The following is a 72,089-nucleotide window of genomic DNA, read 5'->3' on the forward strand; positions in this document are numbered from 1 at the left end:
ATGTTTGGTGGATGGGCAGCAACTTCTGGGGGGTTGCTAGCAGCGAAACAATGATCGCGTACATGAGTGCAATATGAGGAATCAGTCGAAAGGAAATGCAGAGCCGTCAGTTATTCCATCAGGGTGAGAGACGAGTCTAAATGTAGAGCTTGTGAATCACCTCCAGAATGTAGATTGGTGAGCTACACCAACGTCGTAAAACTCTTTCAGTTTGCTTACATTGTAACTGTATTTTATTTAAAATCACCCAGTGTTATACTATCCGCCATGAGAATGTGATTTACACTGTGCAATGTATAGTGTCCTGCGAAAGACCGTGGATCAGAACTTCTTAATGTCAGTTTACAACCTGGCCCAGATCTCGAAGTCGTGGCAATAAATAGGAAACTTTTGACATTGTACAAAAGCAAGTTAGAAAACAGTGTTTGAAGCAACTAAACAGGACCAGAGGGAGCGTCTCATACGGTCATTCGCCTCGAGTATAGGTGATCAAAAGTTGATCAAACTTTAAAGTGGCCTCTGCGGTGCCTGTATGTTTAATAGACGGCAGTAGCAGTTTGAGGTGTAAATTCGGCGAGGGACTTGGTAAACCGTTAGGAACCCTTGGATGGCAGCACTCTGCGGTATTCTGGGGGAGCATTGCGAAATCTCTTTCTCCACGCTGGAGTCCCACCACAGCTTTGCGTAATTGCGTCAGCATCTGTGCCGAGGTGAGTTTTATATCGGATGAAGTTAGTGGAACTTCTATAGTTCGTAATTTTTATCTGTTTGGGGGTAGAGAATAACGATGATAGCATGCTGGGGATCTGTAGTACTTGTATCTAGTTTGGGGATGCAACACAATGCGCGTTATTTCCGCTGAATAGTAAAGACATGCTCCTGTCGCACTAACTCAGATCGATCTGTTTCTACATGGGTTGCATAAGGTGGTGGATATGGTTTTCTCCGACTTCTGCTCAGTTCCGACTTAAAATGGAACGATGACATACACGAAGCTGTAGAAATGGGATCAGGTGCAAGATGCATAGGGACTGAGTAAAACTAGGTAGTAATTTTACTGTAGCAGCCAGGTTCGAGGAAGGTGACTCGTTTTGAAATATGGGAGTGCCCGAAATATGATTCACTTGTGGTTGTGACCGATGCAGGTATGTGCTTGAAAGCAAAGACCCCATTCCAAATCATGGACATCATTTCTAGCAGATGGCGTAAAACTAGAGATCTGAGAACTAGTCTACATTTTTCTTCTTACGACCTCAATCGGCACATCATCTGCTACTACTGTTTGTGTTCCTTCTCAGTCAGTCATCGCCTATAACTCAGTGGATATATCGCAGAACCTTTGATATGGTACCGAGAGAGAGAAAGTGCTACAAATACTATACAATTATATAGTTGAGGGCGGTGTGACAGATTGACAAATACTGCTTACATACGACGTTCCTTAGCTGACTCACTTGCAAACTTAATTCATTTTATCACGTGGTTGCATTGTGGGCTTATGATAGGCATACGTACGATCACCGTCACGGTATTTGTCCGGGGAAAACCACCTCACTCAGACGTCATGTTGTACCTTGATTTGTAAAGCGGGTATAGCTTTTAGTATTGATACTTGCATGCACTTATAGAACAAAGACCGCTTGTGACAGTAACATACAGTAGTTGCTGCGATCAGTTTTTTCTTTAACATCTCACCAATTATGTCTCTCTGTTTCTAGGGCACGGTGGTAGGATTCGCAAGAAGAACCTAAGAGACATGCACACTCATCGTTGATTTTCAGTCAGTACTATTTCGTATCGTAGGCAATCAGTTATTGACCAAGTATTATACTTAGTAGTAGCGGTGGGTGCAATATATGTTCGCATTTGAGCATCAGGTTTATATGGTACGTGTTTGTGTAAAGGAGATGGCTATGTCCAGTCGTAAGGAGGGTATCGATTTGACTTGGAGTACTGTGATAGCAAAGGGAGGAGTATGTCCAGTTGTAAGGAAGGTACAGATATTTCCATTTCCAGAGTCACAGCCTTCAGCAGGGTGTATTTCTGTTACTCCGCTCATTGCCGAATGCCGTTCAATTGCGACCGCGATCGTAACATTTAATTGTAAGTATAATGATACAAGATATATTTGAACGGTTTTCCAGAATGATTCCGTGTTTGCAGTGTCCATGGTGGTAACGATTCACGTTTCCTGTTGATGGCAGCAGCTGTCCGAATGCAGAGGCCTGTTGGAGTGTAGGAATGTATCTGAGTTAACTTTGCCCTCGTCTAGACGACCAAATAGCGAACTAATACCTAGTATGTGTTGGGTGACTTCCGTGATCAAGTGGAAATTTGAGAAGACTGTGTATGGAGGTGCGTTTGCGATGGAGCGTTATTCACTCCCATGTAAATTGTTCGTTTGACTGCTTTTGCACATTTCACGCCTTTATTTAGTTGAGGGAAGATTTATTGTGGTGTGTGGAAGAGACGTTTGCCAGCTCTCTAGACATGGGAAAGACTTTAGTTGGCTTGTACACTATACAGATGATTTCGAATCTGTTACATGACCGACTTCGGTATTGAAAGTGGAAATATTAGTTTCCTGTATTTGTTTCTAGTTACTCAGGGGAATTATGTTGCACTAGCAATCGGTAGGATGCTGCCTAGTGCTTGATATGGAGAAGTACCGTGAAAATGGTATAACAGTATGGCGAAAATACGTGCATTCTTGTAATCCCCGAGTCTGGAGATGTGTGTAGAAAAGCGAACAGGCAAGGAAACAGAAACAGTAACGCGTTTGTTTTGAGGGGAAACGATATCGAATTTGTAGAAGAGTTCTGAGAGCGACTTCGGTCCGCTGATGTAAAAGGGATGATTTTATATGGCGGAGGATATGAACTGTATGCTTAGTAGATTGATACGGTAGGTGGTGGTATATTGCCTGGTTGGAATTCGGTTTCACTGACTAATATTCAAGCTACTGTCCTCAGTGGGATAGCCACGTAAATAAGTAAGAATGTTCTCGTATTTGACGATATTTATGGCACTTTGCGAGTTTTAGTTGTCGGTACTATATGCTGATCAGTGTAAAAATAGTTTATTACCGCTGAATGTCGCATCTGTAGAAAGAAAGAAAAGGCTGACAGTGCTTCCGTAGGACTGGGGAGCATTGTGAGATATAGCCGGTGTGAGTTTAGGCACGTGATAATTTTTTCGGTTGCTTTACAGATATAAAAGATAACTGCACTGCTTGTGTAAAATGTGTATATATTGTAAAGTTACTGTGGCATATGTTGTGTAAAATGTGCATATATTGGATTGTAAAGTTAGTATTGTTTATGTTATGGCGTGACTAGAGAGTGATGACTGTGTGTCCTATCGTGAGGGACGTATAGATTCAGCACATCGATAACCGCGGGGGTATGAGAGATATTTTTTACGTGGAAAATTATATGCGATATAGATAATGAGATTCGTTCCAGAAGCACAGTCGTCAAGAGGAGACATTACCTGTACATTGATCAGTGTCCGACTGTAGCAGCTATCGCGATAATTAATTGTAGTTACACTGGTAAATATCTTCCTGGCTTTCAATATTATCGTGAGTCTCATATGTATTTGATAATCTGAAGACAACTTTGCGGGTTTAACTGCCAATGGAATTCAGCGATCTGTGCAAAATAATTTCACCTCTGAAAGCCCCCAGAAAGAAAATGTGGATGGTGCTTTGATACCGGCGGCGTCAGTAATTCGGCAGGTACATTCGATAAGAGCCAATCAGAATGCTCGATTCATTCACATCATTTGTGGTGGGATATAGGAGCCTCTACTTAGCGGAGGGAACGTTTGCAGCCAGGGTATCACGTTAGAGGCGCTGCGGAAGGTTGATTTGATGTTATTCTTGTAAACAGGTTCTGTTAGGATAATAATTTCCGTGCATACAAGCTGAGACATCTTGAAGTCGAGCGTTAACTATTTCTGTGACACTATACAATTCGCGATAGGTCGACTTGGCTATTATTTCTGTTACAAAAGCCATGTGATGTAAGAATAACATAGGGAACTTTGTTAGAAGCGTTTGTAACTATGCGCTTGCACTTGGCGTTTCATCAGTCACGGAGGGTAGTTAAGTATGATTAAAGGCGTGTGTCTTGTCGCGCTAGGATCAATGCGTCCTGTGCTATTCTATCATCAGCGATAAAGACATGTGCCGTCTGGAGGTGTCTCATGTGAGCGCACCTTGGAATTCTGTGACAGTATAACGGAGACTGTATAGAGACAACTTTCACCTGTGTTCGGCGGCAGCTTCCAGGTGTGGTGGAGCGCGCAGTCGTGAACGGACGTCTGTGTATATGGTTTGGCAGCTGACGGCCACGTCACTTCGTTGGGGCAGCACGTGCGCTCTACTAGAAAGGGGGTGGCGGAGGGTGTTTGCATGGATTGATTTCTTTATTTTGCGAGCAGGTCTGTAGTCGGTGCTATGTGTTATTTGGTCAGTTTACGAGTACTGAATGTGTCTAAACATCACTGTGATGCATTATTTACGAGCAGTTTGCAGGTCTGTACTGAAATAATTTTGGTAAATTAGAAGTAGTTTTTATGTCTGTAGACTGTGTATTGTGAACCCAAGCATATCAGAGCGCGTTTTGTATCAGTGTGATAAATATACTCCATCCCTAAATGTTCCAAAATAAATGGAGTGCACTCCTTCCTTACTCTATACAGCAGCTAAGAGCAGGCTGAATCATTTTCGGGCTATTTTCCCCTCCGGACCATCTTGGATTATGTCACATGAGGGAAGACAGCCAGTACTGTGCACTACGTCAGTTGGACTCTAGACCTAGTGGTGGAGACATTTCTTGCAAAATAAAAACTGATGTCCATAACAGAGAGTCGTTTTCTCACAATTTCGCCCCACCATCTTTTATCATGTCATGCACTATGCACTTTAGCGCAACAACTTGGACTGGTAGGGAGATGTGGCGATCGGATGAGGATCGTGGTGGAGAATTTAACTATTTTATTCCAAGTACAGGTGGGTGTGGCATTTGTGAAAATTGATTCCAAGTCCTAGGTTCTATGAAGTCGAATCACGTTACTAATGCAGTAGCCAATAGGAGAGCAGCATTTTAGGGGACGGGGGATGATACGTCACGAAAGAACACTGTGCTCCTAGTGGGAAAATGTGGAACTTCTCATTTGATCCTTGAATATAGAAATGGTACATTCAGTTACTGAAAATATTTAGGGCTGAATTGGAATTAAGTACTTAGGTAATTCATACATCAGATGAGTAATGTGGGTGTCACAGGTGTTCAGTTAGATTAGTAGTAGAAGCCCATCTCTGGCGCAAGTATGAATGTGCAGGATGGAGGGTGGAGGCTGTGACGTCAGCAGTCGCTGGCCCCACACGCGAGAGAGCAGACGACCTTGGATTACGTAATGGGACCGTCCAGTGGCTGTGTCCTAGAGCACATGGCGAACAAAATGTATGCAGCCATCTTGATTAACGGTACTTGCGTCATCACCTGACGTCATAGGGCGTCCTCTGCTGGTGGCGAAATGTACTAAGCCAGTTGGAGTCCAGTCCGTGGTGAACACATCTGCATGAAATTGGTTAAATAATAAAGACAAGCCCTTTTTTCCACAAATCATTAAGAGAAGGTGGCAAGTGAGGTTAGTGTAAGTGTGCTTTCTTTGCCAGCATTTTTTTACCTTAGCAGCGAAATGCCATGTGAGCTTTGTTTACTGCCAAAATTCAATGTTGGCGCCAGTTCGTAGGACAAAGTAGTGGTCGGTTGACTTCGGTTAATGGAGGTAACCCAAGTCAGCTATCTTCGAGCGATTTTCTTTGCTTAGTAGAGGTAACTGTGGTGTGGTGCATTATCCTGTTGGAATTTGAACTTTTCGCGTTTCTCTGGGGGAGTAGCACTTTCCCACCAAAATTCAAACTTCCTGCCAAATCCGCAATCTTGAATGACGTCACCACCACCATCTTGGATGACGTCATGCGCTGCTTCCAAGTATACACAATGCCATCTTAGATGAAGTCGTCACCGCCATCTTGGATACATCCGGCAACGATGCAGAGTGATCTCCTAGCACCCTTGTACCAATACTGACATACTGAAATGAGCACAAAGTTGTCTACCTCAAACTTTTACTTGAAGAGAAACAGCCATTGGGTTGACTAAATGAGAAACTGGAACAGCTGATTTCATGAGGCCACTTGTCAGAAATAACTGGTGATCGGAAAACAGATATTTGACCAGTCTAACAAAACCGCTTCAAGTGTTAAAATGTGAGCACAACTGTGAAAAATGGTTTCTTAAATTTGGTTTTTGTCTTACAGAAATCGTATCTCATGTGTACGTAGTACATCTCTCTGTGAAGAATCGGGAATCACTAGAGATGTCGAGTACAGTTAGTTACACCAGCAGCACTTGGTAATTTACCACAACTGAGGCTACAGAGGAAACCGTAAAAATCAATCACAAATCAGATTTTAACATGGTGGATGACATTCTGAACATGGGGCCACCTTCACTGTGTTCTGCATCTGTTCACACCCTTTCAAATAGCCCTCCGAAGCACGGTGACCAATACACGACGACCCCTTTAGCCACCTAATCACAATGGTCGAATGTTGGTGTATTATTATGACAGCTAGACAAAGGGGCAAGGCACACACTTGAAACATATGTATTCACCAATAGCGAAGCCAATTTTTTTGCGGGTCTGCCTCTGATCCCCTCCATTGTTGTCATAATAGCGTTTCGCTCCACATCATAATTTGTAAATTGTTCCGCAAAACACACTTGGCTAAACCTTTCAGCGGAAACAGCTGAACAACTGGGGGTGTTCCCTTACTGAAATCCATCCGTATAAACATTGATAAAATTGTAAGAAGTCCTAAAACCGTAATCTAGAGTAAAAGTTTTATTGTATTGCATCAGATTTAAAATCGCTTTGGGCCTCTGAAGACTTCGAGGTAATTTGTTCCATTCCTGATGCGTCCAGATCCATAAGTTGGTAGCATCTAACTTGAGTGCCTTGGTCACTTGGAACCGATTCCTCAACAGCTGCTGAGAACTGGGGTGGACCACCACACTAAATGCCAATGACTGAATCAATGCTCAGATTTTCAGGGTCTTTGAGCAACAAGGTGGTGGCACCAAATTCGGAGTGGTGGTTCACCAGTCTCTGCAAAAAAACTCTGAACTACACTGTCCAAATGGTTCCAGTTTACGTCCAAATGCCCTCAAGGTGGACAGTGTCTAACATCTTGAGGTAGGAAATATGGACTGTTTCTAAAACACATTGTGATTATCTGTGATATGACAAGGCATCCATAAAACTGCAAGAGGTGGGACCTGTTAGCTCTCCACATCTTTCTGCTGAGAGATTTTTCAATGTTCAATGATTGAATCCCTTTGTTCGCACGTATTTTAGGAGAAGGACTCGGGTTAATTCTGGGTCAAATAGTAGGCTAGAAAATGTACTGTCCTTAAACATTAAAATAGTGTTCCCCTTCATGAGCTCTGGTGGATGAAAGCTGCACGAGCATGGTTAAAGTTGATACATGCAGTCTCCTCAAGTGAAAATCTAGAACCATTTTTATTGGCCCAATTTTGCAGCCTCCTCATTATCAGATGGAGTTGCCTCAGTCACACAGTAAGATTGGAAGAGGCGTAGAAGATTGCAGTCATCCACAAACAAAGAACTTTTAACTGGGCATCTGACTGCAGAGGAGATGCCACTGATTGTGACTGCAAATAGTAACACATAGTACACCTCCACAGGAGACCCTATTCATCTGAACAAAGCAATCGCGCAAGGATTCACCAATGTGATAGTGAAACCACCCGTCCTCATGGAAGGACTGATTAAGATGTGACACACATCCACATGGCCCCCATTTGGGAAACTGGCAAAGATGTTTTATCTTTTTTTTTTAAAAAAAAAAAGATGGTGTCTTATGCTTTTTCAAGATAAAAACCGCTCACACCGACTAAATGGTTGCAGCACAAGGAAGACTCCTGTATCACTATCTCCAGTACAATTAAGTTGTTAATGCAGAATGGTATCACCTGAAACAGCACAGGTGATCACTGAATGAGAAGCAAGATGTGATGGCGTATGATCATGTGCTCTAGCGTCTTACTCATACAGCTGGTGAGGGCTCTACTCCAGTAACTATTAGGGCTGGTATTACTCTTGCCTGGTTTCAATAAGGGCATTAATATTGCTTCTTCCAAGTGATAGGGGACCTGTCCATGAAACCATATCTGAATGAAATAATATATGAGATTGTCTTTGGTTGCAGGGTACAGATGATGTAGCATGGCATATTGAATTTTATGTGGCCTACAGCATTGTTCTGGCTGCAGACAGAGCCAATTCCAACCCCCACATAGTGAACGAAAGGTCATAGGCCATCTCATTACACAAGGAGAAGCAAAGTCTCCATCTACACAGACCTACAGAACATGCCAGGAGTTTTTCTGGGTGAAGCAGTGACGAGAGAGAGAGAGAGAGAGAGAGAGAGAGAGAGAGAGAGAGAATTCAGCTAAAACTTGAGTCGTGTCTTTAGGCGTGTCCATGAAGCCTCCATTTCTCAACGCGGCCCTAAGAGGACATGTACCGCCCTTGCCTGAAATTAATCTTATTGAGCCCCAAACTTGGGCACTAAAATGTACAGAACTCACAAATTCCTTCAAGATGTTCCTCTTCCATTCTTTTATCACACACCTCGCTTGTGATCTCGTGGACTTGAAGGCACATTTCCTGCAGCTAGATGGTGTTTGAAATGCTGAGGATATTCTTCACTCCACCATGGGACAGGCATCTGAGGTCGTTGCTAGACTGAGGAATGGAATGGCCAACAGCTCATTGGATCTCACAGGTGACAATCCATACCCCGGCACATTCCTGTTGTTCGAAGCAAGCCTGTTGACTATACTGCAAACAATTTGTCCTCTGAAGATCCATCTTTGTGATATCTTCTGTCGACCACTGTCTGAGTCAGGTATAACACCACCAGAAAGTGGTCTCAGGTATACAAATCTCTGGCCAATGCACACTGAACTGAGTTTGCAACAGCTGGGGAGCAAAAACTACGATCAGTGGCTTAAAGGCCTGTAGTAGAAAAGTTGGACAGATGGCAACAGTTCAAAAGGCACATACACTCTAAATGAATGAGGTGCTTGATAGTTTGACCCCTGGAGCAATAGCTAGCCACAACCAACAGCACATAGTGTGCACTGAAGTCATCCATGAGGAGGAACTGGTGGTTGAGTGCCCGGAAGATCTCTACCAAAGTATCTGCATCGAACAGATCATGAGGTGGACATATTAGGAATACACTGTGATCTTGACTGGTCTGAGAACTTCCACTGGAACTGCTTGTATAGCTGTGGTAAAAGGAACAGGAGGGGAGTGGCATATTTCAACAAAAACAGCCACCTCACCCTCAGCCCTGTGAGATAGTTCTTCCTGTAGAAGCGACAGCCCCTTAATTCTGGTGTGTTGGTGACTTTAAAACAAGTTTCCTGTAAGCAATTGCAGAATTATCTCTCTTGGGTCAACAGCTTTAATTTTTCCTAGTGTGATAGGTATCAACGTAAGTTCCACTGCAAATTTAGAAGCCTGTGAGGGAGCCACTGATTTGCAATGGTTGTCCTTGTCCCTCTTTGTAGGCAGTGGTGATTTACCCCAGGGTTCATGGGGAACATTAGACAATGCCCAGCTCTGTGGTACTTGTATGTGGATGTCAGTTTCCTCGACCATAAAGTCACAACTGGAAAAGGAGAACGTTCACTGATCCAAGGATTTTGCTGCCACTTTTATTTGATTTCTAATGACTTTGTGTGACTTCTCTATAACTTACAGGAGGAGTTGATTGCATGTGTAGAGAATGTATTAGGAACAGATGTAGCTTTTCCTCCATAGTTAAATGGACAAATGCTTGTACTCATACTTGAATCTGTGGTTCAAGTTTGTGTGAAGGCATCCGACTCGGCATCTAGCTTCTTGAGGGCCTACGCGAAAGAAGCAGCAAACCCCGAAAGTTGCATAACTTAGAAAGTGTTTTCAGCTTCATCGTAGGGTATGCGTATCTTAATTTTCAACTCTTGGGTTTTCCTTTCTCTATTATAAACCCTGCACTTCCTGCTCCATACTAGGTGATCCTCATGAGTAGAAAGATTATAATGCACTATTTCCACTGAAATTATACATGTTTGCTTCCAGGTACTAATATCTCCATTCTGTGTGCCAGACTGTATAGAAAATGAAACAATGGAAAATCCAGTGTGGAAAAAGACAAGATATCTACAGAAAAGACTGTTCAAAATTATCAAAAATGAATAAATATTGTTACTACTATTAATACATAACATTTTTGTTACCAAAACCACACACCAGGTACTGTCTTACTCTTAGACTCTGCCAGATAGTTACTTCCAGGAGTACTGTTTAAAGTTCATGAAATCCTAATTTTACCAAACCCAAGAACAAGGCACTGCATTCACTTTTTTACTGTAGCTACGGAAATGCATTCAATAAATATTTTACAATGATGACCAACATAATATAAATATTTAAAAAGTTCATTGTCTAAAGTGATGACAGGCAGTTCTGTATTACAGAAAATACAAAGATTTGTCAATAGATCTATTGCCACAAAAGTTAACTGGAAAATGGGAAGGGTGGCAGCACCATCATGTTTACATGTAAGAAACAGGGAGGGAAGACAGTAACAGCATGCTCCTCACTATTCTCACAAATGGAGCAACATCACACAATACAGCAATACATAGCACAACAATTAAAAATTAACTGGTGTATGGGTTTGCCAATAATACTCTCACACTTTTGACAATTGTTCACGGTTTAAAGTGTATGAATCCATCTTTCACCTGAAGAAACCACTGGTTGCATTAATTCTGATGTTTCATTTTTTTCACACAAACCTAATACAGTACACCCTTTTTGAAACTGCCGTCTTATTCACACACAACAATCCCACAGAAAACTTTCTCAGTTTCCTTGTGGTCCTGATGTCTAATTCTGTGCAACAAAAGCTATTAAGTTTCCGCTTAGCAATGAATTCTTTTATTTTTTTTACACTATGAGTAATGTTGGAGAAATTACTGCCTCATCTGCATCTCTAAATGCCTAACTCAGTACATGGTGCATGGACTGAGTTGCAGGCTCCCTATCTAGAGCTTTCCAGGAGCAACAGAAATTTGATTTTCAGTACTTCATACAATTACTGACTGCATTTAAAATGAGTGTAATTCATGGCGTGTACATTACCCATACTATATTCAGCCAGTATTTGAGAATGAGAGAATTTGGGAACTTCTAATGAGCTTTACACATAATTTATAAACATTTATGAAACTTTTCCTCACTGACATCCGAAGAATGGTGAAAGGAAAAAAGTTTATCGCTCTCTTTAATTTTCACTCTTCATGCAGTACAAATTCAGCAGCATGCACGATGTTTTAATTTATTACTTCTAACTATTTGCAACACATTTTGCATACCATATCCACATATACCACTGAATGTCCCTGGAAAATTATGTCATGCAACACATAGTTGAGGAGATATGACATCAAAAACATTGAGATGCAAGAAAAACTAGCTTTTGCTTAAAATAGGGCTCAAACTATACTCACCTAGTGTTTAGTAATGAGAGCACTTAGCAACTTCCAACAAACTTTAAACATAATTTCAAACTTTTATTTTTTCTCGTTTGCATGCAAAAATAGAATATTTAGCACATTAACTCATTTGTGAGGTAATCAGATGTTTGAAGCTGTTTTATACATGGAAGTTCGATTCTTTGAAGCATTGTGGTGGGGGTTACTGGTAACAGTATTCCATCCCATCTGTGGGACATTTATTACATGCACTTGGCTTCTTTTCTCTGAGGTCGATACTAAAGTATGCTTAGCATCTTAAGCCACCTCCTGTAATTTGCATACTTTCTAAACTTTAATATTTTGCTTGCCTGTTCTGGCATTCCTTTAGGCTTCTTATCATCAATAAATTTAAAATGATGTTAGCACTGAGCTGTTACTGCTGCCAGCAAAGGAACTTTCCTTGATTGCTTTAAGTGTTTATGATCTGAGGTAACAACATGCACTACTACGAACTGGAACATGATGGTATCTATAGTAGAGTTGGGAACAGAAAATCAGAATAGCTAGCAGTGCTGTTGTCAGTTTTCAGTTCTAAAGTGTAAATGACTGTGTGCAAGAACAAGTCAGCTGTACAGCCGCCACAACACTGACATTTTGCCACAGGGATGTGTGTCACATGACTGGTTGATGTAGACGCACAAAGCCGTACCAAGCTGACAAACTGTAATGAATCTTCTTTCACCAGATCTGTTATAGTCACATGATAAACTTGGATACTGTTATGGTTGTGTCAATAGTTCACTTTGTCAAGTGATACGTATGAAGTTGAATAATATTTATTTTAGATCATTTTATTCCTTTGTTTGTATGATACAAAACATTGCTTTTCTATGGAAATGACTAATTTTGCTAATATTTTTGATTATGCTTTTTCATCCTTTTTTAATTGTTTTGTCAATTCTATTTGTTGCTGCAAGAGATATAAATTTTCAGTCTTTCTTCGCTGTTGTTGTTGCACATCACGAATAACACCCTCATGCAGTTTCTCTCTGTCATACTGCTGCCTGTAATGAACATACCCAATGATTCCCACTGAAATTGTACAGGCAAATGCTAAAGTGACTTTGGATGCGAGTGACATGGTAATGAAGAGATACGTGTCCGTGTGTGATATACGAAGTACTCGCTGTCGTAATCATCTGCAAACAGACAAAATAAAAATATTAGCAGCATGAAATAGCATAAGCATCTAAATACAGTAATAACAGCTCTACTTCAAATGTACAAAAAATGCCAACTACAAGGTACACCCTATCTTTTTTTTACTCCCTGAGGAAGAAACTAACACTTTACATTGTTAACATAACGTACAGCTTTTCTACTTCCACATGTGTATCAGCAGCATTTGGAATAGTAAGCAATTGTTACCCATTCCTTCTTCCTGTCAAATTTTAGTCAAGTGTGTGGAAGTTTAATACATGACAATCACAATTATTTACTGTGATTATAATCTTTGGAGCAAGTAACTAATTGTACATATAACTGGCTCCCAGATATATATTTTTCCAGTTGTGCATTACATCTTGTTTCGTGGCATTAGTGCCTTAGTATGAAATGATATGTAGATGGAGAGACTGGCAATTTCATGGGAAGCTTAGACCTGTTTTGGCAGTAGTGCAGATACTGATATAGTACCCCTGAGTCAAACAGGACTCAACGGTGCTACATACACGAGGGTAATTTAAGTTTTCATTATAATGTTGGGGCAATAAGGAAGGTTACATTAATAATTTCTTGTTTGTTTAGGGGTACGTGTCTGCAGTCCTGATATACACTGAAATTTCCCCAGCACATACAGTAGCATAATACTGCTAGAGGAGCTGAAACAAAACAGAGCAGCCCATTAATAAGCTGAAGTACCATGCTGTTATTTGTTTTCTGCATTTGAAGGTGGGCAACGCTGCAGCAATCCTTTCTGAGTTGGTGAAAGTGTACAGCAACAATGCATCAACATATGATGCAGTGGTCAAGTGGTGCAGATGCTTCCAGCACGAAAAACTAAGTAGCAGACCATTTCTCTGAGAAAAACTGCAAAAAGAAGTGAAGGCCCTGGTGATAGAATTCCCCCAGGACAATAGTGGAAAAAGCGAAAACCAGTTATGAATCAATTTTCAGTTTTTTTTAAAATCCACCAAACTGAGATATTAGAAATGTAGCAGGCTTGTCTTGTCAATCTAGATGACTTCTTTAATTGCCTAATCACCGTGAATGAGTGGTGGGTGTTTGATGACAACATGAATAATCAAAACAAGCACTGGAAGGCTGTCAAGACAAAGTGCCACGGGAAGCAGTCCATGGGGGTGTTTCTGCTGGACAACATCCTAGCTCACGCTTGCTGCTTCTTTGAGGTATCAAATTTCGACTCGTACCAGAACAGACAAAATGCAGACTTCCATAACCAAGGTCTTCGGCAAGTCACCCATTGTCAGGAAAAACATTTTGCACTGAAGTATGAATATGTAGAGGACTAATATGAGGTGTTAAAGACTGAATATGTAGAGGAGGACTGACACGATAAACAAAATTTACTATAACAAATTTACTTTTTGAGGTGATAACTGAAGCCTTATGACCAGTCCTCAAATGGTGCAACCCTCTATGAAATTTACTGCATATCAACCACATAGCATGCTTCCACAAAATACACCCTCCCCCTCCCCATTGCTTTCATATTACAGATACTGTTAAATTTCTGTATGAAAAATAAACATTAAAATGCAGTTCTCAAACCAGTACTGCAGATACTATGGGTACAATATGTCTCCAACCTCATATACATACACCTTGCACAGAATAAAACTGTGCTAATAATGACATGATTCTTTACAAGTTCATGCCTAGTACATAAATCAATTATGTAGATGCCCAGATTAGGTAGGCATTTAAAGCAGAAATTGTGTAAAGTTATCACTAACTGCGGTCTCACCACATATTTTGCAGGAAACACTCTAGTTTGTCTACAGTAAACTGCACTGCTAGAAGGTAAACTAATTCGTAGTTATGCAGTATGACGACTGTATCTTTCATCCACGAGAGGCCACTTCCCGACCAAAAGTGCTGGTCCTGCAGTTGACAAAGACTGTAGTACACCATGGGTATGACTGAGGCACTACTGTTATGTTAACTCTCTCACAATGATGGTGTCTTGATATCAATGAAAGTATATTGGAGATGGCGCACTGAGGGAACTCTGGCAATGTGCCTGAATACAGATCCCACACCATCAATTCTCTGAATGCATCTTTGAACTGTCTGATTAAAGTAAAATACAATGGAACAAAGAAAACATGCACTCTGAAAAGGATAGATAGCTGCTCATCATAGAGTGGAGATTGTGAGTTACAGAGAGGTACAAGAAAATGACTGCTAAACATGTAAGCTTTCAGCCAAAAAGCCTTCTTCTGAACTAGAACCCCCCCCCCCCCCTCATCCCACACAAATGCAACTCACACAAATGACCACTGCCTCTGACTGCCAAGGCCAGATTCCAAGCAACCATACATGACTGAGAAGGGATCTGTGTGTTGGGGGTAAGGAGGAGGCCGGGTCGGGGAGGGATAGCAAGGTAGGGATGGGGACAGTAAAGTACAGCTTGTGGTAGCAAACAGGGATGGGATGGAGAGAGGGTAGAGTAGCTAGGTGTGGTCGGCAGCTTACACGGAAGGCAAGGCGGCGAGCGGGGCAGTGGAAAAGGAGAGAAGTAAAAAGACTGAGTGCATTGGTGGAACAGAAGGCTATGTAGTGTTGGAATGGGAACACGGAATTGGGTAGGTGGGTAAGGGCAATGACTAACCAAGACTGAGGTCAGGAGGGTCATGAGAATGTAGCATGTATTGCTAAGAGAGTTCCCATCAGTGCAATTCAGAAAAGGTGGTGTTAGTAGGAAGGATCCAGATGGCACAAGCTGATGATTGAAATTGGGAATGGGAACAAAGGTAGAGCATTTGGAAAGGTCCGATACTTTTATCATTGTTCCATCCTGGATTACCCACTGTTAGAAAACCTGTACTGTCACTCTCCATATTAGGACTATATACTAGAACGCTGGAACTTTAAGCCGAACAAAGTATGAACTAGTAACCACCATAGGATTATCAGATATATGGAGAAAGAAAAATTAAAGAAAGCTTTAATTACATATATTTTAATCTACATATACAGATCTATGTAGGTCAACAGTTTTACATGTTGTTATTAACAGTACCTAAAGTATTGATATTAAAGACACATCAGAACAGGCAGAACAGTTTCAAAAATAAATGACAGATACTCCTTCACAATAAAACACAACCTGCGATCCTAATAGGATGATGATTTAGAAAAAATTTAAACAGCTAAACAGAAGTAAACCAAAGTTAATGACAACAACAGGCACTGTAATATCAGGATAGAAATCATGAACTGCTTTATCAACAGGAAATTTTGGAACCAGAAATGACTGAGGTGAAAAACTATTTTGGAGAGAAAAATAACAATTGTTAAATTATCATGAATGTCAATCTTTATCTAAGGAAAAATAAATTTCACCTGAACAGGCCATGAAGACACAACGGTACAGACTGGCTGCTGCATCATCCTCAGAGCCCACAGGCATCACTGGATGCGGATATGGAGGGGCATGTGGTCAGCACACTTTATGAGACTGGAATGTCACTTCTCAATCAAGCAGCTCCTCAGTTTGCCCCACAAACGCTCAGTGCACCCCCTTTGCCAACTGTACTTGGCAGACCAGATGGTCACCCATCCAAGTGCTAGCCCAGCCCAACAGCACTTAACTTCGGTGCTCTGACGGGAACCAGTGTTACCACTGCAAGGCCATTGGATTTATTTCAAAAGCTCTAGATTAAGCTGTTACTATGTTATCCTGTGGGGCCTGCAAGTCTCTATCAGCTCCTTCACGAGCAGGTACAGGTAGTACAGATTACTCGACAAGTAGACCAATCCACATACATTGTGTGCGTGTGTGTGTGTGTCACCTGCCCACAACAGTCACTGGTGCTCAACCAGGTTACTTAGGTAACCACTCAGCTTCCTACCTGCCTGCCTCTGCACCAGCTGTTTGCCCAGTCCTGCCTGCACACGACCACTGAAGTTAGAACAGCCTACTGAATATATATTGGTATAATATAGAATATATTGGAAACAGAATTATAAACTTTTAACCACAAATTCAAATACACTTAATTATGAACAAAGGTTATTAAATTAACCATTCTGAGAAATATGTAAATCAACCAGAATATTATGACCACCGACCTATCAATATAAACCCTTTCAATAGCAGCATCGCCTGGAGAGGAATGTCTGCTAGTCACATACATGCATGGTGCATGTAGTATCAGTGAGCATGCTGTCCATGTGTGGGATAGAGAAGGTGCACAGTTTGGACGAGGGCAGATTGTGAGGGTCCAGAGGCTTAGTATGAGCATTTCAGAAACTGCACAACTTGTTGGGTGTTCTCCATGCGTGGTGTGGTGAGTGTCTTCAACACTTGGCGAGCCCAAGGTGAAGCCACGTTGTGGCGCTTGGTGGCCACCCCTCAGAACAGACGGCGAATGCTGTAGTGAATCGAGAATTTCTGTGTAAATTCTAGAACCACTCAGCTTTCTACCGTCTCGAACTCATTCTAGATATAAGTGTGGGATAGTAAAATCCTACATACTGTGCATCACATGGCTGTGTGTGCAGGTTTAAAATCAGTCGCGAGAAGAAGGTCGAGGCGGCGGTCGAATGGCACCAATGAGTACCTGTCAGACAATCCATAGATGTGTTATTCCATGTTTATGGGAGAACCATGGAGTTTTTATGCAGCTCTGTGCGTATTGTGTCACTGACTACTGTTATGTGAAAAGAACAATTGAAAAAAGTAATATTAAAAACTCTTAATCCAGCCTTGGTAGAGGCAAGACCTATTTTATGATTCATGTGAAATACAGTCATGGTTATTAAGCCAGCTCTTTAATAAAGGTAATTACATTTGTTTCTGATGTTGGACGGAGTGAGTGACTTACTGTAAGTCATATAGGTATGTGGAAAGCAAGTTCAACTATACTGTTCATTAACGAAATGTAAAGTTTGCGTATCTACTTATTTCACAATTACAGAGAGAGGCTTAAACATTCCTGTACCTGGCATCATTCTACGGAGACGAAGTCAACAGAGTTTTCCAGCAGCCAGATAAGATGATCAGCTGCGAATCTCAAGTAAGACCCCTTGTATAAAAAAAAAGGGGGGGGGGGAGGTTTTACGTCTACTTCATGCTTTAAATCGCTGTCAAAAATGTTAAAAGGCTGGACAGACTGGTAAAACAGCACAGGCGGAACTGACATCAGACTTTAATGCTGGGCAGAGTACAACTAAGGCAGTGGCCTGCAGTAGCACAGCAGGCCACAAGTTTATACAAGTGCGCCAAATTACAAATGAAGGAAATGTCACAGGTCCTGAACCAGTCATGCTTGCTTGACTAGTAACACTGTTTGTGTGTATAGGGCAAGAAAGCAAAACGTTGCTATTTGATCAACTCAAGTTCGAAGTAAGTAGCTACTATTCATGCCTAGGGAGACCAACTGTAGCCACGCCCCTCCACCTTCCGGCAGCCAACAATTCACCCTTAACAACATATGGTGATTGTAAGGTGAAAGTTGACTTAGGCTTTAGTAGAATGTTTAAGTGGAAGTTCATGTCGACAAATGTGGTTGAGCTAATATTGGGAGCAGATTTTGTTCATCACCAAAGACTGGAAATGAACTGCTGTACGTCACATATTAAGGTGAACAATGAGGAGATCACAGGTACTGTAGGCAGAGGTGCTACCAATACCATTGCCTCACCCCATAGCTCAATTTTACCAGCAACCTGACAGGAATATGGCCACCAAGTTTTTTACAGCAGAATCCTTGCATAATAATTTCTCAGTTCACTTGACACATCCTATTTAAATAGAATTCCACGCTTTCGATGGTAGGCACCATCACCTTTATCAGGAACTAAAACTGACTAGTCCCTGATGAAGAGGATAGTGGATATCGTCGAAAGCTTGGAAGTTTATCCGAAATTGACGCAGTACGTGAACAGAGAAATTTTTATGCAACCAGACAAGAACTTTGCAGCCAATTAGGTGAAACTCTGCATAACACAGTGCAACATATTGAGAGAACACCTGGACAGCTGGTCTCTCAATCCCCATGGAGATTAGCATCTGACTTTATCTGGTGTGATGCATCTGGACCCACACCCAGACCATTCACACCTACTGAAATGCTAGGCAGAGCAGTTTTTGCTTCCATAACGTGCCCAACTCAAGCACATAAGCCACATTTAAACCAATGACGGAGAGGTTTTTGTGGTCCAGCATAAAGGACTGCTGCCAGTGAGCAAGAATATGTGTAGCATGTCAGCAATGTAAAGAGAACAGGTCTGTACACAAGCCAGCTAGAGATGTCCAGAGACAACAGGGCATTTCTCCCGTTGCCATACAGATACCATGAGTCCGCCATCAGAGGGGTATCATTGTATATTTACTGCTGTTGACAGACACATTACATGGGCACAGGCAATTCCAACCAGTGACATCTCAGCTGATAAAACAGCAATGAGCTTTTAAGTGACCTGGATTTCCCATTTCTGATGTCCAGCTTATGTCACTGCAGATCACAGGCTGCAACTCGAGTTGACACTTTTCCATGAGCTCTCCGAGTTCTGCTGTTTCCCGCACCACCATACAACAAGAGACCGTCTTGTAAGCAATGGGATGGAAGAATGCTGGCATAGAACATTAAAGGTTGCTCTTATGTGTCATTGAAAAAGTTTGACCTCTGCAAGCAGCTGGTCTTACTGGGCCTTTGTACAGATTTTAAGCCAAACACTGAGCATCAACAGCTAATATGGTTAATGGAGATAGACTGTCTGGCATCTGTTTCTTTGACACACATCCTACCAATGCAGACAGAAGTACCATTTTGCTGCAGCAAGTCAAATTTCAGATTTCCAAGTTATGCCCTTCAGCAGTGTCTGCCATGGAGAACAAAATAGTTGTACACAAGGATCTTAAAACAGTACTTTATCTTTAGTATTTTATCAATCTTCAGCAACTGTAGTCATATATAATGAAATAATAAGCAAACGGTTACATGAAATAAATTTCATTTCTTCACCAGTTTCCGATCTTAACATATGCTCTCGCATCATGTTAAAAATGGATACAGTGCACCCACTGTTACAACCACCATATTCTGGACCTGTATAGGTGCTCAACATGTCAAGCACACAGTGCAGATAATGCGCAAGGACAATGTCACTAGAGCAGGTCAACCTGGCGTATTTGCTGATAACAGACATCCCAATACAGTTTCAGGAACTCAACATCAGGAGCTTCCAGCCAAACCAATAGTGGGATGGACATACAACCCTGGTGTCAACCTTGATGAGGTGTACAAATCCTTGCGACGCAACAGACACCAGCTACACTAGAAGAAGCTGGTGATTATGCTATAAATACTTGCAATTCCAGGAGCTACACTCTAAATCAGGGGGGGGGGGGGGGGGGGGGGGGGGGGGGGACACACACACACTATGTGGGAAGCATAGGTACAGCTTAAATATTAATATATTTCTTCCCTGGACTTTTGATGTAGTTGCTGATGTTTTCTCTTTGTTTTGAGTTTGACACTTTTGTGTTTACTTGCAGTTCTTAAGTCGCATTTTCCAAACTTTGAGAATAAAAGCAATTTAATTTGAGGACTGACTAATCACTCATTTACTAGTGTGTGAATGATGGAGGAACTAGTCACTAACTTTCTCCTTCTAAAGCAAAAATACTTTGTTGCCACTAGCCTACATAGGCAGAAATGATGATCTTAATAAAACAACAAATCAGAGCTCACAAGGAAAGTTTTAAGCATTTGTTTTTCCTGTGCACTGTTCAAGAGTGGAATGGTAGACAATTTGCTTGAAGGAACCCTCTGCCACGCACTTAATTGAGAATTGTGATTAGTCATGTAGATGTCGATATACTGTATGCTATTTTAGCAATTAAGTTATTTTTTCGTATTCCAATACAAGCACAAACTTGGTATGTGGAATGCTTTGGAAAGATGGGTCTCGGAAACACTTTCCAGCTACAGTAAAACAATTTATCATGGTTCACTTCTGTGATGATGACTTAAGATAATCTCTCTGTGTCTTCCTGACCATACTGCATACCCCAAGAAAAGGCAAGCAGAAATTTCACTGCTAAATCCACACTGTCTGTTTTCCACCATGTAATTGGTTACTTGAAACCCCAATGACACTCAGTCAATTACATACAACTCGCACTTTGCAAACCAATCAACACTTAATACACTTTTCTTTAAGATTAACAAACAGCAAGGTACACTGGGAAACAGCTATTAACATAATATAGAAATTCGACACATATTTTGCTGCATTGTATGTATACCGATCAAACGTCAACAATATAAAATATGTGGTGAAATCGGAACTTAAATTTATGGCATTTTCAAATTGTTCAATTCACTTTCCTGACTGACAGTAATATTTCGTTTTTAAGGGTAAAAGCAAATGAGTATTTATTTCTTAATCACAATTAGGTAACTGAGTGAATTCAACTCACCACCTGATCGCAGTAGTCAGGATTTCGAATGGTTTGCAGAAATGTAATGGTATAGAACAACCAGCAGAAACAGTGTCACACCCAGAACGTTGGCGAACACAGCTAACTGAACGTCTGTGATCATCCTGAAACACACACAAATTTTATTTCGTTCCGTTTCTTCTTTACATTATGGTACAAACACTACGCATTTTAATGAATATGCATTATGAAACTACAAAATTATTAGTTGAAAATAAATAGCAGGAATACGTAAATGTCAGCTGATAACGGAGGCAGCTGACATTTATTTAATATAATACACAGACTTCCTGACACACGAGAAGCTATTGTCGCTACAAACAAAACTATCACTTACGAACAATACTTGTCACAACTAGCGTGACAGGAAACTTGTTTTATCCTAACCTAAGTTTGATATATGCAGAGTCTTTTTACAGACTAAATCCTTTCAATGGAATAAAGGGATAGCTAACATTTAACATCAAACACAGTGATGGTGCTCTACATCAAATTTAGTGACCTTATATGCAGGCTTAAGTTACGATGAGGCAGGCGGATCTACATGAAACTTGCAAAAATATTCTTGCATCAAATCAGTTGCAATTCATTATACAGTTTCCGCGCCGGTATAAATGTACTGATGGAAAGTGGAAAGCTGACACTTAACGAGACATGCTTCTTTGGCCTACACGGACGTATCACTTGCAACGACAACGCTAAAGCACTTTCTCTGTAGGTAGACAAACACTCTTCATTTACATATGTTTAGAAAAAAATATTCTTTATCGTAAACAAATTGTTAGATTTGTGATCAATTAGCAAATGTTGTGTGTCTCAGCACGAAGATACGATCCTAACATAATTACTCAGCATCCGCTTCGACATGAAATTCATAAACAAATATTTCGTACACTTACGTTACTAGTTAACCTATAACACCAAGGCTTCACAAGCCTAACTTCCGATACGTGGCGCAAAATAAAGCCGCATCCAACGACAGCATTATTTTCTTTTCTAACCAAAGATTTTCATATCGTCGTGAAGAGAAAACAAACAGCAAAGAGGTTCACTCAACACAGATTCCCAGGGTGTGTTGCAACGATAACGTATACGATGCAACAGCCCCTATAAAGGCCCGTCCACACGCAACGATATGTCTGCGCAAATGTCTGCGCACATCACATCTGCGCAGAGAGATCGTTGCGTGTGGACAGAAGTTTTGCACCAACCTGAGGTGTGTGCAAACCTGGAAGTTGGAGTTGGAGGTTTGAGCGAAACCTCTCAAATCTGTGGGTTCAAACCACATCTGCGAAGACAAGTTGGAGCGTATGGACAGCAGATCGCCGCAAATCTGGCGCGAAACAGCTGTTTGCTCAGTCTAGTGTTTGTATTTGTGCGCACAGGGCATTAAAATGGCTGATACTCGCCAGTGTTCTCGAGAGTTTGTAAATGAATTCATTGAAATATATATAAACCACCCATGTTTGTGGAAGATTAAAAGTAAAGAATATAGTGACGGAGACAAAAAGACAGCAGCATACAATGCTGTAATTGAAAAATTGCCGGCAGTTGATGCCTCGGCAAACAGAGAAACAGTAATAAAAAAATAAAAAAAATCGTTGCGAACTCTGTCTAGAATTCAGAGTGGAGTTTTGCATCCTGTAACAAAAGTTTGTAACAGGTTGCTTCTACACAGTAGCGAACTGAAAATGCCTACTCAGAAACAAAGTAAACCATAGCTCATTGGTCATGTAGGTATATAATCTCTAATAATATAGGCCTACTGTGTTTCAAACACGTCTACAACATCAAAAATATTATCTGTACCTTGGCAGACTTAATTTACTTGACTTGCCTTCATGAACTCATCCTACAGGACAGCGTAAATAGCTTCACATGTGTTGGGTATTATTTCACTAAACGCTTGTTTCGATATTGCAGTTGAAAATTCCAAATCCTTGTAGCTCCTTCCTGTTGCTAGAAATCTTAACGTTACTGCCAGCCGTTCATGAGGAGAAATTGCCATTCTCATGAAGTATTTTTTCTCATAATATGAGGGGTTACAAGCTTTAAGAGATAATTATAAGTTTCGACATCCATCCGCAAATAATTTCGACAGTCGTTAGGTTCGCCCTGCAACTCTCGCAGTAAATTTACGTGAGAAAACTGCTTTCGCTTTAGCAGCCACTGTCTACACCGTTTTTGCGGCTTTCTCTGTTTCCTGCGGTTGGTCTGAATGTTTTTTGCAACACAAGTTGCGAACACAGACCACAACAAAACTTCCTCCATTTCTATATTTCAAAATAACTGAATTAAATTTTTGACGTTTACGGAGAGCGTAGTCGCTTGCCACTGATATCTCTTTTCTACACCGACAGATGGCGGGCGAGTAGTAGATTGGGGTTTGTGTCGTGTGAACACACCACATTTGCAGCGATCTTTTGCATGTACAGACATCTGTGCCGATGTCTGCGCAGACAGATCGTTGTGTGTGGACCAGGCTTAATGTGTCTCCCCCTTCGACCTGGTCGAGGGTCTCCCACGAGACTAGCTGTTCGATGCTGATTGGCTTACGGCCTGTCCATATGCAGCCATCTCTGTAAGCAAATGTCTGTGCAGATCACATCCGCGCAGATATATCGTACAGCGTGAACAAGATATTTGCGCAGATGAGAGATATGTGCAAACACGAATGTTGGGATTGGAGCTTTGAGCGAAATTGTTGAATTCTGCAAGTTCAAACCACATCCGCGCAAACAAGCTGGAGCGTGTGGGCAGTAGATCATCTCAGATATGGCGCACGAGAAACGTATTTGAGTCAACGTTTTGCTCAGTCTAGTGTTCCTCGTCTGTGTGTGAACAGTGAATTGGAAAATGGCAGATACATGTCAGTGGTGTAGAGGGTTCATCTCCGAATTTATCGAAATGTATACCGAGCGAGGTGGCGCAGTGGTTAGCACACTGGACTCGCATTCAGGAGGACGACAGTTCAAACCTGTGTCCGGCAATCCACATTTAGGTTTTCCGTGATTTTCCTAAATCGCTCGAAACAAATGCTGGGATGGTTGCTTTCAAAGGGCATAGCTGATTTCATTACCCCATGCTTTACACAATCCAAGCTGGTGCTCCATCTTAATGACCTCAGTGTAGATGGGACACTAAATCCAATCTTCCTTCCTTCATTTCGAAATGTACAAATGTTATATGTGTTTATGGAAAACTAAGAGCGGAGCATGCGCATACAAATACGTTTCCATGTTGTACAATGACTTTTGAGTGTTAAAAGATCTGCATATAATTACACCAGTCACTGGGTTTTCCCCTGCACTTCATGAAGTAAATTTATGTGCGAAAACTACCTACGTAGACCATATTGATACCTCTTCCTGTTTCTTACATGTTGTTTTCCATTACTTTTTTTACAAAACAAGTTGCGAATATAAACCATAGTACAGTTTCCTCCATTTCTGAATGAATGAAATAAACTTTGCGGTTGTGAGAACATAATCGTTTGTCACTGAAAGTTCTTTTCTACATCGACAGCTGGTGGGCGCACAGTAAATTGTGATAACACAACATTTGCAGCGATCTATTGTTTGAGAAGACATTTGCACAGATATCTGTGCAGACACATCGCTGTGTGTGGACAGGCCTTTAAGCATCCCACAAACGATCAAAAATTTTGTCATACTTAACTATGATTGCCATATATTTTATCATGCATGGTGTTGTTTGATGTGCTTGTCAAGCATAGAGCGTTTTTGAGGTGTCTGACACGAATTCTGGTTGACAATATGTAACATCTATTTGGACCTATTTTGTATCTGTAGCTATATTTCTGTGTCAATTTGTACTGTTGCTTATGTAGAATGTTGTATCTGTCATGGAAATCTTTGACTATGTATAAATATTTCAGTTATTTGAACTTTTTGAATGAAGTTGTTTAAGCTGTGCTTGTGGATTTAAATAACTACTGGAATGATTATTATATAGTGTACTGTAAATGACTTGGTCCATAGTTAGGGAACATAGGGTTGAATGTAAAAGATGTGGAGAAGTCCCGCAGCTGCAGGAGTAACCTGGCAGAGTGGTAAAGGTGTGGTTGGTGCGCACGTGGCAACTCTTCTTTTGTGACAGGTGAGGAGTCTGGGCTGAACAGTGCTGTGGATAACATTTCGTTAGCAATAGCGGTTCGTTGCGGCTCATATTCTTGGAGTTTTGAGGCCAGAGGACCTTAAGCGCAGCATATATGGGCTTCAGATGCTACATTTGGTGATACTATTATCATGGCTTGGGTTTAGGTCCTGTAAAAATATGATTCCAACGCCAAGAAGATCCACAACAGGGCGAGCCCAACAGTAATGCCATGACTGCATCGCTGCCATGTTAACAACCAGTGCAAATTACACCACCAGTGCCACCAGCTTCCACTAAATTGTTTATATTTGGCACTCTGTAAACGAACCAGGTATTTGCGAAATAATCATGGTGTTACTAAAAACTGAATCTTACAGCTGTGATTATCCCAAATCACAAACCTGAACAGGAATCCTATCCTAGTGAATTTAATTCCGAGTGTCCTAACTTTTTATGGAAAGGCTTACTCAGCAGCTGTAAAAATAGTTGTGATTGGTTTTTAATGTGTGGAGCTATAATGTTTAAAGTTCAGTTTTATGGTTTGAGAAATTCTCCACTTCTAGTGCATTTTTAAATCAATCTACAGTCTTTTCTTAAATAATTTGCATTACTTGAAAGGCTGCCTGAAAATAGTAAAGTTGTTAGTTAAAATTGGAAGTGAAAACAATAATTAATTGTTGCATTTATGCACTGTGATCAGAATTACAAAGTTTTATCAGTGTTCATTTCATGAGAAGGGGTTTGAACTTAAATTCAATGTTGTGTTGGCATTTCCACAGCCAACTATATCTTGAGTAGGTTGAAGACTCCTTATCAAAGCACATTTGTTATTTCAAAAGTTAAGGTTTGTTGTGCTTTACTTAATTAATAATTATTTATGAGAATACTTATCATTTCTCATACATACTTGTCTACTTTTCTTCATGAGCAAGGTTCTTCAAACCATGAAAGTTTAAGGGGCCTCATGTGCTAGGCTAGTTAGTAAACAAAGCAAAGCAAAGCCTCCTTCAGAGCCAGTGTAGTTAGATTTGCATTCTGTTTAATAGCTTCAAACTTGGCTTAAGAAAGAAATATTTACTGTGTTAGCTATTCTAATGCAAGTTGGTTAGTACACAGGCATAGAGACCCTGTACTAGGGAATGATGTTGTAGAGTATGATCATTAATAGCCCCTGATTTAAATTAGAATCATTTCATGCTCTTCCCTGTTTAGTACTGATATTAGTTTCACTTGTGTTGGTGATTGGTTCGATAAATTGCTGCATCTAGTTCATTTAAGATACGTGTTGTTGAGAGGCATGTGTTACTGCTTGCTATGTCATTGGTCATTAGTTTTTCTGTCTTCCAAGTTAATTTATCCGCAAAGTTAGGTTACTATGTTGCAGTGTGAATAGATATAAAGAGTGAGTTTTGTGTGTGTGTGTGTGTGTGTGTGTGTGTGTGTGTGTGTGTGTGTGTGTGTGTGTGTGTGTGTGTTTTGCTGGACACAAGAATGCCTAATTAGGCTGGTGACCAATATTAATATGTAATATTACAACTTGCTTTTGTGCTGGGAGAACGTCTTTTCCTGACCCACGTGTTTACTGTTGATTACACTCTGCTGGAGTGTTTCGAAAACAAGTCCCAGTCTGATTGTTTTGTCTGATTAGGCTATCTCACAGTCACAATTTTCTCAAATATTCCTCGCAGAGGCCTAATGTTAGCACTGATTGCCGTTTAAGGTGGTCAGTGTTACCGTTAAAAGAAGTTTGACAAGTTGTGATTAGCATGTTTGATCGTGTATGCCTATATTAGTCAAGCAGCAACAAACACCGAAAAGATAGCAGTTGAATGACGTGTTTCGAAGATGACAGACCATGGTAGTGATGTTTCTTCGCGAACATTCGAAGAATTAGTGCTGCAGTTTGTATCACTGTATCGAGAGTTTCCACGGTTATGGAAAGTAAGGTCGAGTGATTATCTGGATAAAAATAAAAGAATACTAGCTCTGAACAAAATGGTGGAGGTGTTGCATCTTTTGGAAACCAGCATCATGCAGGCAGATGTGAAGAAAAAAGAAATATTCTTCAGACGTCGTACAGGCAAAAGAACAATAAAATGATGAAATAAATGTTCTCCAGTGTTCTGCTGACGATGTGTATGTTCTCTCACCGTGATACTATAATGAACTATCTTCTTTAGAAGACCAAATGGAAGAGTAGGTTGGAATTACCACACCCGAAAATCAGATAACTAATATTTTACAAATATGTTTATTTGTGTGATTCTTGAGTTTCTCCCGGCGTATTTGATAATCAAAATATCCACGGGTATGCTGCCGGTCTATAGTGTCCAACGGGCACAATATTTCGGCGATCAAACATGTCGCCATCATCAGGTGAACTGACGGACTGAGCTCCTGTGAACGTGCCGGCACGGAGATCCGTACACTATGGCTGCTCAGAGGGAACTGGGTTCGGTCAGCAACATCAGGGCACCTACATATTTGTTGGCCAAATACCTGACGGGAATATTAAGTCCTTATGTGGGTAAATGCCCTCATCACATCCGTAATTCCGTGGATTTTGTTAAACGCCTTGATAGCTTCAGGTTGGATGAGTCAGATATCATGGTGAGTTTTGACGTCGTTTCCTTGTTTACGAGGGTACCCCTGCGAGAGTCACTAGAATTGATTAGTTAGAAGTTTGACGAGAAGACCACTGAACTTTTTAGGCATGTCTTGACTTCCACGTATTTTCTTTTTAATGGAGAATACTACGAACAAACGGAGGGAGTCGCCATGGGTAGCCCACTCTCACCGGTGGTAGCGAATTTGTACATGGAGAACTTCGAGGAGGAAGCCCTGTCGTCATCCGTATGGAAACCTACATGCTTTCTCCGTTACGTGGACGACACGTTCGTCATCTGGCCACATGGTATGGATAAACTCCTTGACTTCCTTACACATCTAAACTCCATACACCCCAACATCAAATTCACTATGGAGACTGAAACGGAGGGTAAATTACCTTTCCTTGACGTATTGGTCAAGAGAAGGGCTGACGGCACCCTAGGTCATGGGGTGCATCGGAAGGCTACGCACACTGATCTGTATTTGCATGCAGACAGCTGCCACCACCCTTCACAGAGGAATGGGGTACTTAAAACTCTAGTACATAGGGCGCGCACTATCTCTGATGCAGAGAGTCTACCCCAGGAATTGGAACATCTGAGAACTGTATTTCGAAAAAATGGGTACTCAGAGTGGCAGATTCAACGTGCTCTCCGCCCAACCACTGAAGCACAACCTGTTGAGATGGATGAAGTCACAAGGGAGGAGGTAGGCACTGCATTTATTCCATACACAGGCGCACTCTCGGGGAAAATCGCCCGCATTCTGAAGAAACACCGGGTCGGAACTGTGTTTTGTCCTCCAAATAAAACTCGTGCACTGGTGGGGAGCGCCAAAGATGACCTCGGTTTGAGGAAGGCCGGCGCGTACCAGATTCCGTGTCAATGTGGCAAGTCGTATATTGGTCAGACGATGCGTACCGTCGAGGATCGATGCCGTGAACACCAGAGGCACACTCGACTGATGTACCCGAGCAAGTCGGCGGTCGCTGAACATTGTTTGTCGGAAAATCACGCCATGGAGTATGACCGCACGAGGATTCTGGTACAGACGTCGAGATACTGGGACAGCGTTGTTAGAGAGGCCATCGAAATTCGCACCAATGACGACCTCATAAACCGTGACTGTGGCTATAATCTTAGCAAGGCTTGGGAACCAGCGATCGGGTTAATCAAGAGTAAATCGAGCAGACGTATAGTTGTGACGACCACGGCGGACAGAGCTATCACATCGACGTCATCTCAGACGCCGTCGCAATCTGTTCCACCGCGCGACCGTGGCGCTGGGCGCGGACGGCGGAGGGAGCGCGCCGCGGGCGGAGGGTATTTAAATCGGCCGCCGCCGCGACCGAACCCAGTTCCCTCTGAGCAGCCATAGTGTACGGATCTCCGTGCCGGCACGTTCATAGGAGCTCAGTCCGTCAGTTCACCTGATGATGGCGACATGTTTGATCGCCGAAATATTGTGCCCGTTGGACACTATAGACCGGCAGCATACCCGTGGATATTTTGATTATCAAATACGCCGGGAGAAACTCAAGAATCACATCATACACCTTTACGGGGAGGAGATGTATCGCAGCATGAAGAAACTTGAAAAGTTGCGCCACCGTAGATGTCGTTTGCTAAGTACTCTTGCCTTTCTAAAGAGATGTCGTTCCGAGAATGTTGTTCCAAATTTTGCTTAGGTTATGCATCACATCGATTCTGCAGCAGCTAAGAGAATCAAGAAACGAGCCAGCCTCGCATTGGTACGTGAGAGAGTGCAATTCACCCGCCGGAGCCTTGAGTTTATCTCACAGGAATTACTCAAACTACATTTGCAACTGGCCAGTAAGTTCACTTCTTGTTCCTGGGATTGGATTGATGGTGTCACCTGGGTGTCAGCTGATTCCGCCCATAAGAAGGCTACAAGACGTCAAACAGCTAAGTTCTCACGTCTCCTTGGCAAACCATCCCTGCAGGTTCCGTGCGAGACTGTCATCAATTTGAGTGGCATGGTGTTGAGTGATTATGCGGTCTCGGTTCTGCAGAAAGGTCTCAACTTCGCTCCCACCCCCAAGTTCACTCCGGTCGCAGAAATTATTAGTGCTGTTGAACAGGTTGCAGCTCGACTTCCGCCAGAATCAGCCGAGGAAATACGTCGTGAAACTTGTCGTGCGTTGACGAAATCCAAGCCGATGAAGTCAAATATCAGCAGTAAAGAGAGGGCGGCCATTTGTGATCTGAGGGAGCGCTCTGAAATTGTTGTCTTACCGGCTGACAAAGGCAATGCTACAGTTGTTGTCTCCCATAAGGACTACACTGATAAGATGCAGAGCCTGCTAAATGACGATTCCTACCGGAAGATCAGCGTTGACCCTACAAAGAAGGTGGAGAACAAGACGAGGGCGCTTCTCAAGGACGCAGATTTACCGGAGGGTGACGCTAAGAAATTGTTACCCCAAGGTCCGGTACCGCCTAGACTATATGGACTCCCGAAGGTTCACAAAGAGAGGGTACCATTACGCCCCATTGTCAGCAACATCAGGGCACCTACATATTTGTTGGTCAAATACCTGACGGGAATATTAAGTCCTTATGTGGGTAAATGCCCTCATCACATCCGTAATTCCGTGGATTTTGTTAAACGCCTTGATAGCTTCAGGTTGGATGAGTCAGATATCATGGTGAGTTTTGACGTCGTTTCCTTGTTTACGAGGGTACCCCTGCGAGAGTCACTAGAATTGATTAGTCAGAAGTTTGACGAGAAGACCACTGAACTTTTTAGGCATGTCTTGACTTCCACGTATTTTCTTTTTAATGGAGAATACTACGAACAAACGGAGGGAGTCGCCATGGGTAGCCCACTCTCACCGGTGGTAGCGAATTTGTACATGGAGAACTTCGAGGAGGAAGCCCTGTCGTCATCCGTATGGAAACCTACATGCTTTCTCCGTTACGTGGACGACACGTTCGTCATCTGGCCACATGGTATGGATAAACTCCTTGACTTCCTTACACATCTAAACTCCATACACCCCAACATCAAATTCACTATGGAGACTGAAACGGAGGGTAAATTACCTTTCCTTGACGTATTGGTCAAGAGAAGGGCTGACGGCACCCTAGGTCATGGGGTGCATCGGAAGGCTACGCACACTGATCTGTATTTGCATGCAGACAGCTGCCACCACCCTTCACAGAGGAATGGGGTACTTAAAACTCTAGTACATAGGGCGCGCACTATCTCTGATGCAGAGAGTCTACCCCAGGAATTGGAACATCTGAGAACTGTATTTCGAAAAAATGGGTACTCAGAGTGGCAGATTCAACGTGCTCTCCGCCCAACCACTGAAGCACAACCTGTTGAGATGGATGAAGTCACAAGGGAGGAGGTAGGCACTGCATTTATTCCATACACAGGCGCACTCTCGGGGAAAATCGCCCGCATTCTGAAGAAACACCGGGTCGGAACTGTGTTTTGTCCTCCAAATAAAACTCGTGCACTGGTGGGGAGCGCCAAAGATGACCTCGGTTTGAGGAAGGCCGGCGCGTACCAGATTCCGTGTCAATGTGGCAAGTCGTATATTGGTCAGACGATGCGTACCGTCGAGGATAGATGCCGTGAACACCAGAGGCACACTCGACTGATGTACCCGAGCAAGTCGGCGGTCGCTGAACATTGTTTGTCGGAAAATCACGCCATGGAGTATGACCGCACGAGGATTCTGGTACAGACGTCGAGATACTGGGACAGCGTTGTTAGAGAGGCCATCGAAATTCGCACCAATGACGACCTCATAAACCGTGACTGTGGCTATAATCTTAGCAAGGCTTGGGAACCAGCGATCGGGTTAATCAAGAGTAAATCGAGCAGACGTATAGTTGTGACGACCACGGCGGACAGAGCTATCACACCGACGTCATCTCAGACGCCGTCGCAATCTGTTCCACCGCGCGACCGTGGCGCTGGGCGCGGACGGCGGAGGGAGCGCGCCGCGGGCGGAGGGTATTTAAATCGGCCGCCGCCGCGACCGAACCCAGTTCCCTCTGAGCAGCCATAGTGTACGGATCTCCGTGCCGGCACGTTCATAGGAGCTCAGTCCGTCAGTTCACCTGATGATGGCGACATGTTTGATCGCCGAAATATTGTGCCCGTTGGACACTATAGACCGGCAGCATACCCGTGGATATTTTGATTATGTTTATTTGTGTTTTGTCACATTTTCTACACCTCATTATGACAACCCATTTAACAGCGTGTTGTTTAACTTTCAAAAAACGGTATAACAAAGATTCTGCTTGGCATGGATTCTACAAGTCCTTGACAGGATTCCACAAGTATGTGGCACCAGGTATCTACACACAGGCCAAGCAATTCCCACAAATTATGGGATGGTGGTTTAGGGGCACATAGCAGCGGCTGATTTGTATTCCAATCGGTGTAGATCAGGCACATTTGCTGACCAAGACGTCAGTGTGAGTTAAATGCCTCTCAAACGACTGTAGCAAGATTCTGACCTTGTAACATGGACAGTTATCCAGCTGGAAGATGGCACCGCTATAGGGGAGACTTCAAGAATGAAGCAATACACGTGATCCACAATAATGTTTAGATAGTTTACTGCTGTAGTGATGCCTTCGATTACCACCACAGAACCCATGGAAGCACAACTCAGTGTACCCCATAGTATATTTCTGCCTTCACTGTCTGCATCTGTGGTGCAGTACTTGTCTTGTGCACCTATGCACCTGGATGATGGCGTGTGAGGACCAAACCAACGACTTTGTGTAACAAGAAATGGGATTCATTCGACAGCGACACGTTTTATAGATTCATGGTGAAACCTCAGTGATGCTGTGCCCAGTGTTATCATACGTGATGATGTTGGATCAACGCAGGAATATGTAGGGGTTGTGTGATGTGGACCTCATTGTCAACAACGACCTTTGAATGGTGTGCTTTGAAGCACTTATGCCTGCACGAGCATTGTACCCTGTTGTCAGATCTGCCACAGAGCTCTGCATATCCTGGATCACACAGTGGGGGATCCTCTGACCTCTGTATTTTGTGATGAGAGGTGGTCAGCCAAAAGCCTATTGCCCACTCTTTATTTCACCATCCTTCACCCACTTACCATATGTGTTGGCGACAGTAGTACAGCAACAAGCGATCAGCTTCGCCATTGCAGAGATTCTCGTTTCCAGTCGCAGCACCACAACAATGTGCTCTTTGTCAAAAACGCTTATATCAGCGGATTTCCGCGTTTGTGGCTCATACCTTGCTATAACGACAGCCCATTCGTCTCTGCTCTGCTTACATTGTTTTCTTACTGGACCACATGCCCGCAACACCAGCAAGAGTCATTCAATCTCACGGTAGGCAGTGGCCGTAATGTTTTGGCTCTTCATTGTATAATGACACAATTGGAAACTTCTCCATCTGTCACAAAATATTCACAATAGTCTTTCCGTGCTTGCTTTGCCAGCAATAAAGAATTCCCTGCTTTGGATGACTGTGGAAACATCACACTGTGATCATTCCTCCAGACACAAGATGTAATAGTACCTGTATCACAATCTTCCATGTCTACCTCTCCATGCTGAACAAATTGCTATTAATAAATTGTACAAATGGCAACAAGCAAATACGACAATTTTTGCTTTCTCTGGTGACAAATTAATCGATTTTTTAAAAACTCTTGAATTTTGCTATGAGGATGTCAAAAGTATTTTCAATACATAGATGAGCACGAAACAAATGATAGTTAAAATTATTCTCTTGTTATTTAACACATTTTTGTTATATGCTTTCATAAAATTTGTAGGCAACTGAAAGGTTTTATTGCAAGAAACACATATGGAAACATCTTTTCTGCATTTGGCAGTTCCGATGGCCGTGGACTCTGCAATTGATTGTTTTCCAGTAGATTCCAAAATTAAATATTTTTTATTACTTCTCCATCAGATATTCTGCCATTAGCACCAACATCCACCATAACTCACATTTTGCGTTGAGTATACCCATTACTATAAAGCTGTATGTCCCTTTGTAATTATAATAATAGGAGCCGGAATGTTGAGTTTTCGTAATAGTAACATGTTTCCCATCAATAGCTAGAACGAAATTAAAGAAATTCCAACAACTTCTTAATTCTTTCGATATATTCTTCCAACTGTCTCCTGATTTGGGTAGCTGAAACAAATAGATCCACAAATAAATTAATAGATGCATGAATATATTGCATACAAATTTCTTGATTTATTGTTGCAGGAATCACCAACAGAGCCATCAACAAAGTTCCTGACACTACACAGCTACACAGAAAGAAGAAGAAGACAGAAGATCTGTAGTAAGAATTGATGCAACTGGCAAAGGAACACATCAAAAACATGGAAATTGAAAGCACTCTGTTAACAAAAGCTTAGGCCATTAAGCTAGAAAGTATGGATAGTGGCCAAAAAAGACTGGCTAAAAAAATTTGTTAATTACATCATATTTTTAGGAGAAAGTGGGAATCTCCACAGAAATTCTATTACTATTAATGTAGTCAACCAAGTACCCTGCACATTTGTCAAAAATATGCACAGCAGTGATATAGACGCTTCTTCTAGTACATCAAGTTTTTCTCCATAAACAATGGAAGTTTTTGTGGATGATATAACCAACTGTTGAGATGGAGGTGGTGAACGATAATCACTTGTATTTCGTGTTTGTTTTAATATTTGAATTTTGTGTTTATTACTTGAGATAATCGCAACCAATGGTGAGAGGGTGAAGCGGGAACGTGTTGTATCTCCGCTTACAGTCACTCATGTGCAGTGAACCGGCTTTATTGCCGCGCCCACGCACTATGCTCAAGGGAGAGGCTTTGTGGCAATAAACGATTAAAGCGGTTTCGGGACAGGACACATTTATTTTTCCTACCGTTACAATAAATGACAAATAACATTCTTCGCTAATGTCCGTCCATACAGGTGCGTTGCATTGGCGGCACTGTTCGATCACCGATCCCGGAGGGTGTACACTCCAGTGACGAGCCGTGGCGCGACCGCGTGGACCGAGCGAGACAAAAGGCCGCGTCACTGAATGTTCTGCTCCTGGCGCGACCGGAGGCGTCGTAACGTCCGCGAAGAAGCGAAAGATACTTTAACGGCGACTGCGTTTACGACCGCGCGTACGCATTTACAGCGGAGTCACGTTGACTCGACGCACGTGGTCCACGGCGGAAGGACTGGGAGACGTGTGTCGCGTCGCGTCGACTAGCTCCCACTGCCCGCCTGCTTTGTTCCCGTGCGGTCCGGTGTGCGACGCACCGTTGCCGAAATTCTGCGTAACGGTACAGCTGCCCCTACTTGTGTCGGCAGTGCCGTAGTTCAGCCCTTCGTGCGTTGGACGGTTCCTGCCGCCACACAGATCCCCCCTTGGAGAGCGGAGCTCCGTAGCTGCGAAAACGCGGCGATCGTTCGGTGGCGCGCGTGTGTTTGAAGTTCGCGCGCTGCGTGATGGCAGTGCGGCAGCTTTGGTGGGGGTCGGTCGGCGTCGGAAGAGCGGCGGCCCATGAAGTCGGCGCGCCGGACCGGCGAGCGTGCGGTGGGCGTGTCCTCGCGCTGGCGGCTAGTGACAGCGGCAGCAGGCACTGGCTGCGACAGTCCGTAGCGATGCGCGTGAAGGCGCGCGTTGCAGGTCATTGGTGGTGACGTCTCGAAGGCGCTTGCGCGAGTGCGTTGCCGTCGGAACTCTAACGCGGGTCTGGGAGCTACTACGGACAAGCCGGGCGGTGTGGAGCGAGATGTCCGGAGCTCGACGGAGAAGCGAATGCGGTAAGCTGGCGTGGATGCCGATCCGGCCTCAACGCCCGACGCGGCGGAGGCAAATGACGCGAACGCGGGTCCGGGAGCTGTGACGAACGCAGGAGACGGTGTCCGGGGCTCAACTGGAGTTACCGGCCGAAGGCACTTGCAGCTGGAGGTCGGGTCTCTACAGCGGACGGCGGCTCGTGGGCGCCGAGTTTTGACGGCGTTCGGCGGCTCGAGTGCGTGATTGCCGGTTTGGGTGTCGTGCCACGCTGGCGACGCAGCACGGCCGTTTGAATCGGACGCGGCGGCCAGCGGGTGTGACGTAGTCCGCTGGCGGCTGTGGTGGGGGCGACCGGTGCGCCTGTGGTAGGCGCGGTCCGGGTGGCCGTGCCAGCTGCCTGGGTGTGGTGGTGGGAGGCGCACGTGGCGGCGCGATTACAGCGGCTCTGGGTGCGGGTTCTGTCTGACCGCTGGCAGAGGGAGTGTCGTCCGTAATCAGATCTTCTGCCGAGTCGAAGAAATGCGTGGCTGATGGAGCGGGCAAGACGTAGGCTGGTTTGACGCGGTCGGCTGACACTGTCGACGGCTTTCCATTGCACTCGATGACCAGCATTTTGTCTCCTCGGGCGATCATGCGGTGCGGTCCACTGTAGGGCGGTCGGAGAGGTGGCCGTACTGCGTCGGTACGCAACATGGCATGCATGCAGCGCTGCAAGTTGGCGTGGACGAATATCTTCCCGGTGCCATGCTGCATCAGTGCGTGCGCTTGGAGGCCGGCCATGTGACTGAGCAGACGTTCTGCCAGAGTGGGTGCCATGGAGTCGCGTAGGAATCTTACATCTTCGACAAAATCACCCGGGATTGTCAGAGATTGCCCGTAAACGAGGTCGGCGGATGACGCGCCGATCTCTTCCTTCGGCGTGACTCGCAGGCCGAGCAGCACCAGTGGGAGCTCCTCTGGCCATGAGGTGTCGTGGCAGATTAGAGCGGCTTTGAGACTCCTGTGGAACCGTTCAACCATGCCATTCGACGCCTGATGGTAGCTGGTTGTCCTGTGTAACCGGGTGCCACACAGTCTGGCGACGTGCGTGAACAACGCGCAGCCGAACTGGCGGCCGCGATCAGTTGTCACGTGACTGGGACATCCGAAGCGTGGCACCCAGGTGTCGACGAATGCGGTGGCGGCGGTCCCAGCTGTGACGTCCACGACGGGCGTTGCTTCCGGCCAGCGAGTGAAGCAGTCCACCATAGTTAGGAGGTACCGCTTGCCTTGTGAGAGAGGAAGCGGGCCGACGAGGACCATGTGAACGTGTGCAAATCGGCGTGTCGCGTCCGGGAAGGTGCCCACGGGTGCGTGGGTGTGCCTCCCGACTTTGGCCCGCTGACATGCGGTGCAAGTGCGCGCCCATTCGCGACAGTCCTTCCGAAGCCCGGGCCAGACGAAACGCGCAGCCACGAGCGTCGCAGTGGTGTTGGTGCTGGGGTGTGACAGTCCGTGGACATGGTCGAAGGCACTGGGCCGGAATTTCCCCGGGAGGAACGGTCGGTGCGTGCCGGTTGAGGTGTCACACCAAATCTTCCGTGTGGAGCCGGGGACAGGCACCAGCTCCAGTTGCAGGCCGCTGGAAGTGTCGTGACGGAAGCGGTGCAGTTCTTCGTCACTCTCCTGTACTTGGGTCACGTCCTCAAAGTTCACAGGGGGTGAAATAACGGCACACGCTCGGGACAAACAATCGGCGACGATATTGTCTATCCCCGAAATGTGTCGAATGTCAGTCGTGAATTGCGATACGTATTCTAACTGCTGGAGTTGGCGAGGTGAACACTTAGTGTGGTTGTTCTCGAATGCGTGTGTAATGGGTTTGTGGTCGGTGAAAATGACGAATTGTCGGGCTTCTATGGACGGTCGGAAGTATTTCACCACCGCGTACACCGCAAGCAACTCTCAGTCATAAGTGCTCCAAGCACGTTGCGAAACAGAAAGCTTTTTAGAGAAAAAACCGAGAGGCTGCCAACTCCCGCCGACACGCTGTTGTAACGCCGCGCCGATGGCTGCCTGGCTGGCATCCACAACTACAGCTAAGTCTTCGTCATGTACCGGGTGCGTGAGCAGCGTCGCTTCCACGAGATTCCTTTTTGAGTCTGTGAAGCTCTGCTCCATTGCGTCTGTCCAGTTCGCGAGGGTCTTTCCTTTTGAGGTAGGACCTTGTAACGCCTTAGTCAGCGGCTCTTGCACGGCTGCGGCGTTGGGCAGGTGTCGACGATAAAAGTTCAACATGCCGAGGTAACGTCGTAATTCTTTGTGCCTCTGCAGACGCGGCATGTTCAGTATTGCCTTCACTTTCTCCGGTAGCGATGTCGATCCGGTGGGGGTAATTAAATGGCCGAGGAACTCGATTTCCGTCACACCGAACTCGCATTTAGCGGGGTTAATAATGATGTCGGCTTCACTCAGGCGCTGAAAGACGGTCGTTAAGTGGCGGCGGTGGAGTTCGGGCGACTTGGAATACACCAGGATGTCGTCGAGGTAAGCGAAGCAAAATGGCAAGCCTCGCAAGACGCCATCCAGGAACTACTGCCAAGTCTGGGCAGCATTCCGAAGACCGAAAGTCATAAACAGGCTTTCGAAAAGCCCAAAGGGTGTTACGATGGCTGTTTTTTCGATGTCTTCGGGCGCCACCGGTATTTGGGTGTACATCTTTGCGCAGTCAAGCTTGCTGAACACCGCGCAGCCCGCCAAGGCGTAGCTGAAGTCTTGAAGGTGTGGGACTGGGTATCGGTCCAGCACCATTCGCGAATTAAGGGCACGATAGTCCCCACACAGGCGCTACGAATTGTCTTTTTTGGGCATTAAATGCAACGCCGATGACCATGGGCTGCTCGATGGTTGCACGATGCCTTGCCGCAGCATGGCCACGAAGTCTGCCTTTGCTGCTGCGAGTCTGTCCGGCGCGAGTCGACGTGGGCGACACGATGTGGGGGGTCCGGGTGTGGTTATTATGTGGTGCACCGTCGAATGTTTGATGTCTCTCGGTGCACCGGCTGGGGGGAATTGCTCAAGAATGTCAGCGCACGGTCCGGGGCACTTCATGGGTTTAACGCTGTAGTATGCAGCCTGCCGGCACTGTCCCGCTATCTTTCAACTCGTTGTGGCGTCGATGAGCTGGCCATTTGCGATGTCGGCTAGCAGCCCGTAGTGGCCGAGATAGTCTGCGCCCAGGATCGGCTCATTGACGTCGGCCACGGTAAAAGTCCACGAGAACGTGCGCCGTAGGCCTAGATCTATATTGCGGCTGTGTGTGCCGTAAGTTTTAATAGCGGAATTGTTCGCCGCTGTAAGGCAGAGTGCCTCGGCCCGCCTGCGGTCTCGTAACATAGAACGGGAGAATATCGAGAGGTCCGAACCCGTGTCGACGAGGTACCTCACACCTGCCCCCCATTCCGCAACAAACAGACACTTCGATATCATATTGCAGCCGGGTGCGCCTAGGTCCGGTCGCAGCTGGCGTTTGGGTGTGAGCAAGGAGCGCGGCACCTGGTTGCTTCATTGCCGAAGCGGGCGTGGTACCAGCAGTAGCCGCTTTGTGCGTGCTGTGACGTTGGCGGGGTACCGTTGGAGCGGCTGTTGCTGCATTGCCGGCTGCATGAGCCGCGCCACCTGTCGCCCGGTCTGCTGCTGCTGTGGCGCGTGCTGCCCTCTTGCTGCGAGTGCGCCAACCAGTCGACTTTCGTCAAGAGAGCTGCCACCTGTGTGGTCATGTTTTGCACTAGCTGGTGCAGGTCGGCATCCGATGCGGGTGCGGGAGGCGCTTGTCACCACGAAGGTGGGGGGACGGAGTCGTAAGCTGCCACAGCCGCGGTGCTAGGCACCGTTGTCAGCGCGTCGTGCACCCTGTCAGGCAAGTTAGCGACGGCGTCCAGCTGCATCTCCGTCTGTGCGGCTTTCACTGCGTGCACCTGAGCTGGGAGGCTGCGCACCCAGATAGTGCGTGACAGCGCATCTGGCACCATATCGGACTGCGCGAGGCTCCGCAAGGGCCTCCGATCGCCGCATTCCTCTTGCTGCAGCAGTTGGTGCACTCGCTGTTCCTCTGACGACGAAATCCGCCGGATCAGCTCTTCCTTAAGCCGTTTGTAGCTTGACTGCGTCGGCGGGGCGGTGATTATATCCCGCACTTCGGCCGCATAGTTCTGGTCCAGCTGGCTCACTACGTGCCCAAATTTCGCCAGGTCGCAGGTCACGTGGTTGTTCATAAATAACGCCTCAACCTGGCTGAACCACATTACAGGGTCGCGCGGCCAAAAGGGAGGCAGCCTGATCAATGCCTGTCCAGCGCTTGTCGGCGTTCCGGCGGTCGTAGGAGGCGTCGGTGTGGCGGGGATTTGGGCGCCAACATTGTCCTGAGCTGTCTGTGGCTGCGCGGCATCCGCGCGTGTAGTCCGTGCCTGCAGCTCACTCTCTAGCCTTGTGTTGCGTGCGAGCAGTTCTTCGACAGTCTTTTGCAACTCCTCTAGTGTCGCCATCTTTGTTCAGAGTCGAATCCTCGTACAAGAGGAAAGTACACAGTGAAAATAACATGACAAGGGAAACACACGAAAAAAAGTAACACTAAGCAGTCCGCGATCAAAACATACGTGCACTAAACAATACAAAAGAAGTTAGTTAAAAAAAAAATTTACTACGGAGCACTGTTCGGCGCGGGCGTGTACACGCAAGCCTACTCGTGGTTCCATGTCTCTCGTACCGATGAACGTTCGTCACCACGTCTTTTTTTAGCCTCAGATCACGTTGGGGTCACCAGTGAAGCGGAAACGTGTTGTATCTCCGCTTACAGTCACTCATGTGCAGTGAACCGGCTTTATCGCCGCGCCCACGCACTATGCTCAAGGGAGAGGCTTTGTGGCAATAAACGATTAAAGCAGTTTCGGGACAGGACACATTTATTTTTCCTACCATTACAATAAATGACAAATAACATTCTTCGCTAATGTCCGTCCATACAGGTGCGTTGCCCTGGCGGCACTGTTCGATCACCGATCCCGGAGGGTGTACACTCCAGTGACGAGCCGTGGCGCGACCGCGTGGACCGAGTGAGACAAAAGGCCGTGTCACTGAATGTTCTGCTCCTGGCGCGACCGGAGGCGTCGTAACGTCCACGAAGAAGCGAAAGACACTTTAACGGCGACTGCGTTTACGACCGCGCGTACGCATTTATGGCGGAGTCACGTTGACTCGACGCACGTGGTCTGCGGCGGAAGGACTGGGAGACGTCTGTCGCGTCGACTAGCTCGCACTGCCCGCCTGCTTTGTTCCCGTGCGGTCCGGTGTGCGACGCAACGTTGCCGAAATTCTGCGTAACGGTACAGCTGCCCCTACTTGTGTCGGCAGTGCTGTAGTTCAGCCCTTCGTGCGTTGGATGGTGCTGCCGCCACAAGGGCGCTGCCTTTCAGCTTCCTCAGAGTCCGCCATCTCATACACTGTGGCATTTCACCCTCGCCTTGGGACCATCTATCTGCTCACTGACGCTACCTCCAACAATAATATACTGAACATAGTTATTTTGTGAAAATGTTAGAGACACGCACACTGAAAATCGTTTTCTATTGCACACACACACACACCAAATTTGAAAATCGTATTCTGTCACTTAAAAGGCTGGCTCTCAGATTCGACACATACTTCTACGTCTCCTTCCTCGTCCAGAAAAGCAAAGAATATGTCTCAGACAACTGAACAAAACATATTACGAAAAATTAAAGTATGTACATTCCCCAGCTTCATCATTAGAACTGCAGTGGTTTACATGAAATTCTGTAACAGTTGTTTCATTCCTGCACTTACGTTCTTGCGGCCCCAATTGGAGGTTGTTGCTGCAATACTCTGTCAGGTTCCACCTGCCGATCTAGATCTGCCTACATCTCAGAGATGAAGGCTACAATGACAAGAAAAACAAACGAGGACTGTAATACCTGCTATTGAATAAAAATTGGTTACACACTAAAATTACAGCAGCAAACAGTTCAAAAGCTCAGTATTACAGAGGCAAGCCTCTACCGACTATGACCTGAACAGTTGCTGTGAGAGATACTAAAATTATGGGTCTCACAGGAACATTGAGTGCTTAGAACAGTTAATTTAAATGCTGGGCTGTCCTGGTGAAGGCGTCTGCTGCTGCTACCGCTGCTGATGCTGTTGTTGGAAATTGCGCACTTCATTGTTTTTTCCTGAAAAAAATGAAGCTTGGCATAAGAACACACAAGCAACCACACAGGCGAACTGACGATAGCAGAATTACAGTGACTGCACCACGCTGATGGTTTATATAACCTCTACTCCAGGCACCTACCATTTCACCCAGACAGCCAATGAGTACAACATTCTTCAAAATGGCTCTGAGCACTATGGGACTTAACTGCTGTGGTCATCAGTCCCCTAGAACTTAGAACTACTTAAACCTAACTAACCTAAGGACATCACACACATCCATGCCCGAGGCAGGATTCGAACCTGCGACCATAGCGATCACGCAGTTCAAGACTATAGCGCCCTTAACCGCACGGCCACTCCGGCCGGCAGCAAACATTCTTCACCTCCTGCTGATGAATTCTGGTGTGAGCTCGCAGGAAACGTTGGTGTTATTCTGCTTGCCATGGATTTCGCGAGCTTTTGTATGAGGGTTCTACTGCACTCTGCAAATACCCACTTTTTCCACCGATCCGTTCTTTGTGCCAGACGTGCTCGTCGATCCAGCGGGAGAGCCCACTTCCGGTAGCTGGTTCACTCTGTTTTGAGCTATGGCCACTGATTGGCGCGCCGCTTTGTGGGTCCTAGGTTACAACCATGCCCCAAGAAGCAAACTACTGTGATAGTGTATTTATCAATATTGTTATGAGATATAGGATCGTATTTAGAGTTTCGTCGCGACATATTTGTGCTCGTTTACTTTAGTTTCAGTTTATAAACCGTATTCCTGTACGATGTGCTTTCGAGTGTATTTGCTTTCATTTATTGTTATGATGTATTTACTTTCAGTGTGCATCTGGGAAGACAATGTAGTGTTTCGTGTGCAAGTGTATTTGAAACAAATTGTTTAACGCAATATTTGCATATGTGTTGAGGCATCAAACACTTTACCTAATTTGTTTATGCATGCAAATATTCCAAAGCAGTGTCGACCTGTAGTTGTAATTAATATACCCTACTATGCAACTATATATTGAATTTGTGAAATTCATCTGGACAGATTGTCTAACGATATATTTATGACACATCTTGATGCGCATTACTGTGAAGCAATCACTTTGAAAGTGTATTTAGAGACATATTCAACTGGGTTTAATAACTCTTGAAACAGTTTGTGCTCAAAGACAAGGGAAGGCTGTGGTATTTCCCACAAAAGAGTGTGAAGTGTCTCAGGAGGAAGTCTGGATGAAGACTGGGACGTTTCACAAGTGTGCCAGAACCTGCCACAATCTTTTTAGAGTTTGTGTTCAAGTGTGGCGATATTCCTCAGAATAAAAAGTTTAAATATTCTTGTCATATGCAAAGCTCCCTCTCTTTGTACAGTGTTGCATTTAGTTCCTGTGACATCTTCAATTTATCAACTGTGTGAAATATTCCACACAAAGTCCTTTTGTTTAAACATTTTCACTATGGCTGTCACAGTGTTTTGTGTGCAATTGTGTTTCGAGTACTTTTGTGATGTATTCATATTTGTCGAGGGAATTGTCTAATTCATATTTCCTGTGGCATATCTTTCAAGCAGCAGCTTTTTGCAGTGTTTTGTGACTTCTTCAAGATATATATGTGACAATATTCCACACACTGCTTAAACACCAGATTTAACAATTCCTGTAACCATTTGTGTTCAATGACAAGGGGTATCCGTGTGCCACAATGAAGAAACTGTGCCACAGAGGCAGAAGGCAGAGGTATTGCCCTGCGTGACATGAAGTTCTTAGCACAGCCCTGTGGGTGCCACTTGTTGGACACTGGCCAGTGCCGTGAGCCCAGCACATGGCTCCTTCCAGCAGCTGCAGCACTGGTGGATGGAGCACGCGCAAGGAAGTTTTCAGATGCTTTTAGTGTGGTCTGTGACAGTGTAATTACATGGATCCTTTCGCTACCAGAATAAAAAAAGAAGTACCAGAGTTGAAACTTACTGGCAGATTAATACTGTGTGCCAGACCAAGACTCAAACTCGGGACCTTTGTCTTTAGTGGGCAAGTGCTCTACTGACTGAGCTACGCAAGCATGACTCACGACCCACCCTCACAGCTTCAAATCTGCCAGTATCTCGTCACCTGCTTTCCAAACTTCACAGAAGCTTTTCTGTGAACCTTGCAGAACTAGCACTCCTGGAAGGGAAGGTATTGTGGAGACATGACACAGCCTGGGGGATTTTTCCTGAATTAGATTTTCTTTCTGCAGCGGAGTGTGTATCACTATGGGCTCGGGTAGCTCAGTCGGTAGAGCACTTGCTCGCGAAAAGCAAAGGTTCCGAGTTCGAGTCTCAGTTCAGCACACAGTTTTAATCTGCCAGTAAGTTTCATAACCATGTACACTCCACTGCAGAGTGAGAATCTCATTCTGGAAACATCCCCCAGGCTGTGGCTAAGCCATGTCTCCACAAATCGCTTTCTTCCAGGAGTGTTAGTTCTGCAAGGTTTGCAGAAGAGCTTATGTGAAGTTTGGAAGGTAGGAGACGAGGTTCTGGCACATTTGAAGCTATGCGAACAGGTTGTGAGTCGTGCTGTGGTAGCTGTCTGTAGAGCACTTGCTCGCGACAGGCAAAGGTCTGAAGTTCGAGTCTCAGTCTGGAACACAGTTCTAATTTGCCAGGAATTTTCATACCAGCACACACTCTGCTGCAGAGTGAAAATCGCATACTGCAAGAACCAAAGTTGTTTAACATAATCAAAATTGTTAAAAAACCAGCGTCTATTTTAAAGTGTATTGTGATTGCAGAAATAAATAAACAATATTCTGAAACAAATTGTTTAAACAATGCCTTTGCACACTATATTAGCCTACCATCATGAGGTGCTCCCTGTCCAGCAGTTTGACAAAGACTGTGTCCTTTTCCAGCAATTTTTTCCCTGGGACACCATGTTGGATTACATCATTCGAGGGGAGGGGAGAGGTGGGGGCTAGAAGTTCCCTGAAGGGGACCCATGTGCTGGCTGGGGAAAACCCATGATGTCATCAGGGGGTGGGGGTAATTATTTGATCAATTAATTACCTTGCATAATGAATTTGATATCCTGCTTCTCCAGTGTTTTGGGATTCATGTGTGTTCTTCGCAATGTGATCTTTCTCATTTGATTTTGAAGAAACTATCGGGTAAAAAATTGATTTTTTCACATATTATAGTCTGATATCACAGCTTGATAATGACCCTGTTTTTTGCTATTACGTATAGTTATTGTGATACTTCGAAGTAAAGTAAAATACCTTGCAAATTTTGAGAAGTTTGAAGTGAAAAATGTAATCACTGGACAGTTTTTATTTGTTTCATATTAGGGCATATAATTCTGCCTACTAAATGTAGCCAACATACGTAAATTGTTTTGAACGCTGTAAGGAGAGTAGTACCTCTTTCCAGTCTTGTCTAAATGAGTGATACAATTTGACATTTGCAGCGATGAGCTATGATACGCCTTGTTCGACACTATGGTTGTGTCTGGAGCTACAAAGCCTTGGGTGTTTTTTTGTTCACTGCTGATACAAGCTAAAGCTGGAAATGAAAAACTTACTGGTATAAAAAAATCTGGGAACCACCAGCTGATGGAACTGATTGAATGTTTTTTCAGTCTATGTTCCCTACGCCAGGAAACTTTTTCACAGGCCTAAAAGAGAACTGAAAACAAACTTCCTTTTACTTCTGAATGAGCTGCTGGAGCCGGCCTGAGTGGCCGAGCGGTTCTAGGCGCTCCAGCCTGGAACCGTGCGACCGCTACAGTCGTAGGCTCGGATCCTGCCTCGGGCATGGATGTGTGTGATGTCCTTAGGTTAGGTAGATTTAAGTAGTTCTAATTTCTAGGGGACTGATGACCTCAGAAGTTAAGTCCCATAGTGCTCAGAGCCATTTTGAGCTGCTGGACAAAGCCAAGGATGACATGTCGGAGTTTTCCTTATCATTATGGGCTTCTTCCATTTCCTCGAAAACATTGTCTACCCTACGCAGAGCTCACCACCACTGCTACACCATCAATGGTATCTTACCTCACATAGAATCTAGTAACGTTTCTTCTGAATACTCTTAACAGAGAATCATTTGCTACTCTGTGAAACTGAACAATTCTAGAAATTCTATCCTAGCTTGACTAATTTGAAACCATTAATTAGAATAAGTATGTACCACACTGAACGAAATTGCCATACTAGGTAGTCTTACAAAAAGTTAACTTCTGGTGGTGGTATTTGTAACATCATTCACACACTTTCAGCACCTTAACTTATCGAAAAGAGTAGCTTCTCAGCAGGAAAATAGCGAGTAGAAAATTTGTGTCCTGTTTTGCGAAAATAGTTGATAGTGGTTGCTACAAAAGCTGGAGCCTGGTTTCAGTCTGTAGAAATAGTGGAATTTGTGTTCGTGTTGTGAGGTCTCACAGGAAACCACAACTGAACAATGTTTGATATTTGGAAGGTCCAGATTCCAATCAGTTTAAGTCAGTCCACAATGAAACTGAAGATAATTAGATGTTTTCAAAACATAATACAGAAAAATACAGCTGATTCATACAATGATAAGACTTTTTGTATCGAAACCTAATACTACTCACCTATTCTGAGTATACAGAAGAAAGTGACTTAAATAATTTACAACATAACTATAATTTAACACAAAAACTGTAACTTATGGTCACTGCCTACTGCACCTTTTGATGAATTTAATCTACATGTTCATCATTATTGCTGCCATACTCTGCAGTATTCTCGATTTCTTTTGTTTTTGAGGATGATGCATGTGTGCTTTGGTTATTGAAGGTAAACATCATACATACATGCACACGTACATACATTAATCCTTGATCCATGAATCATGAATAAGACATTTTGTAATGATGTGAAACATGTCACTTTAACATAAGTTTTTTTACACAATTCTTTTTACAATTACTACTTCATATCTAAGAATTCATCTCTTGAGTAGAAGGAGTTGTCATTCAGAAGTTCTTTTAATTTGCTTTTAGATATTGGCTGGCTATCTGTTAGACTTTTAATACTATTTGGCAAACGACCAAAGATTTTTGTGGCAGTATAATTCACCCCTTTCTGTGCCATAGTGAGATTTAATCCAGTATAGTTAAGATCATCCTTTCTTCTAGTGTTGAAGCTATGAACTTGGTGTTATTTTTGAATTGGGGTGGGGTTTTAATGACAAATTTCATAAGTGAATATATATGTATTGTGAAGGTACTACTAATATCCGAAGAACCTTAAATAAATGTCTGCAAGGTGATCTTGGGTGAGCTCCAGCAATTATATGATTACATGCTTTTGTGCAATGAATACTTTGCCTCTTAATGACGAATTGTCCCAAAATATGATGCCAAATGAAGGCAGTGAATGAAAATAGGCATAGTAGGCTAACTTACTGATATGTTTATCAATAAAATTTGCAATAACCATCATAGCATAAGTAGCTGAACTTAACGTTTTCAGCAGATTTTTGATGTGTTTCTTCTAATTCAATTCCTCATCAATGCACACACCCAGAAATTTTGAGTATTCTGCCTTAGCAACAGACTTCTGTTCATTTCATAGTCTATATTTATCAATGGTGTTATGCCATTTACTGAACAGAATTGTATAAACTGTGTTTTCTCAAAATTTAGTGAGAGTCCATTTGCAGAGAACCACTCAACAATTTTCTGAAAGACATTATCTGCAGTTTCCTCAGCTGATTCTTGCTTGTTGGGTGTGATTACTATACTTGTATCATCAGTAAAAAGAGCTACCCTTGCATCTTCATGAATACAGAATGGCAAGTCCTTGATGTACACTCCTGGAAATTGAAATAAGAACACCGTGAATTCATTGTCCCAGGAAGGGGAAACTTTATTGACACATTCCTGGGGCCAGATACATCACATGATCACACTGACAGAACCACAGGCACATAGACACAGGCAACAGAGCATGCACAATGTAGGAACTAGTACAGTGTATATCCACCTTTCGCAGCAATGCAGGCTGCTATTCTCCCATGGAGACGATCGTAGAGATGCTGGATGTAGTCCTGTGGAACGGCTTGCCATGCCATTTCCACCTGGCGCCTCAGTTGGACCAGCGTTCGTGCTGGACGTGCAGACCGCGTGAGACGACGCTTCATCCAGTCCCAAACATGCTCAATGGGGGACAGATCCGGAGATCTTGCTGGCCAGGGTAGTTGACTTACACCTTCTAGAGCACGTTGGGTGGCACGAGATACATGCGGACGTGCATTGTCCTGTTGGAACAGCAAGTTCCCTTGCCGGTCTAGGAATGGTAGAACGATGGGTTCGATGACGGTTTGGATGTACCGTGCACTATTCAGTGTCCCCTCGACGATCACCAGTGGTGTACGGCGAGTGTAGGAGATCGCTCCCCACACCATGATGCCGGGTGTTGGCCCTGTGTGCCTCGGTCGTATGCAGTCCTGATTGTGGCGCTCACCTGCACGGCGCCAAACACGCATACGACCATCATTGGCACCAAGGCAGAAGCGACTCTCATCGCTGAAGACGACACGTCTCCATTCGTCCCTCCATTCACGCCTGGAGGCGGGCTGCACGATGTTGGGGCGTGAGCGGAAGACGGCCTAATGGTGTGTGGGACTGTAGCCCAGCTTCATTGAGACGGTTGCGAATGGTCCTCGCCGATACCCCAGGAGCAACAGTGTCCCTAATTTGCTGGGAAGTGGCGGTGCGGTCCCCTACGGCACTGCGTAGGATCCTACGGTCTTGGCGTGCATCCGTGCGTCGCTGTGGTCCGGTCCCAGGTCGACGGGCACGTGCACCTTCCGCCGACCACTGGCGACAACATCGATGTACTGTGGAGACCTCACGCCCCATGTGTTGAGCAATTCGGCGGTACGTCCACCCGGCCTCCCGCATGCCCACTATACGCCCTCGCTCAAAGTCCGTCAACTGCACATACGGTTCATGTCCACGCTGTCGTGGCATGCTACCAGTGTTAAAGACTGCGATGGAGCTCCGTATGCCACGGCAAACTGGCTGACACTGACGGCGGCGGTGCACAAATGCTGCGCAGCTAGCGCCATACGACGGCCAACACCGCGGTTCCTGGTGTGTCCGCTGTGCCGTGCGTGTGATCATTGCTTGTACAGCCCTCTCGCAGTGTCCAGAGCAAGTATGGTGGGTCTGACACACCGGTGTCAATGTGTTCTTTTTTCCATTTCCAGGAGTGTATATTAAGAACAATAAGGGACCCAAGACTGAACCCTGTGGGACACCATTATTCATACCTCCCCAGTTAGAGGACTCTGATGGTTTTTGCAGACTTTCAACCTTCTGCATTCTTCCAGTTAAGTATGAATTAAACCATTTGTGCACTGTCCCACTCATATGACAATACTTAAGCTTATATAGGAGAATTTGATGATTCACACAATCAAAAGCCTTTGAGAGATCACAAAATATTCCAGTAGGTGATGTTCAGTTATTCAATGCATTTAATATTTCATCAGTGAAGGCATATGTTGCATTTTCTGTTTAAAAGCCTTTCTGAAAACCAAATTGACATTTTGTTAGTACTTTATTTTTACGAATATGTGATGCTACTCTTGAATACATAGCGTTTTCAAGAATTTTGGATAAAGCTGTCAGAAGTGAGATTGGGCAGTAGTTGTTAGCACTGGTTCTATCCCCTTTTCTATGCAATGCTTTTAACAACAGCGTTTTTCCATCTCTCTGAAAAAATGCCCTGTTACAGTGAGCTGCTGCATATGTGGCTGAGAATCCTACTTATTTGTTGGGAACAAGCTTTTAGTACTCTGTTGGAAATTCCATCAATTCTATGTGCGCTTTTATTTTTGAGTGAATTTATTATTTTCCTAATTTCAGTAGGAGAGGTGGGTTGAATTTCAATTTTATCAAATTTCATAGGTCCTGCCTCTTCCACATACTGCCTTGCATTTTCTAATGAATAACTGGATTCTATTTTCTCTACAACAGTTAAAAAATGATTATTAAAAATGTTTTCCTCTTCTGACTTCTTGTTAACAAACTTCTCATTGTGTTTCATAGAAATACAGTCTTCCTGTGCTCTCGGTTGCCCTGTTTCCCTTTTAACAATAATCCAAATTGTTTTAATTTTGTTATCAGATGTGCTAATCTCAGACATAATGTACATACTTCTGGGCTTTTTAATAACTTCTTAATACAGTGCAGTAGCTTTTACAATGTTTCACAGTTTTGAAATCATTACTCCTCCTAGCTATGAGATACGTTTCCCTTTTCTGTTTACAAGAAATTTTTATCCCTTTAGTACGCCATGGCTTTTTACATAGTTTCTTACGATTATATTTCACTGTTTTCTTGGGGAAACTGTTTTTCAAATATACTCGCAAAGGTATCATGAAATAGGTTAAATTTTAAATTAGCATCTTGTTCCCTGTACATCTCATTCCAGTCAAACCGTTGCAAGCTTTCCTTAAAATTTTTAATTGTTATTTTGTTAATTGAACATTCCATTTTGGAGGACTGTTTTGCATTACTGTATGGAGCTATATCATATACTGTAACTAGCTGTGCATCATGACCAGACAGACCATTCTTATCAGGAAAAGTTTTTATTTGATCAAATTTATCCTGGTCTATGAAAACATTATCTATCAGTGTGCTGCTTTCCTGTACCCCCTGAGTAGGAAAGTCAGTAAGTGATGTCAAGTTGAAAGAACGAAGTAATACTTCTAAGTCAAGCTTTCTAACGGACTCTTTGAGAAAATCTACATTGAAATCCCCACAAACAGTAATTTGCTTTCCTCTGTCTGACAGATAGCGCCACAAAGAATCCAAGTTTTTCAAAAATAGTTGAAAATTTTCCAATAGAACCGATACATGCATAAAATTATAACAGTGTCAGTATTTAGTTTAAGCTCACATGTGTATGCTTCTATTTGTTGCTCAATGCAAAATTTTTTAGTTTCCAAATTTTTCATACTATGGCAGATTTTAACATGTATATCAACTCCTCCTTTCTCCATAGTGTCTCTGCTTACATGTGGTGAAAGCTTGTATCCACCTACATTTACCATTTCCATACCAGTGACTATATGATGTTCAGACAGGCATAGTACATCTATTCCACCCTCAGTTTCTAAATCTCCTAAACAAACAAGAAGCTCATCAACTTTGTTTTTTAATCCCCTGATATTCTTATACAATATATTAACATTATTTTTCACTGTGATTTTATGTGAATCTTATCACATACTAACATTATTTTTTAGTGTACTATTATGAGAATCATGTGATATTTTCATATCTCTAGTACCTGCCTGTCGGAACTTCTCATAAAGCTTAATTTCAATCAATGCAGGATGATTGGACCCTGATCTAAGCCTAAAAAAGTACTTCCATGACCTTCAGTGCCCCCCTTAAAGATTTTGGTACCATCCCAGCCAGTTTACCCCTTCCTTTTGTACTGAGATGCAGGCCATGTCTTGTGAAGTCCCGCCTATCAATACCATCAACAGGAACCAAACCTATGCCTGATAAAGTAGCTGCCTGAAGCAGCTGATCTAGCTCCATGTTGACCCTCCTGACAAAGCTGTTCAATTTGGGCCAACCATGGCACATGAAATTAGGAACAGAGCCAACATTTTTATGGTTCATTGCTGATGCTATTTTTACCAGGCCATACTCAATATTTTAGCCCTAATACACTCCTGGAAATGGAAAAAAGAACACATTGACACCGGTGTGTCAGACCCACCATACTTGCTCCGGACACTGCGAGAGGGCTGTACAAGCAATGATCACACGCACGGCACAGCGGACACACCAGGAACCGCGGTGTTGGCCGTCGAATGGCACTAGCTGCGCAGCATTTGTGTACCGCCGCCGTCAGTGTCAGCCAGTTTGCCGTGGCATACGGAGCTCCATCGCAGTCTTTAACGTGACAGCGTGGACGTGAACCGTATGTGCAATTGACGGACTTTGAGCGAGGGCGTATAGTGGGCATGCGGGAGGCCGGGTGGACGTACCGCCGAATTGCTCAACACGTGGGGCGTGAGGTCTCCACAGTACATCGATGTTGTCGCCAGTGGTCGGCGGAAGGTGCACGTGCCCGTCGACCTGGGACCGGACCGCAGCGACGCACGGATGCACGCCAAGACCGTAGGATCCTACGCAGTGCCGTAGGGGACCGCACCGCCACTTCCCAGCAAATTAGGGACACTGTTGCTCCTGGGGTATCGGCGAGGACCATTCGCAACCGTCTCCATGAAGCTGGGCTACGGTCCCGCACACCGTTAGGCCGTCTTCCGCTCACGCCCCAACATCGTGCAGCCCGCCTCCAGTGGTGTCGCGACAGGCGTGAATGGAGGGACGAATGGAGACGTGTCGTCTTCAGCGATGAGAGTCGCTTCTGCCTTGGTGCCAATGATGGTCGTATGCGTGTTTGGCGCCGTGCAGGTGAGCGCCACAATCAGGACTGCATACGACCGAGGCACACAGGGCCAACACCCGGCATCATGGTGTGGGGAGCGATCTCCTACACTCGCCGTACACCACTGGTGATCGTCGAGGGGACACTGAATAGTGCACGGTACATCCAAACCGTCATCGAACCCATCGTTCTACCATTCCTAGACCGGCAAGGGAACTTGCTGTTCCAACAGGACAATGCACGTCCGCATGTATCCCGTGCCACCCAGCGTGCTCTAGAAGGTGTAAGTCAACTACCCTGGCCAGCAAGATCTCCAGATCTGTCCCCCATTGAGCATGTTTGGGACTGGATGAAGCGTCGTCTCACGCGGTCTGCACGTCCAGCTCGAACGCTGGTCCAACTGAGGCGCCAGGTGGAAATGGCATGGCAAGCCGTTCCACAGGACTACATCCAGCATCTCTACGATCGTCTCCATGGGAGAATAGCAGCCTGCATTGCTGCGAAAGGTGGATATACACTGTACTAGTGCCGACATTGTGCATGCTCTGTTGCCTGTGTCTATGTGCCTGTGGTTCTGTCAGTGTGATCATGTGATGTATCTGACCCCAGGAATGTGTCAATAAAGTTTCCCCTTCCTGGGACAATGAATTCACGGTGTTCTTATTTCAATTTCCAGGAGTGTATCTATCAATACTGTTTTCTGCTCCACCCACTACCACATTATGATCTTGCTTTGTAAAACCCTTGCACAATGATCCTACATCCTCTACCACTTGGCTGAGACATGCGCTGGGCTTTAAAATACTTGTGACCTGGTACCTATCACCTGATTTTTCCTGCAAGATCTGGCCCACACCTCTTCCATGGCTGCTAACTAGCAACAGAACTTTCCTTCTACTTTCTACTTTTTTTGCAACAGTGGTTTACTAGTGAAAGTCTGTTGAGTGCTGGCTACACTCACATCTACTTGAGACTTTTCCTTAGTTGACTGAGACAGCAATGCAAATCTATTGTTTGTGCCAATAATGAAAGTGTCAGATACTGTTCTCTTTCTGTGGCCCCTTGTTCCTTGCTACCACTTCCCACCGCTCTTCACTCTTCTCCCCCCTTAAGTTCATTAGTTCCTCCCTAGCACTATCCAGTTCAGCCTGAAGGGCTCTAATCCTCCCTTCCTGTTCCGCTATTTTCCTATCCCTTGAACATAATCTGCAATACCATGGAAGAGACCCATTTACTTCTCTCATTCCTATGCCTCTACATTCCCCCCCAATGTAACCATCTGCCACAACAGCTGCACAGAAAGCCAGAACTGACTTTCCTATAGCATCTCAGACACTGCTCTCTCATGGTTGTTTACAATATTTTTAGAAAACTTATCCAGGCAGTAACAGTAATATTCTATTAACTACAGATTACAAGACTTTTCGAGAAATACTTTGAAACGAGTGAAATTTTCAATAGATAACATAAAACAGACTCTAATTGAGTTCGTTACAGTGTAATATTAACTTAATTGACAGTTATTATAGAATTAATTACTAATCTTCACAAACTTAATATTCAAGGGTGTGCGATCTGCACCAGTGCTGCCATCGATGAAATGAGTGGTAATGTGGAGGAATATATTGGAAAAGTTCCAACAAATGCTTTTTTTTCAGCTCTTTAACAGGTTGATGATCTGGATACAGGGGATCTCGAACAACATTGATCTAATTACAATAACATACAATACAATAATACAATAAAATACGATAGCTTCCAGTAACGGTTCTTTGTAGAAATGGAATTTTCTTGGTTTTTGCAGTATCTTAGCCATTTCATTTTCAACCAGTTTACTTTACGCCCTTCAGTATTGGTTTTCCTATTGGAAATTGAAGCTTCCAAGTTTTTGCTTGGAAGAAACTGTTCTCACTTCATCTCTGTCACCAGAAATGGATTTCTGCTTTTTGCAATTGTTATCAAATCAATCCAATCTCTTGGACCAAAAGTAAATTCTTTCTTTTTTGCTTTTGATTCGATAAAGCCAAAATCTGCATCGCTATTGGTGGTAACTGTGTCCCATACCATAAATTTGTAGTCAGTGTAATCAGCTGCCATCCCTGGATCTTTCAAAAAATTTTGCAAGGATTAGCTTTGTTTGATATCCCTGTTTTGAGCTGTGCAAGAATTTGAATACATGATAATATGACAGTGAGGTGAGGCATGTTGTTTAAGATGTTTAACGAGACATGCTCCAATTTCCTGTGACACTCGAGATCCTTCTGTCTCATCCCACATGTGACCTTTAGTGTCATTAAAACTGTGCACTCTTGACTCATATACATACATATTTCGTTTGTAATAGGCAACAGTTGGGGAAAGTTTTGGGTAAGGTAAGGCTTTTTTCCAGATCGAAACTAGAAACGTAAACATCTTCTTCTGCAAGCAACTTGTCTGAATTCAAAGAATCTCTTGCTTGTTGTGCTCACAAAAGATGAAGTTCTTTTGTAATCTCTGTCTCTTCCTTTTTTGCATCTTCATTCCCAAAGTAAGAATGTTCTGCAGGGAATCACATATCTGCATGCATCTTTGGACAGACGTTTAAAATGTAAATTGAAATTAATAGAAAACACCTGACAATACATCCTTTCTTTGACAGGTTCGGTACCGTCCTGTGTACATTTTTCTACGTAAAGGTTGTACATCTTCCTGCTATTCAGATCATACTGCAAATATCTCCGATTTGGTGCATCAGAGAGGGCATAATAGGAAAAGGTTGAATGTGTTCTTTCACTTGTTACATCAATTTTATTTGTGGCAGCTTCTGGCCTCTTTGATCAGTACATGTGGATGGTTCTGTAGTAATGGATATATTATAAAGACGAGCATCACTAACTTGAAATGTGTCTATAAAAAACTTTTTTACACATACATCATTTTTTTTGTCAAATAACATGTCAGAGTTTTCGATTTTCACGCCTTCGATGAGTTTCTTGGACAATGATGCTTCACCTTCATGTTATGGATCAGTCCACAAAGATAGACGTTCTGCTTTGCATTTTCGCCAATTTATAAAAGGATTGGAACAATGATCATCGTTCTTCAGGATTTACTAAATCAAAACACTTTCGTGAACACTTATAGTTCATAGTTTTGAAGGATTTTTCCCACTTCTTCTCACATAAGCTTTTCCAGAACATCTTTTGGCGGAACTGAATACCCTTATCTGTATCATCATATTTTCGTTTTCATTGCTTTTATCATCGTTGTCTAATTGGCGATCATATTCTTCAGTGACATTTACAAATAAATAAAATATTTAGGAAATTATTCAGTGCAACTCACCAAACAGTTCACAATTTTTAAAAATTATTCCAAAACACGTGTTCAGTAATGCTTGTAATGTAACGTTCCATTCGGTAGGTTACAATACCAATAACAGGATAAACAATACACTAGTTTTGGGAAAGAAGCGAGAGGTTAAAATATACATACCTGAACCGGACTAATTATTATCATTATCTGGTACATATTCAGAACCGCTATCTGAAAACAGTGTATTTTCAAGGAGTGGAGAGGACATCCTGTAACAGTAGCAGATTACTATGTCTAACGGTACGCAAAGAAAAACAAACCAGTGTTGCAAACTGACTTACACTAAATGACTTCGGAACACTTCGGCTCATTTACTCTATGGTCAGTACATGTGCTGCCATCTAGCGTAAGAAATGCCAATTTGTGACTTACTGGTATCGGCAACTGAACGATTTAATACTCTGGAATCTGTTACGACATATAAGTTACTTGCATTAAAACGATGACTTACACTGATTGGCTTCTGAGCCCTCCATGCATTGTACGGGTGCATCCAGTACTTCATTTTCTTTTCAGTTTCTTGAGCTGTACCAACGATAAGCCTCAATAATGTCCTCCCAGAAGATCTCATGACTGCTACTGAAACTGAAACAAAAACGTGATTCGCATTGTCTTGTTGCTTATTGTACGGCGACTCGCATCACATCTTAATAGCGTATCGTGTTAGCCCAGAGGGAACGAGAGTGATTCACCAATAAGCGTCGTGTTGCGCGATCTTTATTGTAGTGCGTCGCATCACATCGCCTCAGTATGAACTGCACATTTTACAATTAACGTACTGTATAGTTCCCAAGGAAATTTTAATAAATTTCGGTTATTTATTGTTATTTTAACTATTAGTCATTGTACGGGGATGAGCTGTCGCATTTTCCATAACACAATTTTTTTTTTTTTAATTTACTATCTTTTACGTCATGCCTAACAGCCATCTCAATAGTGGAATTTCAATTACAACGTTACACACATGAGGATAATACAATACCCAGTCCCTGATCTGAGACAATTGCCAACCTGGCTGGGAATCGAATCTGTTTTGTAGCGTCCAATCCAGGTGTTCATGGTGTAGTACTTTCGATTTCGGTTAACGTAATTTTAAAGAACAATTATGAAGAGGTCATATACGGTATTCAGCTTTAAGAGCTGCTCTGCAGTCAGCCACCTGATAACAGATTTAATAAACTGATGTATCTGACAAGCGCTACCTTTTTGCTGTGTTGGCGCAGGGGATATTTAACCTTTTTATATTTATTTCACAGTGATTCTATTAAAGCCACAGATTTGTAAATCCTGGTCGTTCATGCAGTGGCTCCTGGAAAGTCTAGTAGGACTCAGCTCAGATCATTCAATTAAGATGGCGGACAAGGGATGGATGACTGCTCAATAGAGAGCTAAGTCTGTGCTTTTATATGCAAAACAAGGAGTGTGATTATTACACAGAGACATTTTCGTCAACATTTTTATAAAAGGTGAACTCCCACTAAAAATACAGCCTATAGGTTGCAACGGCAGCTTGAAGATAATGGAATGTTAGAACCAAAGCGGTCATGTGTGTATCATATCAGACCAGCTGAAGATGTGGAAGCTGTGAGAGCAGCAATGCAATACAGTCCCAGTAGGTCAACAAGGAAAACAACAATTGCTCTTGGAATACCATGTCGTTCTATTCAGGGCATCCCCCATTCAGGCTGTGGGTCATCACGTAAGGCTGATCACGAATAACACGCTTTAAATATCGTAAATGCATTTATTAGACACCGAGGGAAGAAGAACGAACATGACAGTACACAAGTTGTGCACCAAGAGACATAGAAAAAAAGCAGTTCAAAGAGGTCAGAGTCAAAGATTTGACACTCTGCACCAGAGGCGCCACAGAGCCCCCCCACCCACCCCGGTGGTGCGGAGCACGGCAGGGGAAGCTTCATCACTCGAATTCATAATCATTGTGTCAGCGCGTTGGTTGTAGATGGCGGCCAGTATGAGAAGTAGGTGCATTAGAAACTGCGCTACAAGGGTTCCATGTGGCTAACAGCTGCATAGGCAGAGAGACATCAGTCGAAGGCAGGTCAGCGGCATCAGGAGGCAGAGCAGCAGTGACGTGAGGCAGGTCAGAAGCATTGGAAGGCAGGTCAGAGAGTGACCACGCCGGTTTCGGGCGATTAACAGACACGGTCTGTGGTCGTCCATGCAGATGAATTACGAACGTGTTTACACCCTGGCGTAACACATGGTGAGGGCCCGAATAAGGTGGTTGCAAGGCTGCTTGCACGAAGTCATCATGCAACATTACAAATCCACATGATGCAAGGTCCTTGTAGACGAACACAGGCAGGAAGGAGTGAGGGCGCAGCAGAGGGATGCAGAGGCATGCGACGTGCACACTAACCTGTTCAACGAGAGCCAGAAGATCCATAGTATTGGCGGATGGTTAATCCTCCATGAACTCTGCTGGAAGGAGGAGGGGTTTCCATATAGAATCTCAGTGAGCGATGTGTTCAAGTCTTCTTTATAGGCCGAGCAAATGCCCAGCAGGACCCAAGGGAGAGCCTCGGACCATAAGCTGCCATGGCACATAAGCGCAGCCTTGAGAGTGCATTGCCCCCATTCGACCTGGCCATTCTCCTGCGGGTGGTAAGCCATGGTGTGGAATTTAGTAACACCACAGAGTTTGTACAGTTGTGCAAAGAGGATGGACTCAAACTGTCGTCCCTGGTCAGTCATGAGAGACTGTGGAGAGCTGAAATGAGCAACCCACTCGAGACAAAAGAATAAGCGATGGTATCAGCCGTGATGTCAACAAGACGGACCACCTCAAGCTAGCGGGTTATGCAGTTGATGATTGATAAGATGTATCTGTACCCCTCGGAAGGGGGAGGGGGCAAAGATTTTGATGTGGACGTGTTGAAGGCATCCTATCGGAACGTCAGACTTGCCTAATGGAGGTTGAACTTGCCTGACGACCTTGTTATGGTGGCATGGTATGCACGCGTGAGTCCAAGTGCAGCAGCCCTGCTTCACACCAGGCCAGACAAAGCACTCAATAACCAGCCTCATCATGGCTCATGTTCCAGGGTGAGCCGAGCCTTGCAAAGCGCTAAAGACCCCATTATGAAGGGTGGTAGGGGCCAGGGGGTGGGGAGTGCTCGTAGAGATGTCACAAAGGACATGGGTCGTCGACCCATGTAGGATATGGGGTTGGACAGAGAGCAATAATGCATTGTCGAAAATTAATTGCTGTATATTGTCATCTTGGGCCTGAAGTCAGGCGAGTTTTTCCAGATTCAGTGGTGTGACTAGCATGCAGTTGTGGGATAGCTAGTCTGCCACAATGTTCTCACGCCATAGATGTAGCATGCATTGGAAGAGTGCTGACAGATGTTGTCCATATGGTGGAAATGCCTCGGCAGAAGGTCCTTAGCCAGGTTACGAATAGTGTCCATGAGAGGCTTATGATCTGAGAAGATTGTGAAATGTCGCTCCTCGAGGTCACCACGGAAGTGTTTAATCGTCTCGTACACAGCAAGGAGCTCACGGTCGAAAGCCGACCACTTACACTGGCTCTTAGTCAGTTTCTTTGAAAAGTAGTGGAGCGGTTGGGTTCAGTCCAGGGTGTGCTGTTGTAAAACAGCACCCACAGCTGAGTCACTGGCATCAGTCATGATCGAATCAAGGGCCTAAGGATCAGGGCAGGCAAGTGTTACAGCTTTTATGAGGGCAGTTTTAAGGTTACTAAATGCGTTGAGCATGGGTTTGGTCCATCCAACTTCTGTTTCCTCTTGGTGTTTTTGATAGAGAGGGCGTCGGTGAGGGTCATTTGGACAAAGGCAGCTTGAGGAATATAGCACCAGTAATAGTTTGCTAAACCCAGAAAGTGACGGAAATGAGCATAGTCTTCAGGAAGAGGAAGATCCAGTATGGTTTCGACACGAGAATTCCTCGGACAGAGGCTGTCGGCAGAGACAGAATGGTCAAGGAAGGTAACAGATGTGGAGCAGTGTTAAGATTTATCATGGTTGATCATTACGCTGTGGGCATCAAGGACCAAATGGACTGCATCGAGTTGAACTTGATGCTCCTCATCAGAGGACGAAAAGATCAGTGTATCATCTAAGTAAGCGTAAGCAAATGGCAGAGGTAGCAAAATTGAATCAATGAATCACTGCCACATCTGCGCAGCAGTTTTCAATCCGTAAGGCATGTAGCACTATTCAAATAGGCCAAAGGGTGTGATGATAGCTGCCTTCAGAATATCTGGTGGATGTATAGGGATTTGATGGTACACCTTGGAACAATCTAACACAGAGAAACCTACAACCAGGAAGTAATTGCGTGAAATCCTGGGTACGAGGAATGGGGTAGTTATCGATAATTGTGCAAGCATTAAGAGACCTGTAGTCCCCACCCATGAATAAGGAGCCGTCCTTTTTAGGAACAAGGTGGATAGGTGAAGACCAGTTGTTGTTGGAGGGACGGAGCATGCCTGAAGCCAACAAATCCTGAACGATTTCTTTTGCACGCAGTAGGTTAGAAGCGTTAAGGCGCCTGGTCTTATAACATACAGGTGGGTCACCTGTAGTGCGAATCCTATGACAAGTGCCAGTACTGATGGCCGATACTCACGAAAGAAGGGCTGCAAGAGGGGTCAAAAAGAGGTCCGGAGGCAACATCAGTTCACCGACCTCGCCAGATCTGGGCAGCATAAGCAGGGCACCAGCTGTAGTCGACAGTGGAAAGCATGGTGTAGTAGCCGTGCAGTGTGAGGGATCTGGAGTAGCGTGAGCAGGTGCATCCTGGAGATTCGTCCGCGGTGATGCAAAAATGTCAGCATGCGGTGGACTGCTCAACATAGGAGCAAATTGTGAGAGGACACAGTAGATGTTTGTATTGGTTTGCCTCATTCGGTTCTGCAGATAGGCGATGTATAGTACACCATGTGTATGAGAATTCAGCGGAGGCAGAGGCAATGCGGGTGCATAACGCATCATTCTGGGTGCGGAGTTTGTCAATTTGTGTGCCATGTACGACAAATCAGAGAGCTGTATAGTAGTACACTTGAGCAGAGATGCGCATGTGGAAAGCATAGCCAAGGAGGTGGGGAGCGAAGTCGTGCTGAACTCGTTTGAGTATGAAATAGTAGAACCAGATGCGTGTCAGAGCACAGTGGCCTGCAGGTCTGGTGAAATTTCGTAATGGTGTAGAATGTCCAACCCAATCACAGGTTCATCCACATCGGCAATGTGGAAAGTCCAAGGGAACGTGTGGATTGGTAATAGGTGAAGCGACATCTTGATAGAGGCAAGGACCACAATAGGCCTCGGTCAAAGTGAGGTTAGCAGGTAAAAGTATGTTGCCGTCGTGCTTGGCCAGGATAACGCTGATGTTGGTGCTGGTGTCGCCAGGAAAGCGAGTGCCCGATGACAATTCAGTGGCATAGAGACGTCGCATCGCTTAAGCCAGTGGTGAAGCGCCGGACAGTAGGCGCCGTGAAGGAACATGGCGGGATCTGATGCCTAAACGTGCCCACTGGAATCATTATGGTAGGCGCAAGGTGAGCGGTAGTTGCATGTTATGTTCCTGTAAGTATCATGATACCAGCACAGTGGGCAGCCTGGGGGGTGAGATGGTGTGGAGAGGGAGGGGCTACAGCTGGCTGGGTCAGGGCTGGTAACTGCTGAGGCTGCTGCTTGGATGAGGTTGGCAGCTGTCGGAGGAGGCTGCAGGCAGTGCCTCCTGTAGGCCGCTATGTGGCAGCTCCTGACTGGCAGCTGAGATGCCAAGGCAAGGTGAAGGAGAAGTCATCCTCGACAGGCAGTGTCAGTGACAAATGATAGTGTAAGCTCAATCAGCCATGCGTAAATGAACCTCAAGTAGGTCAGCAATGTGAGACAGCAGATTAAGTTGTAGATTCAAAGACATTTGGACCATCAACAATGTCCAAAGCATCAGGTAATGCTTGATCATCAATTAATGCACGGAGGTGCCACCAAAGCTGCTAAGGGGTGTGGTCATCGAAATGCTTATCAAGAATAATGTGGTAGATAGCCTCTGCCGGGGTGTGAGAAAGGCGCTTGATGAGCAGTGCTTTCGCCATTGAATACTATGTGAGGCGGGTGGTGAGAGAAGCAGATCACTGATGAGGTTCGGATGACCATGAAGGTGACTCAGCAGGTACACAAAACGTGTGTCATCATCCAAAATACCGTGAATACCCAGTGGGTGATCCACTAACATGAACCAAGTCTTTGGGTTATCTTTTTGCAAAGCAAGCAGCTTAGGAAACCTGCCAGGTAACACATATTGAGGCAGCACCAGCAGACGTAGATCCATACGAGCAGAGCAGGACGACCCTGACACTGGAAGTGCAGTAGTGATGGACAGTGTATTGCCCAAGGTCTGCGTGGCGGGGTGGCCGCATGTAGCACGTGGTGTGGAGTGTGCAGATGTAGAAGTCGGCACGGTGTGTCCAGCAGGCATGACGACGAATATGGCGTGGGTGTAACGACAGGTGCCATTACAACAGTGGTCAGAAGGTGGTTGAGGTGCTGCCATGGCGGGCATGCATGGGGGGGCTGACTAGGTACCCAACCAGAGTGAAGTTCCCGGAAACCAGCTCAGTGGAGGCAAACGGTGTCGTTGAGACAACGTGTGAAAGGGGAGGGGGATTCTGCAAAACTAGGTATATAAGAATGTGCATCCCCGTGCATAGAAATGTTTGAGTCACAGTTCTGGAACTTCGTCGGCACATCAAACCAAACCAAAGGAGACTGCGCAGCTGAGGGATAAGCCACAACGTCCTTAACTGGATGATCCTCCACAACGTCATTTGGCGACATGCACTGTCCATGTTGTGGCCATTGTTAAGCTGATGCAATTGACCGTGGGCATGTTGAGCCAGTTACGGTTAAGTGGCCGCCGCCGTAGATAATTGCTTACTTTTAACCAAATGCACATCAGGTACGCTTGACCACTTGTGGTCACAAGCACAGCTAATAGGTCGTGTGATGACGATGTTGGGGTCACCACTGTGGGTTATCACGTAAGGCTGATCGGTAAAAACACACCTTAAATATCGTAAATCCATTTATTAGACACCAAGGCAAGAAGAATAACATGGCAGTACACAAGTTGCGCACCAAGACATGTAGAACAAATGCGGTTCAAAGAGGTCAGAGTCAAAGATAGGGCGCTCTGGGCCAGAGATGCCATAAGGCCTTCATTTATTCTCATACAAAATGACGATCCACCATACTCTTCTCGAACAGCAGGTGTAAATTGATGATTGGGTAATGCAAGGGAAAGGATTCCTGCACAATGTCCAATTCTCTGACAATCATACATCCATTTAATGGTGTGATCAATACATAAAATGTCTAGTGACCTTTCATGAGAGGGCAGCTACAGTGAAAAAGTGTCTGTCTGGGGTGCCATATCAAGCCATGGATTAAATGGTTCTTTTTTTCGGTGAAACTGTCAATTCTGAACGACAAATGGGCATTTGGCGAAACCAGTTCCTTCCTGCATTTCATGTCACTCGATTTCCAATGCACACACATTAGTTTATGCAGGATGGAGCCTACACACACATAGCCAAAGCTGTTCTCGATTTTCTGCATGAAACATTTGGTGAAAGCATGCTGTCTCACCACTTTCCTCAACGCCTTCAATGTTGCCAAATTTGGCCACATCACAGCCCTGACAACAACCCCTGTGATTACTTTCCATGGCGTTATTCAACAGAAGAAGTCTTCCATCAGAATACTCAAGATGTATTGGAAGTCAGAGTTGACACTGTGGAAGCGTGCAACACCATAGATGAAGATATGTACTGGGGAGTAGTGCAAAACATGAATGCTCGTTATTAACAGCTATGGCTGCAAAATGGTGGCTGCATTGAACATGTTTTTCATTGACATCAATTCTCCATGTTGTGATTCTGTGTTTATGTAGTTTGTAATGTTATATGTCATAATATTCAAATTCAGTAGAAATGGTTAAGCATCTCCTGTGCCACTTTGTATGTCGTCACAGCATAGAGTTAATGTGTCACTGCTAATGTAGTAGCCTACTCCTGCATATATCTATTTGATATAAAATCTTGAATCTACCTTGATTAGCCATAATATTATGACCACCTACCTAATAGCTGGTTTGGCACAGATAACACTGGTAACAAGTTGTGGCATGGAAGCAATGAGGCCTTGGTAGGTCGCTGCACTATATCTGCACACACAAGTCACCTAATTTCTGTAAATTCTGGGGACAGAGACAATGAGCTCTGAAGCCACGTTCAATCACATCCCCAATGTGTTTGATTGGGTTCAGATCTGGCGAGCTGGGCGACCAGCACGTCAATTGGAACTCGCAACTGTGTTCCTTGAACCACTCCATTACACTCCTAGCTTTGTCAGATGGTCCATTATCTTGTTGAAAAATGCCTCTGTCATCGGGAAACATGATCATCTGAAGGGGTGTACATAGTCTGCAACCAGTGTACGATGATAATCCTTGGCCATCATGGTGCCTTTCATGAGCTCCACTGGACCCATAGATGTCCACATGAATGTTCCCCAGGGCATAATGGAGACGCCACCAACTTGTCTCTTTCCTGCAGTACAGGTGCCAATGAGCTGTTTCCCTGGAAGATGATGGATTCATGTCTTTGCATTGTCATGATGAAGAAGGTATCAGGATTCATCAGATGACACAACACTGTGCCACTGTGCCAGTGTCCAGTGTCGATGGTCATGTGCCCATATCAGTAGTAATCGCCGATATTGTGGTGTTAACAATGGCACATGCATGGTCATCATCTGTGGAGGCCCGTCCCTGGGAGTGTTTGATGCACTGTGCATTCAGACACACTTGTACACAGTCTGATGTTAGTTCCACAACAGTGCAGCGCTTGTCCTGTTTTAACAGTCTGCCCAACTTATGAACGTCCGACCTCTGTAATGAGGTCCCATGACGACTGGATGTGGTTTCATCTTTGTTTCGCCACATGTTGGAGACACTCACCACAGCACTCCTCGAACACCTGACAAGTCGTGCAGTTTCCAAAATTCTTGTGCTGAGCCTACGGGCCATCACAATCTGCCCTCATTCAAACTCAGGTATATTGTATGCTTTCCCCATTCTAAACATGGACAGCACAGTCACTGATACTACAGGCATCATACATGTGTCTAACTAGCTATTGCCTGAACAGGTTAATATAGAGAGCTTTCCCCATTCAACACATGGACAGCACAGTCACTGATACTACAGGCACCGTTCATGTGTCTAACTAGCTATTGCCTGAATGGGTTAATACAGATAGTAGGTCGGTGTTCATAGTGTTCTGGTTGATAAGCTTATATTCAGTATTCATTTGAGTTCACAGAAATTTATCAAGTCTGCAGTGTTTGGGTTGGGGGGGGGGGGGGGGGGGGGGAATGTGTAAAACTGCCATTATTAGAAATGACAGGTTTGGTGAGTATAAAGATGTGTTACACTCAAAGAACTAAATTTTACTAGAGATACACAAAATGTATTGCATTTGAAGCAATTAGAAGTTATTAAATCAATATTTTTCTATGAAACTGTGATTTCATTAGCACTGTATGTGTTATGTTCATCTTTTCACATTAATTTAATCATTATAGGTGCCATATTTCCTGAGTTAACTATCTGAAACAATATTCTCCAACATCATGTGATTATTTCAACATACATCCATCAAACTAAGAGATAAAGCTGAAAGCTATTCACAGAAGTTACATTTAATCATAAAGGGTAAGACCTCTCATATCAAATTTGTCCAGAACAAGTAACTATATAGAGGTGTAGTTTGCACTAAATTACAGTGGACAATATGGCAAGTTTCCTGAGGTACCTGACTAATTTTTAACTTTTATGGCTGCCGAATCATAGATGTGACTTTTTTTTAAAATGTCATATTGTTGCTTGCCATACTCAACTGTATGTAAGCAAATACATAACTCAGGTATGTTTCGTGAGTTTATTATTATGACTGTTATATCAAGTGCTCAAAATGTAGATCTCAAACACTCATATGTGCTATGAAGCAATTCCAGACAGACAATACTGCATGTTGAATTTCATTTTGAATTATTGATGCTGAAGACCATGTTATACCACACTGCACATCTGCATCAATAGTCAGTGTTTCCTTTTAGACCCATGGTTTACTTTTCCTCACAGAAAACAGTCCAGAAGTGTTAAGTGTGTTGAGTGCACATAGGCCACTTTGTGTTCCCGAATGACCAATCCAATGATCTCCTAATCTTCAGTTAAAATAGTTTGTAATAACCTGTGTGTAATGGGCAGCGTATACACCGAAGAGCCAAAATGTTATGACTCTCTGCTTAACCCAGTGTATTTTAGTCCATTCTTTGGCACAAAATACAGTAACGATTCTGCATGGCATGAATTCAACAAGTCCTGGGTAGGTTTCTGGAGGCATGTGGCACCAAATGCCTACCCTCACATTTCCTGTACATTATGGGCCTGTGGTATGTGGGGTTCCGTAGGTGCCCAACAGTATACTAGATATGGTCCATTGGACTCAGATCAGGCAAATTTCGTGGCCAAGAAACCAACATGAGTTCACTGACACGCTCCTCAAACCACTGAATCACAATTCTGGCCTTTTGATATGTACAGTTATCTTGCTAAGATGATGCCATCATTGTTGAGGAAGATATCAAGCTTGAAGGAATGCAGCTGGGGCACAGTAATGTTCACATAGTCCACAGCTGTCATGGTGTCTTCAATTACTACCACTGGTCCACTGGAATTCCAGGTGAATGTCCCTCATAGCACAATACTACCCCACTGGTCTGCATCTGTGGCAGGTGTTTGCCTGGATAATGGCATATCTGGTCACAATCATCAAAACAATGATTTATCCAACCATGCAACACATTTACATTGACCCGCAGTCCAGTCTCGATGGTCCAAAGCCCACTGCAATCAAGACTGATGATGTTGTTGTGTCAGCATGGAAACATGTAGAGTTTGTCAGCTTCATAGACTCATATTTAACAATGTGTACCGAATGGTGTGCCCCAAAACACTTGTGTTTGCATCAGCGTCATTGGATCTGACACATGTCACCACCTATCCTGCTTTATAGAGTGGGTAAGTCTCCAACTTTCAAATTCTGTGATGATGTATGGATATCCAACACCTTGTTGCCTACTTCAGTTTTCACTGTCTTTCAGTCACTCTCCATAGATGCTCACAAAATTAGCATTCAAACAGTTGACCAGCTTTGCCATTACCAAGATGATCATTCACATGCATCATGCCATAACTGTCTGCCCTTTTTCAAAAGTAGAATGGCTATGGTGATTGGCCCACTCATTTTACATTGGTGATATCACTTAGAATGGTGATGGGAATTGCAAATACTGGCCTTTAAAATAAAACAGCCAATTACATCCCAATTTTTTACCAGCCATTAAAGCAAAATATCCAATCACATGTCATCTCAGAGCTACCATATTGACAATCTTCAAAATTATCTGAACCTTCTTAATTTTGCACCATATTCAAAAGCATTGAATTATTTATCAGTAACATGTAAACGTGCTGACATTCTTGTATAACTTGGGACTAATGATCTAACTTACAAATTAAGAAGCATTTGTGAAAGAGCTTAGTTCGACTGCTATACTGCAAGTGATGTAAGGCACAATGGACCCGAATGAAATATTTCCACGTCTAAATTTTCTATATTTTCATTCTATAAAATTTGTGATGCTTGCCAAGTCATAATGTTATTTCCATGGCTAAATAATACAAAAGAAGACAGAAATTAATGATAACATTGTTATGTCTCCAAAAAAATACATAAACATCCCCCCCCCCCATCTCCAAAAACACAAACACAATCTTTATCTCAAGTGTCACAATGCTGTTTCCCTGACTAAAATATCTATCGAAATTAATGCCTAAACTTAATGCTTACTTCAAGTGTCACAATGCTATTTCCCCATCTAAAATATCCATCAAAATTAAAGCCTAAAACTTGACTATGGACTGCAAAATTAAGTGCCCCAGTGCTGTTACCATGTTTAAATTGCTCTATAATAGTATAAAATGCATGTGGTTAAAAGTAACATGCTAAGCAGGCAGCTGACACTTCACTTTGGGCCTAAATGAGGCTATGTACAAAAACGAACCTGACCAAGCTTATAAATGTACAAATCACATCTTGGTTAAATACAATTTTAAGCAAGCAAGCAGTGATGGTTGTCACAAACAAACAGGCAGTCTACAATACTGTTTTACGACTATCAGCTACTGGAAGAGTGCAATTAATATATAACTTGTGCATGAATATGGGCCATCAAATTAACTGCCAACAAGACATTTCCAGATCTAAACTGTTCTGCAATATGACAAAACACATTCAGCAAGCAATGCAGTGATATTTGTCAGTTCCTCATAGGTTTAAATGAGACTGTGTTATTGGAAATACAAAAATGAACTGACCAAGTATCATTACAGAGGGGAAGAAGATAATGTATCAAAGAAATAATAAATAACACTACTGAGTGACTAATATTGCTTTTTGTATTATTACATTATACGTTTGATCTGTAACCAACTGAAGTAGCAAACTGATCCACCTATGTTACATTTTCCAACATTTTAGCACAAACTGTTAGCACAATGCACTTTGACAAGATATTAAATGTGTTGTATCACTTAAAATACATATTTTTGTAATATGCAAGGACAACTTTGTAATACTCCAAATATAAAATGTAAACACACAAAAGACCCCAAGACAATGATGGTTCTACACAGAGAAAAATTTTAATTATCTCTAAAATATGATATTTGCACCAATCTAAAATTATTTATCAAAATAAGTGAAGATTTCGAATTCAAAACACACATGGTACTACTGTTATTGGATGTAGCGACTGACCATGCACTGAAAACTCCAACCAATTACAATCAGGGACTTTTATTAAGTTCGTATAATTACACAAAACACAAAAAAACATTAGAAAAATTCACAACATGCACACTGCAACCGAAGTCCACCAGACCAAACCAAGGAACAACGAGTCCCCAAAAACTGTTTACTCTGTCCTTCATAGGTGGCAGTTACTTGCGGTCGATGGTTGCCACACTTCCAACAACTCGCTTTCAATTGCTTGTCAAAGTCAGCCAAATATTACAGTGACTCCATGCTAGGTATTAATTGTCAGCAGAAAACGACAGACATTTTGCTCTGCAAGATAAATTATACTGTCGCAAATTGATGACACTTCACCCCATACAAAACTAAGTTACTGCAAAACTGTAGCAAATAATCCCTTTCATCCCTTTCATCCGCACATTTCAAAATTGTGAAAAACTGCCCCATACATTACAATTATTACACAAAGTTGTAACAAATTACACCATACATTTTTTTGCAACAAAATACTGTGTACATCACCATGTTACAGACACATTATAACCAAATTCCCTGTACATATTGACATGTTACAACCAAACTGTAAGAAAATGCCCCACACTACAGAAAACTGTAACATATTGCTTCATAGATGGCTAGTTACAGAAAAAGTGTAAAAAATTGACCATGTACAAAATGTGCATCATCTTCTGCTGGTAACGCTAACTTATGCTGTTGCACACTAAAGAATATATGACACTTTGCACCATACATCACCATTTTACATCAAAGAACAAATGGCTCCAAACATTGCTATGTTACAGCAAAATTGAAATAAATTGCCTGATACAGAGCTGTGTTAATGAGCTCTGTTATCACTGTACTAGTCTTTAAGGAAACCAAGTATTGTCTGTATTATTTAGCAAAATACACAACAAATGTAGTATGAAACACATGTAGGTTCCATACATTGTATTTAAAGTAATTTATAAGCCTGACTTGTTATTTCTCCAATGAGGAAGTGGGGGAATGAGCAAAAAAGAAAGAAAGCTTCGTTCTGAAAATGGTTTACTTATTTATGTGTAAATACATTCACACAAATAAAAGAAAAATGTATTTTTACTATTTTTGTACATTCCAGTGGTAGCAGTATATCCTTCTTTTCACGATATACTAAGTAAGCTCTTATGATGTGTACTCGTTCCTTGGACTGTCATCAGTAACACTGCATTTTTATGGAGTCATTGTTGCTGGAATTCATTTTGTACTGTTTGGTCGTCATTACAAAAACAAGTCTATCCACTACTTGACAGGTTTCCCATCTTTGAGTGGACTACCCAGCTTCAACTATTTTGTGGACATCTACTAATAGGAAATCTATTCTTTTGACACTCCCAGATCCACTTAACAAACAAAGTTTCACATTTTTTTGCTCAGTGTATGGGAAAGACCTATCTAGTGTTGAACTGAATATTTTCAAGATTTTTTATTTATCAGAGTAGTTCTGTGAACTTTGTACTGTTTAATGGCACTTGCTATGGGCATCCAATTTACAGCTTTCATAGTGTGAAGCATTTGATTTTCTTCATACTTGAATTTTTTTATTTTTATTTTTTATTTTTTATTTTTTTTATTTTTTTATTTTTTTTGCTTCCCCGTTTCAAGTTGGAATTGGAAAATTGTAACAGGATAATATGCTAAGCAGGCAAGATAGTGGTAGATGACACAAATAAATAAATGTTCAGCACTGAAACAATAGTATAATGCTATAACATGACAGTGGATGTCAGCTTCTGGTATTGAGATATAGTTTTAAGATCCAGTAGCTGATGTCAGGTTATGGTGTTAGAATATTATTTCACTTCTTAATGCCTGTTCATTTGTATCAACTATAAATGCCTTGCCTGCTTAGCATGTTACATTATTCAAATTTTTCAGTTTTTCAACTGCAACATACTATGGAAAGAAAATGGTATACTCATAACAAAAACTGGTAAATTTACAGAGTTCTCACAACTACACTGATGTATAAAAATACTGAAAAATATCCAGTTCAAAGATAGATGGGTCCTTTTGTTTACTGGGTGAAGAATTTGAAGCAGATTCTGCAATGACTCCATCATGACTCAATCATGAGCAGCACCTGTACAATGTCTTCAGTATGTTGTAAGTGTCAGTCATGGTCAGTGCAGTTGTGAGTGCATCATTTTGGAGCTAAATGAATTCAAAGATGGGTAAACTGTTCATGCCCATATAGTGAATACTTCAATAACCATGAGAGCCAAAGTGTATGGCGTTTACAGTCAAAAAATCAAAGATTTATAATGCATACAGGGAAAGCAGAGAAGCATCACCTGCTAAGTCACCAAGTGGACAAAAGTGTGTGTTGAGTGATTATGACAAACGGTAATTGAAGAGAACTGTGACAAAAAATAAGAGGATGATAGATCCAAAAGTTGTTACAGAATTGAATGGCACACTTGCAAACCCTATCAACACCGAAACATGATGGGTGTTCCATAAACTGGAAATTCCAGGCCAAGATGGGATTTAAAAAGCTCTCATCAGTGATGGAAATGCCTGTAACAGGAAAACGTGGTGCTGAATATGTTAACCTGCATTGTGGAGCAGTTGTTGAAAGTCATTTGATTGGATGAATCTTTCACTCTGCCATGTAAAACTGAACATAGTTCATCTATTCATAATGTTCAGCAGATCCCATCAAGAGGGAGACCCTTCAGAGATGCAAAATGAGTCAAGGTAAACAGTAATACAAGAAAAGCAGCTCATAAAAAGTTGACACAAACACTGTATTAAACGTAAACTACTGCTGCACTGGTCGATACTATTTCTATTTATGTCAGCTAAATGTAAGTGAGTAAGTTAAAAGAAAAGCTGGTACTGTAGAAACAGCTGCCCCTCCCTCAGTTATATTCAGCAGCTCCTATTTATCTCTTGTCTATAGCTAAATAGTTTTCAAAGAAAATAGTTAAATGCCCCTGTAACATCCAAGATCTGTTTACAACACACTGCTGCTTGTCATGTAACTTTATGAGGAAGACCACTGCTTGCTTTGTGGCTAACTGAACATTTCAATCCTTGAATCTAGATGTTCAGACAATTTGTACAAACAGTTCCTATTGAGGTACACTTGTAATTGTCTTTTGAACTGGGAAGAATTCCCACATCGCTGCATTATGTTAGATAGGGGCATCTCCACCAGTTCATAATTCCACTCTAAATGCCAGACTGTCACATCACATGAGCAGTATATGAGCTCAATGACATTGGAGGCTGTGGAAGCTCCATCCAGCCAGCTAACATGGAGATAGTTATGGAACTCGGTTGAGAAGTAATCGAACAA

At 43.5% G+C, this 72,089-nt stretch overlaps 1 long non-coding RNA gene across 1 annotated transcript; it reads right to left on the reverse strand.

Annotated features, from left to right (window-relative positions):
• Positions 1-12,820: 12,820 nt before the first annotated feature.
• Positions 12,821-22,385, reverse strand: LOC126484494 (uncharacterized). The gene is made up of 3 exons (XR_007587863.1): positions 22,230-22,385; positions 21,310-21,434; positions 12,821-12,835 (listed from the first exon to the last, which is right to left on the reverse strand). It is a non-coding gene; the product is annotated as an uncharacterized LOC126484494 (long non-coding RNA).
• Positions 22,386-72,089: the final 49,704 nt, after the last annotated feature.

Source organism: Schistocerca serialis, chromosome 6 (genome assembly GCF_023864345.2).
Source record: "Schistocerca serialis cubense isolate TAMUIC-IGC-003099 chromosome 6, iqSchSeri2.2, whole genome shotgun sequence".
NCBI classification, from domain to species: Eukaryota; Metazoa; Arthropoda; class Insecta; order Orthoptera; family Acrididae; genus Schistocerca; species Schistocerca serialis.